Here is a 72,089-nt window from a genome sequence, read left to right on the forward strand (position 1 = left end):
TTATGTCTCTTCTATCCTTAATTTTTGCATAGAAAGCTACAGTGATAATCCTTATATCATTGATTATAAAGAGAGACTCATTAATGCACAAGAATGCACTCACAATTTGCAGGAACCAGTGGAAGAAGAAATTTATGAACCTGAAAGCTCATTGGATGAAAAAGAGGAGGAAATTGATGAACCTGAAAGCTCATTGGATGAAAAAGAAGAGGAGAGTGATGAACAAAAGGAGGAAGAATGGATTAGCTACCCATGCCAACCTTCTAATGAGAGTAACTCTTTATCTCTTACACTATTTGATTGTCCTCCATGCTTACCGAAGGAGGTTGAATGTTATGTTCCTGTGGATTCTCTTGAAATATTCCCTATGAGTAAAACTTGTGAGAATAATTATGCTACTGTTATCTATGATAATCCATGCTACTTTGATAAATCTTATGATAATGCTTTGTTTGTGTCTGATGTTGAAATGCATGGTACTAAAGAGTTTTGCTTGGCAAATGTTTATGATAAATCTCTAGATGATGGTCCTATGTTACTTGATAATATTAATTGTACTACTAATGAAAAAGGGATTGGAGAGTTCTTGACTTTATCTATGAGTCCCATATCTCTTGATATTGATCAATCATCTTGTTATATTATTCATAAAAGTGGGTTTGAAAGTTTTAATCCTGCTATTTTTGAGCTTGATAAAAATTATATGTTTATGGATCATGAGAAACATGCTGTATGTGATAGTTATATTGTTGAGTTTGTTCATGAAGCTACTGAAAATTATTATGAGAGAGGGAAACATGGTTATATGCATCTTAATAATGTTAAGTTTCCCCTCTTTATGTTGAGAACTGTGAAGTTACTCTTGTTTTATCTTGCTACGCTTGTCACTTTGTTCTTCATGAATTTATTTGTGTGCAAGATTCCTTTTCATAGGAAGTGGATTAGACTTAAATGTGTTTTGAATTTGCTTCTTGATGCTCTCTTTTGCTTCAATTTCTATTTTCCATGTGAGCATCATTAAAATTGCTGAGCCCATCTTAATGCCTATAAAGAAAGCACTTCTTGGGAGATAACCCATGTGTTTATTTTGCTACTGTTTTGTTGTGTCTTGGAAGTTGTTACTACTGTAGCAACCTCTCCTTATCTTTATTTTATTGCAATGTTGTGCCAAGTGAAGTCTCTAATAGAAGGTTGATACTAGATTTGGATTTCTGCGCAGAAACAGATTTCTATCTGTCACGAATCTGGGCATATTTCTCTGTAGGAAACTCAGAAAAATCTGCCAATTTACGTGCGTGATCCTCAGATATGTACGCAACTTTCATTAGTTTGAGTTTTCTGATTTGAGCAACGGAAGTACTATTTTAAAATTCGTGTTTACTGGCTGTTCTGTTTTGGCAGATTCTGTCTCTGTTTTTTGCATTGTCTCTTGTGGACTTTATGTGAGGCTTTCTAGACGTGGAGAGCTGTAGCTAATGTTTTATTGAGTTCTTGCAATGTGTCACTACAGGACCAAGGTGGATTCAAGTTTTTTGAGTACTAACCCCTCTAATGAAGTTTATGAGAAGTTTGGTGTGAAGGAAGTTTTCAAGGGTCAAGAGAGGAGGATGATATATGATCAAGAAGAGTGAAAAGCCTAAGCTTGGGGATGCCCCCGTGGTTCATCCCTGCATATTTCAAGAAGACTCAAGCGTCTAATCTTGGGGATGCCCAAGGCATCCCCTTCTTCATCAACTTATCAGGTTTCTTCTATTGAAACTATTTTTATTCGGTCACATCATATGTGCTTTACTTGGAGCGTCTGTGTGTTTTATTTTTGTTTGTGTTTGAATAAATTCGGATCCTAGCAATCCTTGTGTGGGAGAGAGACACGCTCCGCTTTTTCGTATGAACACTTGTTCTTCGTTTTACTTTTAATGTTCAATGATAAAAGTTGGAAGCTACAATACTTATTGGTATTTGGTTGGAAATAGAAAATGCCTCCTAATGTCTTGGATAATTTGACACTTGGCAATTGTTTTGAGCTCTCAAGTAGATCATGATTAAGTTTTTTCATGTAGTTTAAACCTATTAGTGGAGAACTACCGTAGAGCTTGTTAAAATTGGTTTGCATGATTGGTCTCTCTTAAGGTCTAGATATTTTCTGGTAAAAGTGTTTGAGCAACAAGGAAGACAGTGTAGAGTATTATAATGCTTGCAATATGTTCTTATGTAAGTTTTGCTGTACCGGTTCATAATTGTGTTTGCTTCAAATAACCTTGCTAGCCTAAGCCTTGTATCGAGAGGGAATACTTCTCATGCATCCAAAATCCTTGAGCCAACCACTATGCCATTTGTGTCCACCATATCTACCTACTATGTGGTATTTCCTGCCATTCCAAAGTAAATTGCTTGAGTGCTACCTTTAAACAATTCAAAATTTATCACCTCTGATTTGTGTCAATGTTTTATAGCTCATGAGGAAGTATGTGGTGTTTATCTTTCAATCTTGTTGGGCAACTTTCACCAATGGACTAGTGGCTTCATCCGCTTATCCAATAATTTTGCAAAAAGAGCTGGCAATGGGATTCCCAGTCCCAAATTAATTAACAAAAATAGACACTCCTCCATGGTATGTGATTGTTGGACGACACCCGAAGGATTCGGTTAGCCATGGCTTGAGAAAGCAAAGGTGGGGAGGAGTGTCATCATAATAAAACTAAAATAAAAAGGCACTCCACTACAACAGGACATACCTTTGGTAACACAGTCTTGTGTTACTACATGTCCAAAACAGTGTTACTAGGACAAACAGTAACACATTTTGATATGTGTTCCATTAGGCCGTGTTACTAAGTGGTGTGCATAGCCACACATATTAATTGTTACCATATGCTAAAATATGTGTTACAATATAGAATCTAGTAACACGCACATTAGGTGTTACTAACTGCATCGGTAACACTATTTTGTAGCTATAGTAACACCGGTAGTAACATACTTTCGTACATGTAAAATACTTGTTGTAACATAATTTTGTAACTCTTGTAACAGAATTAGTAACACCTTTTTAGCTTCTCGACGCAATTAGTAACACACTATCCACACATTGTAACACTATAATTTATTGTCAACTATCCTAGTAACATAGTTTACAACTATAGTAACACCATTAGTAACACTAGTACCGCCACATAATTAGTGTATTTTATTATTAGTATTAAATGCAATTTTAGGTACCAATTTGTGAAATATATTTATTTAATAAAATCACTGAACCTATTATTTAATTATAATGATGCTCAACACCACTAAAATAACAAAGAGATAGAAGCACAATAGATCCACAAATTAAATATATCAAGATATTTATTACAAATACAAAAGAGTGTAGGATACAAATGCATTACAATAAATAAATACCAATATTATTTGTGCAGCACCATTACATTGATACCGTTTTAACAACAGATAACACATTTGTGACATATATTACACCATAGCATTTGCATCAATTCAACGAAATAAAAAATATATAAATACTATTTCATTTTTCAATCTCTCAATGTAAAACTTCAATTATTGCTATGTCAAAATCGTCAAACTTTATTTGCTCCTGGAGGGCTCTGAAGTATCCAACTACAACTGAATCATCCTTCTTTCCAACCTGTAAAAGATAAAATGGACTTTATAGTTATATGATGAAATATGTGCAATATGACTCCATAAAATGGATAAATATTTGACTTATAGAAGCTTAAGGCCAAGCAATTAATAATCCTTCGGTAAAAGCATCACTATTTGTCTTGCAGCCGGATACTTGTCTTACAAACTCCTCATTAGCCATAATAGATTCATCTTTGTGCACAAGCACCAGTGAAAATTTGGCACCTAACTCAATACAACCCCCCTTATTTGCAGGGATACACAAACATACAATCTAAGAATCAGCTAGCTCAACGTGAACACACCATGTTTTAGATGCATGCGAAATCCAGAATATCTACTAGACTACGACATGTTTTCAACTATTGCACAACACAGATTTGGGGCATATATAGAGGTTCCTAACTTTATATTTTGAATGCATCAGCCACTGCATTCTGTAAGTTCGGTTTGGTGATGCCATGTACTAAGATCCAAAAAGAAAATAACTTGACAGTAGATATTGTGCGGATCAACAATGCTACAAGTTCCTGAAATATTTCTCAATGCCTCTGCATCAATATTCTTTATCCAATCATGAATCTTGAATAAATGAAACATCACTATTCAGTGTGGGATTAAGGGTGATAATCACTAGTTATCATCAGAAAAATGAGCTCTGTTTTAATGGCAACCCAGGATAGCTTTACCATGACTGAAGAAGTGCGCCTTCTTTTTGAGGAGCATTATTTTTTAGTCCTCTGCTGGCCTAGTCTTACAAACGATTCAGCTGTCTGATCTCTAGTTTCCCCCACCTACAAAAGATGCAATAATAACTGAAACAATGCATACTCAAACTGCATAATGGCAAATGTATCTCTTCTCAAACTGTGCAACTCTCCAAATTTAGCAGAAACGTACACCTTTAGCTCACGGCGCTAATGTTGGAATGCTTACTACCAATTGTACAATGGAAAATGTATTTATATTAAATCTAGTTTCTTCTAGCTTCCGAACGATATAAATGTTTGGTTCCGTAATAGACTATATAGTTCAACATGAAATTATCTATTAGGTACAACTCAATTAGACTAAACCTAGGTACTCCCAAAGAACTGCGATTCCAACTAGCATAAGGGATGCGGGTTTCTCCGACACCTCCATGCTCCCAGGTATAGTGAGGCCATCGCTGCAATCAGCAGATTTCAAGGACCCCTCTTGTTAGATTAAGCAAACCTGTTGGGTACAACTCATGCACATTCTAATAGTACGTGCATGTACTACTAAGAAACTAGTGTGTGTGAACAAGTAGCAGCAAGTCAAGATAACATGCATCAGGTGATAAGCTGCTACAGGTCGGCAGAGTGTTCAGGCTAGTATGCAGGACTGCAACTAGTCGCTGGTGCTATAAAAGAATATGTAGTAGTCTTCTCTAAACGTACCAAGTAACAAAACAAGTGAGAAACAGAAAGTTTGCTTAAGCTCCTTACGTACATCCCGAGAGTATTTCTCTCTTGTTTGTGCGTGTATTTCATATCTATCTTAGCAACAACACTTCAATCATCTAAGTGTCCACGAATTTCAGATGAAATTCAGATAAAAGTACAGAAAAGTTTCTCCAGATGGATAAGAGCATATATTTTCACTCATCAAACATCCAGCAACAATTCAAACTGCCAATAGACACGAATTCATAGCAGATAAATAAGGAAAAGGGAAAGGAGAATCAACCTAGTAAAAGTTCGTAGTCTCGGACAGGGAAATAAATCAGAACAGGTTGTGGGCGTGCCATGTGTAATTTGGATAACAGAACGGAACAATCCTACAAAAAAAGAAACAAGTGAATGCATGATATATTCCAATGTATAGATTGCAGAGTTAATATCATACAGTATAGTGGATGGTTACTGAAGGACTACAGAGGCATCAGATCGGCCATTTACTTCTAACTTATTTTTTTTATTGTTTTGACTGATCAAACTATCCAACTAAATTGGCACAAAATGTTTATTCTACCGGGCCAAACTTTTCTCAAGGAACTTAACAGCTGATTTAGGAGGATGAAACAAACTTCCCTTGTAACACGACCAGATTAATCTACCGTTTCCGTGAGGAGCGAACCAGCAGAGGAGCTCCTAGTCGTGGATCCAGATTGCTGCTGATGGGGTAACCTGTAACAGAGGGGCAAGCGCTATTGTAGGTGATCGACCTTACAATTACCAAACATAGTTACAAATCAACCACAAACATCAAATAGAGAAACCACTCAGGGTCTGGAGAATTACCTCGTGGTGCAGGGGCATGAACAAACGCCTGTACTCAGATGAGATGCGGGGTGCTCAACAAATGTCTGCAATTGACGGCAATAATGAGCCGAACGTGCTAGTTGCTACGAGGTGGCCGGCCCTTGGTTATGTACCGGAACAGATCGAGCCGCCAGGTGCAAAGGAGGAGGGGAATGGAGTTCCCGGCCCGACTGGGAAGGGGGGCGCAGTGGTGGTTGCTGGTGTGGGGAGGCGGCACGGTGGTGGTGGCTGTGGGGGCGACGCCACGGTGGGAAGGGGGCGCAGTGGTGGTTGCCGGTGTGGGGGGCAGCGCGATGGTGGCAGCCGCCGGGCGACCCAGTTACGTGTAGATGAGTTTTTCTAGGGAAGATTGATATCGAGAAGAGACTAATTAGAGGATCAATATATAGAAGGTGTCAACGGAGGGAAAATTGTATGTTAGCGGGAATGATCAAAATTTTCCCTCTACTGACTTTTCCTATCGACCAAAAAAACCATATTAATAGAGGAATATGATTTATTATTTTTGTGAAAAACCTTAGATCTATAGGTCAAACAAGTAGAATAGCCACCACTAAAAAATAAAGAAATTATATCAAGATCCCTTTTTAGAGGAGGTTTGAGGATCAAACGGCAACATGAAGACAGAGCGATGCGGTTTGCCCGAAACTCATGATATGTAGAGGAAAATGATCTGAATTGCATGGAATTAAGATAAAGTACAAAATATTTTTTTCTTTAAATTGAGATGAATATAAGAAAGAGAACTTCTAGTTTAAAACCCTATTTAGAATGAGTTGAAGTCTCTCCTCCTAATGTGCAAATTAAGATGACAACACCAAAGGTCTCTCCCGGTTCACATGATTTATGTAAAATTATATAAATACATATATCCAAGACAATTATGATGCACATAATTCAGTGTCTCCCGGTTCTAGTTTCGCCCCGGCCCCCTAAAAACTCGGGATCAACCCTATAATAGAGCTTGTAGCACTATGGATCAACACATGAATATTTGTTACTCGCACTAAAGTTTGTAGCACACTACCACTCACACATATATATGTGTTACCATGTCCATGTACTTGTATCACATTACCCACCACACATATTTGTATGTTACTGTGTCCATACCTCTGTAACACAATTTTGGGTCTTATATAGTTTGTGTTACTGTCTGTCGTTGGCACAAAAATTATCTGTTACTATAATTTTGCATGTAACATATTTTACTATGTGTTACATGACTGTGTTACCAAAACTCTGTTGTGTTGTAGTGCTCCTTCATGGTATGAGATTGTTGGCAGGCACCCGAGGATTCGGTTAGCCATGGTTTGTGAAAGAAAGGTTGGAAGGAGTGCCACCCAAAAATAAAAATAATTCATGGGAGCCGCTCTTTGAAGGTTTGTCTGGCGATGGGGTTAGAGTGCCCACTACCATTCGTTGACAACAACAAGCACCTCTCAAAACTTTACTTTTATGCTCTCTTTATGTTTTCAAAACCAAAGCTCTAGCACAAATATAGCAATCGATGCTTCCCTCTTTGAAGGGCCACTCTTTTACTTTATGTTGAGTCAGTTTACCTACTTCCTTCCATCTTAGAAGCAAACACTTGTGTCAACTGTGCATTGATTCTTACATACTTGCTTATTTGCATTCATCATATTACTTTGTGTTGACAATTATCCATGAGATATGCATGTTGAAATTTGAAAGCAACTGCTGAAACTTATATCTTCCTTTGTGTTGCTTCGATGCCTTTACTTTGAATCTATTGCTTTATGAGTTAACTCTTGTGCAAGGCTTTTGATGCTTGTCTTGAAAGTACTCTTCATGAAAAGTTTTGCTATATGTTATCTATTTGTTAGCAACTATAGATCATTGCCTTGAGTCAGTTCATTCATTTCATATGCTTTGTAATAGTATGATCAAGGTTATGTAAGTAGCATGTCACTACAGAAATTATTCTTTTTATCGTTTACCTACTCGAGGACGAGTAGGAACTAAGCTTGGGGATGCTGATACGTCTCCAACGTATCCATAATTTCTGACGTTCCATGCTTGTTTTATGACAATACTTACATGTTTTGCTTGCACTTTATGATGATTTCATGCGTTTTCCGGAACTAACCTATTAACAAGATGCCACAGTGCCAGTTCCTGTTTTCTGCTGTTTTTGGTTCCAGAAAGGCTGTTCGGGCAATATTCTCGGAATTGGACGAAATCAACGCCAAACATCCTATTTTTCCCGGAAACATCCAGAACACCGAAGGGGAGTCGGAGGAGAGCCAGGGGCCACCACACATGTGGGCCGCGCGGGCCACACCATGGCCGCGCCGGCCTAGTGGGAGGCCACCCTGTCAGCCCTCCTGCGCCGCCTCTTCGCCTATTTAAGCCCTTTCGACCTAAATACGCAGTACCAATTGACGAAACTCCAGAAAGACTCCAGGGGCGCCGCCGCCATCGCGAAACTCCAATTCGGGGGACAAAAGTCTCTGTTCCGGCACCCTGCCGGGACGGGGAAGTGCCCCCGGAAGCCATCTCCATCAACGCCACCGCCTCCATCATGCTCCGTGAGTAGTTCCCCCATGGACTACGGGTTCTAGCTGTAGCTAGTTGGTATTCTCTCCCCCATGTACTTCAATACAATGATCTCATGAGCTGCCTTACATGATTGAGATTCATCTGATGTAATCGGTGTTGTGTTTGTTGGGATCCGATGGATTGTTACATTATGATTAGTCTATCTATAAAGTTTGTGAAGTTATTGTTGCTGCAATCTTGTTATGCTTAATGCTTGTCACTAGGGCCCGAGTGGCATGATCTTAGATTTAAGCTCTATACTTATTGCTTAGATTGTATCTACAAGTTGTTTGCACATGTCTATGTCCGGAACCCGAGGCCCCAAAGTGACAGAAATTGGGACAACCGGAGGGGAAGGCGTAGGTATGAGGATCACATGTTTTCACGGAGTGTTAATGCTTTGCTCCGGTACTCTATTAAAAGGAGTACCTTAATTGCCAGTAGTTTCCCTAGAGGCCCGGCTGCCATCGGCTGGTTGGACAAAAGATGTTGTACAAGTTTCTCATTGCGAGCACGTATGACTATATATGGAAAACATGCCTACATGATTAATAATCTTGATATTCTGTCTTAATGCTATTTCAATCCTATCAATTGCCCAACTGTAATTTGTTCACCCAACACTTGTTATTGGAGAGTTACCACTAGTGTAGATAGCTGGGAACCCCGGTCCATCTATCATCATCATATACTCGTTCTATATGTCATTGGAAGTAGTATCAACTATTTTCTGGTGCCATTGCTCTCATATTACTACTACTGCTGCTGTGTTACTGTTACTACTGCTCTCATATTACTGCTGCTTTCACATCACCCCTGTTACTAGTGCTTTTCCAGGTGCAGCTGAATTGACAACTCAGTTGTTAAGGCTTATAAGTATTCTTTACCTCCCCTTGTGTCGAATCAATAAATTGGGTAATACTTCCCTCGAAGACTGTTGCGATCCCCTATACTTGTGGGTTATCAGTTATGCATAAAACTTCCTATAAGTTGCAAGCCTCATGCATCGAATACTAATAGTGCCCGCACCTTGTCCTAATTAGCTCGGATTTCCATGGATTATCATTGCATTACATATGTTTCAACCAAGTGTCACAAAGGGGTACCTCTATGCCACCTGTACAAAGGTCCAAGGAGATAAATCACATTTGATTTATTGATTTTGATAGATCTCAACTTGAGGACATCCATACCGGGACAACATAAAAACAGATAATGGACTCCTCTTTTTAATGCTTTAAGCATTCAACAACAAATAATATTCTCATAAGAGATTCTGAGGATTAATGTCCAAGCTGAAACTTCCACCATGATGCATGGCTTTGGTTGGCGGTCCAATGTTCTTCTCTAACAACATGCATACTCAAACCATTCAACTCATGGCAAATCTCCCTTACTTCAGACAAGACAAACATGCATAGCAACTCACATGATATTCAACAAAGGTGTGACAGGTTGATGGCGTCCCCAGAAAACATGGTTACCGCTCAACAAGCAACTAGAACTAAGATACATAGCAACATATTCATTACCACAATAGTTTTTAGGCTACTTTCCCATGAGCTATGTATTGCAAAGACAAGGAATGAAATTTTAAAGGTAGCACGCAAGCAATTTACTTTGGAATGGCAGAAAAATACCACGGTAGTTATGGTGGACACAAATGACATAGGTTTTGGCTCAAGGTTTTTGGATGCACGAGAAGCATTTCCTCTCAGTACAAGGCTTTGGCTAGCAAGGTTGTTTGAAGCAAACACAAGTATAAACTGGTACAGCGAAACTTACACAAGAACATATTGCAAGCATTATAAGACTCTACACTGTCTTCCTTGTTGTTCAAACACTTTTACCAGAAAACATCTAGACCTTAGAGAGACCAATCATGCAAACCAAATTTCGACAAGCTCTACGGTAGTTATCCACTAATAGATTTAAACTACATGATGCAAGAGCTTAAACATGATCTATGAGAGCTCAAAACAATTGCCAAGTATCAAATTATTCAAGACAATATACCAATTACCATATGAAGCATTTTCTGTTTCCAACCAAATAGCAATAAGCGAAGCGATCAACTTTCGGCATTGAACATTAAAAGTAAAATCGAAGAACACTAGTGTTCATATGAAAAAGCGGAGCGTGTCTCTCTCCCACACAACCATGATATGATCCGATTTATTCAGAGAATGAAAATAACAAAACGAAAATAAAAGCACACAGACGCTCCAGTAAAGAACATAAGATTTGACGGAATAAAATTAAGTTTCACCAGAGGTGACTTGATAAGTTGATGAAGATGGGGATGCCTTGGGCATCCCCAAGCTTCGGCGCTTGAGTCTTCTTGAAATATGCAGGGATGGACCACGGGGGCATCCCTAAGCTTAGACTTTTCACTCTTCTTGATCACATCATATCATCCTCCTCTCTTGATCCTTGAAAACTTCCTCCACACCAAACTTAAAGCAATCTCATTAGAGGGTTAGTGCATAATAAAAACACATGTTCAGCAAGGACACAATTATTACCAACACTTCTGGACATTACTCAAGGCTACTGAAATTTAATGGAGCAAAGAAATCCAATCAAACATAGTAAAAGAGGCAATGCGAAATAAAAGGCAGAATCTGTCAAAACAGAACTGTCCGTAAAGACGAATTTTTTTGAGGCACTTAACTTGCTCAGATGGAAAAACTCAAAACTAATGAAAGTTGCGTACATATCTGGGGATCACGCATGAATTTTCGCTGATTTTTTTGATTCTTATACAGAGAGAAAAACGCGAATTCGTGATAGATAAGAAATCTGTTTCTGCGCAGAAATCCAAATCTAGCATCAACTTTCTATTAGAGACTTCACTTGGCACAAAAACGAAATAAACATGATAAGTAGAGGTTGCTACAGTAGTAACAACTTACAAGACACAACAAAACAGTAGCAAAATAAAAACATGGGTTATCTCTCAAGAAGTGCTTTCTTTATAGCCATTAAGATGGGCTCAGTACTTTTAATGATGCTTTCGCAAGAAATAAGAGTTGAAGCAAAAGAGAACATCAAGAAGCAAATTCAAAACACATTTAAGCCTAACCCACTTCCTATGCATAGGAATCTTGTACACAAATAAATTCATGAAGAACAAAGTGACAAGCATAGGAAGATAAAACACGAGTAACTTCAAAGTTTTCAGCATATAGAGAGGAAACTTAATATTATTAAGATGCATATAACCATGTTTCCCTCTCTCATAATAACTTTTAGTAGCATCATGAACAAACTCAACAATATAACTATCACATGAAACATTCTTATCATGAGCTACATGCATAAAATTATTACTCTCCACATAAGCATAGTCATTACTATTAATTGTAGTGGGAGCAAATTCAGTAAGATAGCTATCATTATTATTCTCATCACCATAATCATCATATATAGGAGGCATATTGTAATCATAATTAATTTTCTCCTCAATAGTAGGTGGACTGAAAATATGATAGTCATCATTGTAATTATCATATATAGGAGGTAAAGTATCATCAAAGTAAATTTTCTCCTCCATGCTTGGGGGACTAAAATATCATGCTCCTCAAAACCAGCTTCCCCAAGCTTAAATTCTTCCATAGCATTAGCAATAATAGTGTTCAAAGAGTTCATGCTAATAACATTGCTACAACTATTTTGCAAACAAAGTTCCATGGGTTTTTTAATTCTCTCTTCAAACACATTATGTCCTAATTCAATATAAAGTTCATAAAGTTCTCTAATTTTTTTGTTGTTTTCCATTAAGCCTAACTAGTGAAAATAAAAACAAGAGACAAAAAGATAAAATTACAGAATCAAAAGGAGATAGCTTCGAGCACTCACACGCCGGCAACAGTGCTAGGAAATTGCTTAGTAGTCGGAGGATGTGAATACCCTTTACCTTACCTCCCCGGCAACGGCGCCAGAAAATAGCTTGATGTCTACGCACGCTTCTATTCCTGTAGACAGTGTTGGGCCTCCAAGAGCAGAGGTTTGTAGAACAGCAGCAAGTTTCCCTTAAGTGGATCACCCAAGGTTTATCGAACTCAGGGAGGTAGAGGTCAAAGATATTCCTCTCAAGCAACCCTGCAATTAAGATACAAGAAGTCTCTTGTGTCCCCAACACACCTACTACACTTGTCAGATGTATAGGTGCACTAGTTCGGCGAAGAGATAGTGAAATACAAGTAATATGGATGATTATAAGTAACAATTGCAATCTGAAATAAAGAGGGCAGTAAGCAAACATGTAGCAGAACTTGTTGGAAACGGTGTTTCAATGCTTAGAAACAAGGCCTAGGGATCATACTTTCACTAGTGGACACTCTCAACAATGATCACATAATAACTTCTCCTCATTTGTGCTACTTTCAAACACATTCTTGTTGGATAATAAACACCATTCATTGTGTAGGGCTACAAGAGCTCCCTCATGCCGGAGTAAACAAGCTCCACAACATCCGGAGTTCATATTAAAGTAACCTCTAGAGTGCATAATAGACCGTTGCAATTTAGACCGAGTACTAACATAGCATACACACTGTCACCAATAGCTATGAAAGGGGGAATAGATCACATCAATACTATCATAGTAATAGTTAACTTCATAATCTACAAGAGATTACAGTCATAACCTACGCCAAGTACTACATGATGCACACACTGTCACCTTTACATCATGGAGGGGGAATAGACTACTTTAATAACATCACTAGAGTAGCACATAGATTAATAGTGATACAAAGCTCATGATCACATAAAGATCACACCATGGGAGAGAGAGATGAACCACATAGCTACCGGTAGAGCCCTCAGCCTCGGGGGAGAACTACTCCCTCCTCATCATGGGAGACAGCAACAGCGATGAAGATGGCGGTGGTGTCGATGGAGATGGATTCCGGGGGAAATTCCCCGTCCCGGCGGCGTGCCGGAACAGAGACTTCTGTCCCCCGAACTTGGCTTCGCGATGGCGGTGGCTACGGAACTCTTCGTGGAATATGGCTGGATGTTTTAGGGTTTTCGCGACTGGAAGACTTTATAGGCGGAAGGGCGGCCTCGGAGGGGTCCCGAGGGGCCCACACCATAGGGGGCGCCCCCCCTTGGCCGCGCCGCCATGTGGGGTGGGGCCCCCTTGGCTCCCCTCTGGCCCCTCTCTGGCTCTCTGGAACCTTCCGTGGAAAATAGGAAGTATGGCTTTTGTTTCGTCCAATTCCGAGAATATTTCCTGTGTAAGATTTCTGGAACCAAAAACAGCAGAAAACAGGAACTGGCACTTCGGCATCTTGTTAATAGGTTAGTTCCGGAAAATGCATAAAAATGATATAAAGTGTGAATAAAACATGTAGGTATTGTCATAAAACTAGCATGGAACATCAGAAATTATAGATACGTTGGAGACGTATCATCTGCTGGCTCACGGGACCCGCATGTCATCCTCTATGTACAATATAATATATTTTTCTTAGATTATTTTTGAAACCTGATATTGGGTCACTTGCCTTTTTCTTTCGATCTCATGCCGTCTCTGAAACGTTGAGGAAGCTGCTGGCTCGTGGGTCCTGCAAGTCATCATCTATGTAGAATAAAAGTTTGCTTTCTTGCAGTTATTTTTGACCCCTAATTTCTAGCTACTTTATTTTTCTTTTGATCTCGTGCCGCCATGGAAACGTTGAGACCGCTGCTGCAAAATGGGACCCGCATGTCATCCTCTATGTACAGTAAAGTTTCTTTTCTTGGAGTTATTTTTGGCTCCTGATATTTTGTCAGTTCATTTTTCTTTTGATCCCGTGCCTCCTTGGAAACGTTGAGACCGCTGCATCAAAATGGGACCCGCATGTCATACTCTATGTAAAATAAAGTTTATTTTCTTGGATTATTTTTTGCTCCTGATATTTGTTCACTTTCCTTTTTCTTTCGATCTCATGCCGCATCTGAAACATTGAGTAAGCTACTGGCTCATGCGACCCGCATGTCATCCTCTATGTACAATAAAAGTTTCTTTTCTTGGATTATTTTTGGCTCCTGATATTTGGTCACTTGCCTTTTTCTTTCGATCTCATGCCGCCTTTGAAATATTGAGACCGCTGCTGCAAAATGGGACCCGCATGTTATCCTCTATGTACAATAAAGTTTCTTTTCTTGGATTATTTTTTGCTCCTGATATTTAGTCACTTGCCTTTTTTCTTTCGATCTCATGCCGCCTCTGAAACGTTGAGTAACCTGCTGGCTCATGGGACCCGCATGTCATCCTCTATGTACAATAAAAGTTTCTTTTCTTGAATTTTTCTTCACCCTATGATTTTTTCAACCTCTGAGTTTTCTTCACCCTCTGATTTTTGTCACCCTTGGAAACGGTGAGACCGCTCCTGCAAAATGGGACCCATATGTCATCCTCTATGCAGTCGCTGCCTCAATGTACAATAAAAGTTTCCGTTCTTGGAGTTATTTTTGACCCCTAATTTCTTGCTTTTTTCTTTTTCTTTTGATCACTGATACGTCCAAAACGTATCTACTTTCCCGAACACTTTTGCTATTGTTTTGCCTCTAATTTGTGTATTTTGGATACAACTAACACGGACTAACGATGTTTTCAGCAGAATTGCTCTGGTGTCTCGTTTTTGTGCAGAAATTGAACTTTCAGGAAAATCCTTGGAATTTATGTCAAAGGGCTTATTTTTCCAGAAGAATCACGGAGCCAGAAGGGCAGGCCTGGGGAAGGCCCAGGCCCCCCAGACACTAGGCCGGCGCGGCCTGGAGGGGCGACGCGCCGCCCTAGTGTGTGGCCGCCTCGGCCAGCCTCTGACGCCCCCCTTTGGACTACTTAAGGGTTTCGATCTAAAAACGGGAGACAGAAAGTCGAAGTCGCCAGAAACCATCCAATACGCCGCCACCGTCGCGAAACTCCGTCTCGGGACCAGAAACTCCGTTCTGGAACTCCGCCGGGACGGGGAATTGGAGGGGATCATCGCCGCCATCAGCACCGACGCCTCTCCATCGACCAACCATGTTTGCCCCATCCATGTGTGAGTAATTCCCCCGCTGTAGGCTGAAGGGGATGGTAGGGATTGTTAGGGCATGGTGCCTAGTATCTGTAGAAGTTACTTTTATGATATTGTTGCAACTTGTTATGCTTAATGCTTGTCACTAGGGCCCGAGTGCCATGATCTCAGATCTGAACATGTTATTGTTTCATCATGATATGCATTGTTTTATGATCTTACCTGCAAGTTGTATACACACGTTGCTGTCCGGAACCCGAGGCCCCAAAGTGACAGAAATTGGGACAACCGGAGGGGAAGGCGGTGATGTGAGGATCACATGTGTTCACGGAGTGTTAATGCTTTGCTCCGGTACTCTATTAAAAGGAGTACCTTAATTTCCAGTAGTTTCCCTAGAGGCCCGGCTGCCACCGGCTGGTAGGACAAAAGATGTTGTGCAAGTTTCTCATTGTGAGCACGTATGGCTATATACGGAACGCATGCCTATGGATTGATTAGTACTTGGATACCGTTTTATTATTACCTGCAAATGCCCTACCATGATTGTTATATGAATTCTCTCATCCATGCAACGCCCGTTCATCCATCCCTGTGCCTACAGTATTTTAATCCTGCTGCTTACTATAATCACTACTGCTGTCGTTATTTCACTGCTGCTGTTATTTCACTACTCCTACTGCTATAAAACTGTTGCTACTGATAAACTCTTGCGAGCAAGTCTGTTTCCAGGTGCAGCTGAATTGACAACTCCGCTGTTAAGGCTTACAAGTATTCTTTGTCTCCCCTTGTGTCGAATCAATAAATTGGGTTTTACTTCCCTCGAAGACTTTTACGATCCCCTATACTTGTGGGTCATCAATCACATGCCGCCTTTGAAACGTTGAGAACGCTGCAAACTCATGGGTCCCACTTGTCGTCCTCTGTGAACAATAAACCTTTCCTTTCTTGGAGTTATTTTTTACCCCTAATTTCTGTCTACTTACTTTTTCTATTGATCCCATGTCGCCTTTGAAACGATGTGGACGCTGTTGGCTCATGGGTCCCACATGTCAGCCTCTAAGAACCTTACCTTTTTTTGGATCCCGTGCCGCCTTGGAAATGTTGAGGATGCTGCTACCGCATGGGTCCCGTATGTCATCCTCTCAGATTAATAAATGTTTCTTTTATTGGATTTTTTACCAACTGATTTTTGGCTTATTTTTTCTTTCGATCTCCTGCCGCCTTTAAAACGTTGAGGACGCTGCTGGTCATGGGTCCCACATGTTAGCCTCTATGAACAATAAACCTTTCCTTTGTTGGATTTATTTTTGACCCCTAATTTCTGGCTATTTGCCTTTTTCTTTCGATCTCATGCCGCCTCTGAAACGTTGAGAGGCTGCTGGCTCGTGGGTCCCACATGTCAGTCTCTATGAACAATACAAGTTTTTAGTTTTGACCCTAATTACTAGCTATTTGTCTTTTTTCGATCCCCTGCCGCCTTTAAAGTAAGAGGACGCTGATGGCCCATGGGTCCCACATCTTAGCCTCTCTGAACGATAAACCTTTCCTTTCTTAAATTTATTTTTTACCCCTAATTTCTGGCTATTTGTCTTTTTCTTTCGATATCATGCCTCCTTTGAAACATAGAGGACGCTGCTGCCTCATGCGTCCCACATGTCAGCCTCTAAGAACAATAAGTTTACTTACTTGGATTTATTTTTGACACTAATTTCTGGCTACTTACCTTTTTTTCTATCCCTCTCGCCTTTGAAACGTTAAAGACACTGCTGGCCCATGGGTCACACATGTCAGCCTCTCTGAACGATAAACCTTTCCTGACTTAGATTTATTTTTAACCCCTAATTTCTAGCTACTTGCCTTTTTCTTTGGATCTGCTGCCTTTAAAACGATGAGGACGCTGTTGGCTCATGAATCCCACATGTCAGCCTCTCTAAGAGATAAACCTTTCATTTCTTGGATTTTGTTCACCCGTAATTTCTGGCTACTAGGTTTTAACTACAAGAAAGGTGTGATATTATATCTCGATTATATTTTACCCCTGATATTGCAGGATACTTGCCTTTTTTTAATCCGTCTCTCTGCCAATGGTTTCTCACATTTTTTACATGCGCAGTTTTTAATGATGTCGACCAAAGAATACAAAAGAAATACAACAACTTATATGTGGAATCTTCGTGTTTTTTTGGCGAATCATAGGATCACCCTGTTTAATTTTGAAAGGGGCCGAAAGTGCACGAGCAAAAAAGGCCCATTGGCAGTTCTTCTGATGCTAAAAGAGGAAAGGAGGGAAGACGGCTACCTAGAGGTTGCGGATATCACGAGGGAAGACGTCCTTCAGAGGTATCATGCCATCAACGGCTTCGGGCCGGCCATCCCGGCCGAACGTTAACCTGACTAGTTTGTTCCCCCATCTGCTTTTATTTTTGGTTCCTTTTGGTGGTTTTCTGGGGCATATTTCCACCTTAAACTAAATATGCCCTCTCTTGTACAGTTTGGATGGTTTTCCCCCTTGCTTAATGAAAAGGTAGTGCTCCTGCCGGTTGCTCCAACAAAAAAAGAGGCCGCCTGGAGGTAAAATATTTAGGCCTATTGGGGATGTGGTTCAAGGCCATCCTAGAATACAAGCCCACTTTGTATTTGAGGCATATGTTGACTAATAATTGGCTCAACAAAATATTAGTTACATGTCATTCAAAAATATATCAACGGATGCACATTTTAATTTCAACGAACTTCCATTGGGTATATTTTTTGTTGACATATAACATACATTTGCTTGACTAAATAATTGGTCAAAATATTGCACTAAAAACGATGTTGCATTGTAATCATGGACGGAGGACATATTTGTAGATTGATTCTAGGTTCTACCAATTTGTTCTAAATGGACTCTCTTTTTCGTGGTGATGTTTTAATGTACTCGTAACCGTTAAGCAGTGAAATTTGTCCCTCAAAAAAATTAAGAAGTGGAATTTGTAGACAAGAGATACAGTAGCCTTGATTTGCCATGTTCAAAGAGCTCATGGAAGCCCTAGCCCTATACTTCCTGCTCATATGAGTTATATTTCTCAATGGCTGCTTTTTTTGCATGTAGTTTCAGTACAACCAAATATGCCCAAATTAGGGCCAAGATGGGTGGATCGGTGTAATCAACATGTAATGAATCTATCTGAATCACGTGTAATGTATGTTATATGTCAACAAAAAATATCCATCAACTAAACGGGCTGCCCCACTTACTTATTGGGCCAGCCCACTTGCTTTAAGGTGGACCCCACTGACTAACTGGGCCGGCCCGATAACAGGAAAGTGGGACCCACGTGCTTATTGGGTCAGCTAGTTTATCCTGTTGACCGGTCAAACAACGACATTCGGCCCGACCCACATGCTTATCGGGTTGGCCCGGCCCGATAACTAGGCTGACCCACTAAGCACGTGGGCCGACCCATTTAAGTTTGGACCAGTCAACCTTAGAGGTTAGGCCCAGCCCATGTACCTAATAGACAAGCCCAGTTACATAGTTGACATGTCAAACTAAGTTAGCTGGCCCGACCCACAAACTAAATGGGCCGGCCTGCTTAAGGCTTAGCATGCCTTGTGTGGGCCTACCATCTACCACGGGGTTTCAGCCGGTTAACGGCGTTAACTGCCAGTTAATGGCGTCTACCACGTGTCAGTTTGCATGACGTCAGTAGTCAACGGCCTCCCGAAAACTCTTCTGCAATGGTCCGATTTTCCATGGCCAAAGGGCTCCCAAACGCGACGCACCGAAAAATCCGTCGTAGGACTTTACCTGACGCAGTATGGACCACAGAACCCATATCGTCGGGTTGGCCCATAGGCGACGAAAAACGGGCCATACGTGACGAAATTTTGATGTTGAGGATCAGAACTTTTCTTGTAGTGTTTTCTTCACTAAATGGTGGATTGGTCAATGGGTTTGGGTATGGCTGTGCTAAGCAGCTGCCTGATGCAAGTAAAGCTTGTTTTGTATGTTGCTTTGTTGTTTTCTTTGGTCGACAACAATGACATGCAAATTTGTGACCATGTTGCATGCTTGCTTGGTGTAAGTTTCAACCTTGGTACATCTCCCCTAGTGGATGTGCTTGGCTGAGAAAATATCTCAAGTGTTAATGCTTTATTTTTGACCCCTTCCATTTGACATTTCCACTTGTTTGTTTGTTTGTTTGTTTGTTTGTGTTGTACGTGCAGGTTTCAAGTTTGAGAAGAAGATGATGATCAAAACTTTGCTTAGTCTTTTAATTTTCTTCCTCTAAACTCGTAATTATATTTGTAATATTCTTTTATTTATTATTTTGTAAAGACATTGTATTATTTTGTTAATATCAATCAAGAGTTATTTTCCTTATTGTATAATATCTTCATTTGTAACTTAATTATCTTGTGTTTTATTTCATTTTCAAATCCAAATTCAATTATTTTATGAATCATTCAAGTTCAAGTTTAAATTTGAACTCAGATTATCCCCCCTAAAATCATAACATCAACAAAGATCATGTTCAAAATCTATAGCATTCAACTGATCACCTAAACCTAGTCACCAGCCAATAGATATTTTGATCCTTTTAAGTTTTATTTTAAGCGTGAAAATTTTCCCCACAATTTCAAATTCATGTTTGAAAATGCACAATATCATAAATCTAACCACTCGTTTGGTCCTAAATGATGGGATGCCACAAGGTCCATCAAACGCAAGTCGACACCACCACTAGAGTGCCATTGTACATGAGCATCACTGCTCAAGTCGACGCCAGCACTGGAGTGCCATTGCACATGAGCATCACCGGCAAGTGCATCATATGGATCATCAAGTTCTTCGTCAAAGTGATCATTATCAACACTCTTCATCTACATCGACAAGGCGCCACAAGGAAAAGTGCCATGGCACATGAGCACTCATCTAGGCATACCGAGGATCATCATTAAAACACATCCTCTCATGGTTGTCATCGACACAATCCTCTAGGGATCATTGACAACACTCCTCAAGAAATGGTGATGATTCAAGAAGTTGACATCCACAACATGAGGCGCCCAAGAACAACAAAGGCGATGCATTATTCAAGCACATATGGTGTCTTCCACTCATTGTGCCACAACCACAACGCCCCCTATGTGGTCATATGCCTACCTATGGTCTCTGATGCTACAAGTGCAATTAACCATCCACCGGAATGTCCCAATCTCCTATGTGACACTTGCAGGGCCAATGATCACATGACATGGGAATGCACAACACCATGTGCCATGAAGCTCTACTTTGCTAAGTTATATGCCAAATTCGCCAATATGGCTCCTCAACTTGATGTAAAATTTGGAGGAGATGGAGTTGAGAAGGTTGATCACGGGAGTTTTCATTCAACCACTAAGGCGCACGAAGATGAAAATATCAAACCTACACCTATATGTTTGAATGACGAGATGGTCCAGTGCTATGTGAGTATGAGAGCGACTTAGGCCACTTGAGTGAGAGTGGGAGTGATTTGAGTGACTGCACCACCATATGGTAGATTGAGTGCTTCCATCTGGATGGCACGAGTGATACACCGAGTGAAATGAGAGAGGTAGTTGATAGGTCCATGGAGGCCATTTGGCATTCTATCAACTTAAGCTTTAACTCTAGTGTGTTCTTTTATGTTGTGCTAGGTTCCATGGATGACGAGACGCCGATCATGGAGAATATGTACATGGTGGATGAAGATTATCCCACCCTATGGGTACATGAAGATGAGCATGTCGACCAAATGTAGCCTCCCACCACCATAACACCTACATCACATGAGATGGACGTACTACAAAGGTAACAATATAGGTGTTCATGATGCCATGCTCCTACTAGTGGACATATGTATTGGTCAGTTCTTGCATGACATTGATGATCATATTGCCATTTCATATGCTTCTTTCAGTTCCCCATGTGATACTTGTGACACCACTATTGTTAAACATGTGCGACTAGATGCTTGTGATAGTATGACCATGCCATCCTATGAGAATTTTAATTTCTCTACCGTTGTCGACTCAAACATGTTGAACAATTACTCTTACCATAGGTTTGTCGACAACAATGATAAAACTTTGATTTTTTTTGCTCTAAATGTTTCAATGTTCTCCCATTAATGCAACCAAAATGTTGAACACTTCTTCTTTCCAATGCTTGGATTTCAATAATTTCAATATGCTTGTTAATGGGATCACCCCCATAGTTTTCTCACATAATAGAGATCTTGTGTTTGCCCATGATAATTATGTTCCAAAGTATGCCTCACATATTCACCATGCATATTATAATACCCTGCTTAATGCTAATGGTGATGTGAAAATGAAGTGGCGCATCATGATGGATTATATGGTCATATACCATGCATACACGTTGTGCTTGTTCTATAATATGTTTGTAGGTCCAAAATTTTTACTTCCCAACATCGATTGAGCACGAGTTGAGAAAAAACAAGATCTTCAGAGCGTCGTTCATGTGAGTTCAACATTGGACCCAACTCTAATACCTTCCATATGATTTGCATCAAACATGTAGAATACTTTCTCTGTTCTTTGGTTTGTTTTCAGTCATTTTGATGATTTTTGTGCCATTTGTGACAATCATGTTCCCATAAACTAGATTGTTGATTCTTTGTGTATTGCAACAAACGTGTTGAACAATTTCGCTTTCCTATGCTTTGTTTGCAATCATAATGCTATATTAGATATGACTTGTCATGAGTGTTATAAATTTCCAATCATTGATGTTGCCTCAAACAAGTTGAATAATTGCACTTTCATTTGATTCTTTGGAAAGCACGATTGTGCCAATGATGGTTCGACGAAACTTTTGATAGATGTGTTATGTGTTGAAACAGATACGATGAAAACTTGATCTTTCCAATTTTTATTTACACATATGTTTATGACATTTTGGACATTCTTCCTCTTATGTTTTTGCCAAATTCTCCTTTTATTGCATCAAGAATGTTGAAAACAATTCTCTTTCCGATGTTTTGAGTGCATAAATGAAAGTGAATTTCTACATGAGATGGACAACATAGTCTTCTCACATTCTAGAGTTTTTGTGTTTGCATAGTTGGAAGATGATCAAACGAAGTTCCTTCACATTGACCTTATATTAGCATTACCCTTTATATATTTGTGTTGTGCTAACAGTGTTGTGAACAAAACCAGACATGTCATTGATGATGTGCTCCTCTATCATGCACCAAACTATGTTGCTTCGTCTTTGTTGTGTGAAGAGCATATATCCCACATGTACATGTTGATGATGAGTGACACGACTCTTCCAAAAGCGAGCGGGGGGTAGGGGAGATGATGTAGCCCGAACCTATATTGATCACAACTTCATGTGTGTCAACAACAATGATGGGTTCATAGCATAGAAAACAAAAAAAATTACTGCAAGAACAAAAAAAAAGCAATATCTAATTTATTTTATGGAAGCAAATAGATATATCTAGAGTCTTACCCTCGAAAACTAAAAGCGTTAACAAGATCTAATCTCGTGGATGGTGTAGTCGTTCTCTTGTCAATCTCAAGATCGCGTGGACGATCCTTTTGGCGCTGCAATCGGGAAGCACCTCCGTACTCGGGAACACATATTGTGTTGATGACGATGTCCTCTCCCCATTCTACCAAAGCAACGGATGAAGTAGATCCTCTGGGAATCCCAGCACACGACGACATGGTGGTGGAGGAGAATTCATGCAGGGCTTCACCAAGCCGGCGCAAGAGCAGAGAGGGAGTAGGAGAGGTGGCGACTATGGTTAAGGGAAGGGTCGGTCAATACCCCTATCCCTCCCCTCTTTATATAAGGGAAGGTTCTGCTGGGAGCTGCCTTAACCCCTCCTCCACATAGGTTCAGCGCATGGGGGGACAACTTTCCGCCCCAAGTGGACCCCTCCCCCTTTTAGGAATTCGATCTCATCCCTTGGGGGATGGCCAGCTGGCCCATGTGGGTATTATAATAACAACTTTATTATTGCCTCTCGGGCATATCTCCAACAAACAATACGCGCGCCGACATATCAATCAAAGGTGAATATTCTCCTTTATGCGTGCGTACACTTGTCTCTCTTGAATGGTATGCTACTTCATACTCCGTCATATGTCAATATAGGGATGCATCGACAAGCACAGAGGGGAGGGATGATGCCATGGAGGATCGAGGACTTAAAACGATATCAAAGAAGCATGAATGAGAAGACAGAAGAAGAACCGGTGCCAACGCCAGTCAACCGGCCCAGCCAAAGAAGTAGTCGGTCCAGGACCCGGTCGACCGGTCCAGGCACCAAACCATCCTCCAACAGCCTCGCTGCCCCAACCGATCCAGTGCCCAGTACACCGAAGCTGATGCCAAAAACGACTGGTCACGACCAACTCGTGCGATGGGCCACCATTTTGTGGCATTTCATTAAGAACCGGCTCCTAGACCGGCGTCGCTAGACAACCATCCCTTCGCCCCTAGTACTACATGTACCCCTAATGGCTCAAATCTTGGATAGACGAGACATGAGATAGAACTAGGCATGTTCCTCTCCCATGTGGGAACCCCTCTCCTTAGATCATCCATCTATTGAGTCGAATCAATACCCTCTTCAAGGATTTGGTCTCTCTGTCATAGTGATTCCAGTAGTTGCTACTCTCTATTTTTTTGGAAATAAAAACTTTATTCAACTTCATAGACAAGTCACTAACATCAATGTGCAAGATTGCACATTCAGAGAGCTGAGAACAGCTTTAACAGGGCAACTAAAAGCATCATGCTTTAAACCTAAGCAAGTGTACATACATGTTTCTAAATTCGAGAGATGATAAGCTAAAGCATCTTGAGCTTGCTTATGATCTATCATGTTGCTCTCTCTCTCTCTCTCTCTCTCTCTCTCTCTCTCTCTCTCTCTCTCTCTCTCTCTCTCTCTCTCTCTCTCTCTCTCTCTATCATGAATACTCTAGTATCAATGCCTTGCGCGTATGAGACGAACTGATGCAAACTTGGTCTAGTTGTCCAGTGCCCTGGGTACCTTGCCGGATTCCTTCCTATTGCTGCCTCCGCCAAGACTTGGCTATCTGTTAGGAAGTTTGGATGTTGCACCATCATGGCATGTCCTATTTGAGCTTAAAGTTCAAGAGCCTTTGCTTCAACCATCAAAGCAGAATCCACCATGGTAGTAGCTTGCACCAAAGCAACATGTATGTTTCGTTGATTGAGCCACTGCATAAATCCCTATCCCAACTTTAGTTCTTGTACCTGCAAGGACATAAGAAGAGGGAGAAGGATTTTTCCAAGCTATGTCCATAAAAATATTAGGGCCCTTTGTAATCCTATTTCTGTCAAAAGCAACAAGGGAGTTTGGATCTGAAACTGCAAGCAGAGCAATAGCTCAACCACCATGTTCCTAAAGCTCCACTTCCCCTGTATTAAGAAGAGCTTGTGCATCATGCAAAACCTGGAATGGAGCTTTATGTTTCCTGTCGAAAAGAAGGTCATTCCTAGATTTCCAGATAGACCAAAGTATGTTAAAAATCATTGCAATTGAGTTATCATTTTTGTATCTAGCCATCATGTGATAGATGGCATCTTCTACTTGGTTGATCCCTTGTTACTCTCTCACCTAAGTGATTCTACCATCTTCTTGCCAATCTCTCACGTGGGATTCTACCTAGCGATATCTCCCTCGTGATTCTCTAGGAGCGATGGTTTGTGCCACTGAGAGCAAACCGATTTGTACCGAATGTGGTGTGCGTTGTATCTTGTGTTCTTGGTGTTCTTCCGCAAATCCCCTCGAATCCATGAACATCAGGTCACCCAAGAGGTTGAGTCCTCTATCAGCTCAGCTCACCCCCCCCCCCCCCCTTCCGCCCACACACACACAGGACGCTGCATACAAGGTGTAATATGCTGGATTCATATTTCTATTGGCCCCATCTCTAGTGTGCCATGTCGCCCAAGCTTAAATATGTACTCCTCAAGTTGGGTCATTGATGTAATCCGATTGTTATCATGTTTTTGTAGTGCCCCATCAGGCCCGAATTAATCGATGCATTCATATAGTATGTTCATTACAAGCGTACTATTGAGCATTTGAGGTGTGTCAATTAATTTGAGTCGCGGGGAGTACTTGATTTTCCAGCAAAGATTGCTAGAATTGTATCGGGCCATTTAGCCCTAACTATTGAATAAAGTGTTGCTTTGCTACCCCTAAAAAGAACTATCCCAAATCCTGGCCGTTCTTGATCCTCCTCATCCTCCCCATCACCTCATCAAAGGAAACGTCAAACGCATCCCTCATGTCTCCCTCGAACCTCACCCTGGAGTCCTCGTACAAGAACCTCGGGATCATCTTGATGACCTCCTCCCTCATGGCGGCCACCTCCTCATCGGTATGCCTTGCCAGCACCTCCTCGATGTCCACCTTCCCTTCGAGGAGCTCGTCCGGGTCGATGAGCACCCAGTACCGGCGCTCCTCGCCGTCGCTACTGTCCGGCTCCGGATGGTGCCACCGGTACTGCTTCTTAAAGGTGGACGCCTCGTGGAAGAAAACGGGGATGCATCCAGCCATGACGGAGTCGACCGAGGAGCGGCGCATGTAGGAGTCGCCGTTCGGCTGCAGGCAGAAGCGGGAGGCGGCGAATGCGGAGACAACCCTCCGCGGCGACTTGCAGGTTTTGTCGTGGCTGCAGTCGACAAGCCGGCACCGGCTCGATGACGTGCACGAGTCAATGATACGGTCGCGGATAACCAGCATCCCGTTGGCACGTGGCGCGCCGGCGAATGTGAAGAGCCACGGCCGCTCCGCGGCGCGGGCGCGCTCCTGCCACCCGGCCACCTCGCCGGCCGACGTGGGGTGGAAGTAGCTCGGGTACGGCACAGCGAAGTCCAGCGGCTTCCAGGCATTTGACTCGTAGGTCAGCACCGTCATGTTGCGGGACTCAGGGTGATCAAGGAAGTCGTTGCCGCACTTGACGGCGGCGCTCTGCCGGAACATCCAGTTGGTCTTGGCGGCGACCATGAAGTGGTCACGGCCCCCGAAGGCGGCCCACTGGGGCCGCGACGACAGCCACTGGAGGAACTCGGAGGAGAGACTGTTGCGCACCGTAAAATTGCGGTCGCAGAGGTGCTGCTGGAGCTCCAGCCCTGGGTAGTAGGGCACGTACACTGCCGTGGCTGCTGCTGGGTCGTCGGTGAGGCACTCGTACAGGCGCATCCGGTTGTGTACGATCACCTCCAGGGCGTATTGGTTCGTGTTGTACCTGCACGTGCTCATTATTCTTAGACGCGTGCTGAATTGCTGATATGAAGCAGCTCATATGGCAATGTAGCGACCAGCAGCATCAGTTAATGGATCAAAGAGCTTACCATCCGGTGTTGGGAATGACGCCGGTGTCACCATCGCTGCCGTTGCCGGTGGCGGGAGGGAGCTCGGGGCCCATGCCGGCATTGACCATCAGGGAGCACATGCTGCCTTCGTCCTGAAACGCCGGCGAGCCCTCGGCGCAGCCGCCAAGAACGTCGAACCGGGAAGGCACATCCAGCATGTGCACATACCTCCCCTCGCACGACGCCGAGGATGGTGCCGGGGGCAGCGCCAGCGCGCCATCCTGATCGGGACCGACGGGAGAAGGAGCTGGTGGAAGGAAGCTGACATTCAGCGCGATGGGAACCGAGCGCGGGAGGACGACATGGAACGCCGCTCCTGAGTTGGGGTTAGCGGACAAGAGGTAGATGTGGAGGAACTGGAAGTGGAGGAGGCAGGAGATGAGCCATGACCCCAGGATAAGGAGGCCGTAGAGGAGGAACTTGGGGTACTGAGCTTCCATGGCTTCCAATGGCCCTCTACCTAGATGAGAGGAGGCAGCCGAGAGCATGCATCATCATATCGGCTGAGGGGTTTAGATAGTATTCTACCAAGTGATTATAACTAACTAATTAGGAAGTGTGTTAGGGAATCGAAACTACGAGTAGTACTTAGTTATTTTCATTTGCCTCGATCATTGGCGTACTACGGTGGATAACTAGCCAGGCAGGGCCAGCACTGCATCTCTGTCATTGTGATCATACTGCTATTGCACCGTGCCATCTTGCAGTAGTTGGCACGGAGTATGCACTATGTGTCCAGGTCCGTTTGCTTCTTGGTTCATGGGATGCACGATCAATGCTAAGTGTACACGATCGATGCACGATCAGCTCGTGTGAAGCATGCGGTGGGGTTAATTTGATACTCCGCTTACTTTTCGTCCATGATATTATTGCACAGGCAAGCATGATGATACGCTTATATGGTACGCACTATGCATCCTTGTGTTGACCTAGATGATACAACTAGCAAACGCACCGGCCGAGATCTTGAACCGGACACAGGATCGGATCCCAAGCTCTCGGGTGAGAAAGAGCTGGAGCCTCCCTTCCTGCGCCGGCCAATTATGTTCCTTTCGATGTTACGTAGGATTGGAAAATTGGATTTAGGAAGAATGCCGAATTTGTGAGTACCAACTACCTACGGTCGCTAATATTTTTAGCAATTGGCTCGAACATGATGAATCATAGGTTTAACATTCACAAAAAAAAAGAGTTTAACATCCTTATTAGGTTGAAAAAGCTTGCCGTTATTTGATAGATATGGTCATGTAGAAATGACAAAAAGATTAACGATAAAAATCATTCTCTTATGCAGGTTATTTACCGTTATGTAAGGATAGGTCCTCCACCACCTTAGATTTCCATACAGTTTCTTGTTGATTTCTTATGTCGCGCCTTTTTTTGTACTTTTTACTGGACGGTGTGCATCCTAGTTATGTAATACTTAGACCTTTCAAGTAATAAATCATCCTTTATCGAAAATAATAAATTAGAATATAAAATTCAAAGATACTACATGACCAGTAACGTTGTGCTGAGGCCGATATGCATGCATCCATTTTCTGAATACTACCTCCATCCCAAGGCTTAAGGCCTATATTTTTTTCAGAAAGTCAAACTATGTTGAGTTATAACAGGAAGAGTTGAGTACCATCTTTTAAAAGTCTTGTCCTCTAACAGAAAGAACACACACACACGGAATCAGCATGCATTCTGAAGATTTGAGACAGGAACAAAATCGCCTGATAATCTTGAACAGACAGAATATAACCAACATACACATAACCATCAGGGGGAAATGTGATTCCTTCCTGCTTCAACTGAACAACGACATCAAATTGCAAACAGTACATGCATGAATTCAGAAAACTGTAGCTCCCAACACTCTATACAGCAAAAGAGATATATAACACGCCGAGCAAATTAATGCGACGCGTATCATGAGCAGCTCCAGTTAAGATAGCAAGCACGCGTTCCAGCAAGTCCCAAGGGTCACGATTTCTGATGACATCACTATAGGAGGCCTTGTGAATAGAAATGAGGGTTTAACCATTCAAACTTTGCTGGCATGGAAAAGATCACGCAAGGAGTCATCGTTAATTCAAGGGTAAAGAACTTCACAACAGGTGAAGAATGTAATTACCACGGTTTGCCATTCATCAGTGCCGCTCCTCCGACCTTGATCTTCTGAACCTTCGGCGACTCCTTGGCCTCTGAACCTCTTCATCTAGGTTATCCTCCTCGTCATCATCGTAAGGGATACCTAATAAGTTTTCTCCCCACAGATAGCGTCGCCTCTGCCTTCTCAGGCCCCTTGATGCGACTCTTAACTCATCTCCTGATCTCACAGGACTACTGCTCATCATGTGGAATAGTAAAAGTGTTGTCAACAAAGAACCACTTCGTTCACTTGGCCCACTGCCTTCACGGTCATGTAACAACATATCACCACCTTCAATAGCATAATCTCCAAACACAGCAGCCCCAGGCATAGCTGACCCAATTGCGCTCAGTATGTCACCATACTCCCGCTGGTTCTCCAGGCGGTGCCACGCACGGCGTCTTGATGGGTCCACATCAGCAGGCCTTGTTTTGGGGTGGACCCTCCTGGCATGTCTACGTAGAGCACCATAGGTACCAGAAAATGCACATCCTTCCCTCGAGCAAGCTCTTGGCTTCTCATCCAAATACTGTCTGGCATCTTTGATGATCTCCCAGCACTTGACAGCACCCCTACACAATGGGCATATCAATTGGTTGAAGCTGGATGCCTCAGCTGACTCCGCTGGCTCACTTCCTTCTCCATGATGAGCTTCCAGTGTTAAATTTGGTTCCTGATTATGGTTAGTTGCTTCATGTTGTCCTGATATGACCGCAGAGCTGTGAATGACATGTTGATGACCTAGATCTTCACGGAATTCGGGTACATCTATTAACAGTCTGGAGCTTTCTCTGTTGAGACCAAAACGAGATCTCTGCTCAACAGTTTGGTTACTCGTATCTCTGGGCAAGGAAGAGCTTGGCTGTGATGAACTGTCCATGTGGTTCACTTTCATTTTCCTGTACCTGTCTAGGCAATTTGAGTGTCTATAGCTCGTATCACATATGTAGGATCTGCATCCTTTGTCATGACAACTGCACAACAAGAGAACGGCGTTGTGGGGATGGTCCATGCAAATTGGACACCGAGCATCATCCCATTCCTTGTGCAGCGCAGCAATATTGGCATCTGCACTTGTCATCCTGAACAACTTGTTCTCTGCATTTGGCATCTTGAACAAACTGTCTGGGACCAATTGGAAGTACATAATAAGTTAAGTTAACATTGCAACTTATATATTAGTAACTAAATCCTCAGCCAGTCTTTCCCTCAAAAAAAATCCTCACCAAGTCTAGACTATTTGAGACATATATATAAGCATATGAAAATGCTGATGTCCAAAAGGCAGGCAAAGCAGAAAAATATATAGTTTATGTTAACCAACTTCAACAGTGTCATCCATATATATACATAAACTAGCAACTTTCAGGTTCAGTCAATGCAAAACCCAAGGTATCAATAAAACTTATGATCAAAATGATCAAATAAGATTTCAATCAAAAGAACTTGTTTGCACGGTGCCAAATATCTGACAACTATCGGATTGATTTCTTATCTTTAATCAACAGCAATCATATAAACTCCAACCAACCAGAGCTGTGAAATCAACTATAACCAGAATTCATGAGACTAATACAAGAGACTAGATGATTTGGCACCATCCTAGCCCCTTGCTATGTCCAAGACTGTATTATCAGATGATTCAATCAAATATGTGTCCCAATTCGATGGAATGGAAACACAAACTACTTATGTGATAATATTAAAAAAAATGTAACTGGAAGCATGGTATTGCGCTTATTTGTCGTCGTTTTAGTAACTCATCATATGCTCTTAAAAAGGAAAGGAAACAGTAGTACTTTAGTAAATTATCTGTCTGATATCAACAGAAAGTTCTTAAAGATATGCATGTTCAATACAAGAATAAGCAATCAAGATAATATGAACTATACAGCATTTTACTTGGCTGCAGTAACATAGTGCTATGGTTTATTTTACTTTGCATCAGTAAATGCAATATGATTACCAATGGCGTAAAGGGATTGTTTGAAAATGAAAAGAGCTAGCACCCAAACTACAGTTCACAAAGCAATGCAAGCATTCTCTAATGTGGATCTTCAACCAACTCTATTACTGACAAACATGTTCACATAACTACAGTGCTACACTCACCCACACCAATGCAACCTTTCTCAACAGACTTGTATCATATATATATATACTAAGAAAGTAACTGCTATCTACTATTCACGTCAAACAAAGCCTATATCTACCACTACCTGCTTAAATAAATGTGTGTTGATGAAGATCAAGAGCTGAATTACCAGTAACCACAAATAACATGATTAAGATCGAAGTACATTACATTGTATTCCTCTAAGTACATCGTATTACTGCAAGATGTTAACGTAAAACTGTCTCCAGAGCTACACAAGCACGGTATGATTTTCTGCATTCACGGGAACATGCTAGTTGAGGCCTATGATGTATTCTCAGTTCAAAATAGCACTAATTATGACACAAGCTGTGCTCATCGCATTACTAAATTCACCCAAGCGCAGTTGCATACACACATAAACTGTAAGACCCATTCATTTTAAAGTTCTCACATGGAGTAGGTGCTGATTCATACCCTCCCATCCAATAGATTAACAAGGAAAAAAGAATTTACCACTCAAAACCAGGCAGTATTAATATATAATATAGTAGGAACTAATGATCGAACATCGATGTACTAGTGCTAATGAAATTTTGTGGCCGGGGGAGTGTAGCTATCTCAGCAAAGTCATTTGAGCATCATGGTTGGAAATTGCTTGGACAAGTGTGACAAACATGACACCCCTTTAGCCTGGACACAAGCTGCTAAGATTTTCTTCACTCTCCTATAGGCTAATTTTCCGGCCGGCACATTGATGTTGATGAATTGTCAGCTTTTCTTTGATTAAACAACGTCAAACCAAGTACAACAGCTACAGGTGGATAAACTCCAACCCATGCATAGACCGTAAGTTTGAACATAGAATAGCCAAACATCTCGTGGTATTAGATTAACGCACCTGAATGGAAACGCCCGGGGAAGTCAGCAACTGGCCGGTTCTTTGCAATCAGGAGCTGCCTCAACCTTTGAGAACACAACAGGCAATATAATTCTATACCCCCAAAGCTACTAGACGAGCACAATGTCCAAATTTCACCAAAACATTTGCGGAAAGACGGACAGGCAATCTGAAATGGTAACAATTCCTCCTGAAAGTGCACAGTTTAGACTTCAGCGCGGCCGCCCGATCCTGCATTTTCATCGCACAAGGAAAAGTGTCGTCATCCATGGTTACACATGTTACAAAACTTTAGCTTTGTTTGACTCCTATTCCGAATAGCAGAAACAGAATTTTTCTTAAAGTTCTAAACAAAAAGGCTTCTGAAGTCCTTTTTTGTGTGCGTTTAACGTCCACCAATGAGTACACAACAGGTTCCTTCTTTTATTATTTTCAGTAAGCATGGAGACGATCCAAGAGAAATAATACGATCTCCATGGACCCTAACCTTATAACAGAGAAAACCCAACACTTTAATTCCTTTTCATGCTAACAAAATCCCCAACCTTGTCCCAAACGAGATGTGATTCCAAGCCACGGAGGCCATGAAACCACTCAGATCCAGGGGCCGATCTGGATGGTGCTCACCCAAATTTTGCAGAAGTTAATTTGGTAGGATTAAGTAATCGCTGGATAGCCAAAAGGCCATACCTCCAAAATAACTGCCCAAGATTGCGAGACAGCAGGGACGAGATGGAGGTAGAACGGGAGCAGCGACGCGCGTGAGAGGCGGCGGAGTGTTTGGGGGTGTGGCGTCGGCGGGGACGGTAAGCTACGGCGCCGCAGCGTCTCTAGGTCACGGCGGTCAGAGTGGAACTTGACTCACGGGATGAAGAGGGAGATGAGAGGAAAGGAAGGAACCTTCTTTCTCCAATTTCTTAGGCGAATTATTTTTAATTAGACCCTGCAAGACCTACTTTGTAACTAGTGTGTAGATATACCTAGGTAGACAAGGATGCTTTCACAAAACGAATCAAAGATTAGAGACCCTAGTCCCTTTTATAACTCCTAAACCTCTCCCTTCTAGAGACGAATGCCAAAACTCATGGTCAAAACATTTTTTTCTAGCACGAAAATCAAAAAATATATCAAAATTAAACGAATCTAGATATAACTGTAGCAATTTGTTGACATCCTCCACTAGAAGTTAGAAACTTCCCTCTCTTCGGCCCCGAGAACGTCTTTAACAACTTGTCTGGAGATCGTCCAGCTGACTCCAATGACCCAGCTAGCCCAGGCACCTCCTCTCTCACTCGTCCTAGCCACCTCCGGCTATCCCACCCAACCCCCGTAATGGAGCATGACATCGCGAGTTGATCTACGTCCGTCGCAAGCCCATGTGAGGTCGTCACGACCTCAACCGGTTGTGCCACGATGTAGGTCACCTTGTCCACGCTCTTCCAAATCTCCATCGCCACCCCTGCTACTAACTACACAAGTGGCAGCCGGAGTTGAGATTGGAGCCTTGAACGCATTCGATGAAATTTCGCAAAGGTAAAATTGTTTTTCCTTTTTCCAACTGATATGTTTTGTGTGTGCAATTGTGTTGATGGTGCTATGTGAATGTAAATTGGGCAGATTAATTTCCTTTGGCTATATTTTTTGATGATTCATCACTGGTTGAGGAATGGGATGACGAATAGGAGATTGCAGTTTTCATGTTGCTTGATATGGAGCCAAATAGAAAAACAAACATGGCGACTCTGTGGTTGGTCTTCGGATAATTAATCGAGGAAGGCATGAAGGCCACCTCCAAATCATGTCAGACTACTTCAATCCTAACTTGGTGCATCTATTGAACAACGTCACACATCGGTTTAGGATGTCTCCTAAATTATTCATACGTATTGCAACTCTTGTCAAGGCCCATGATCCGTACCTCAAGGTGGCGAGGATGATGTTGTAACTCTTGGCCATTGTGCTATCAAAAGGTCATAGCATCGTTACGAATGATCACATATGGGATCCTTAAAAAAAAGAATGATCACATATGGGATCCTAAAAAAAGAATGATCACATATGGGAGTACCTCATGTTTTATTCTAGAGTATTCAATTTCATACCTTAGTTCTATAGAAGGTGGAATTTGGTTACAATATTAACATCATCCATTACAAGTAATGTGTGTCGAGACTCCCACACCTGCACCTAAGACTTAGCGAAGTACTCTCGCAAAAGTTAGGGGCTTCCGGGTGGATGTTTGCATCCATAGAGTGTATGTATTTGGAGGTGGAAGAACTGAGTGCGACATGGCATGGGAAATTCACCATGCATGTCCATGATCCTACCATTATCCTTGAAGCTATTGCGGACATGAAACTATGAATTTTGCATGCTTACTTTGAGATGTCTGGTTCTTGCAATGATATTAATGTGTTTACTGCTTGCATCACTTTTGCAGGTTAGCATGTGGAGTGAAACCTCTTGTCACGTTTGAAGTTAATGATCATGGTACAAAATGGGATATTTTCTTGCATATGGAATCTATCCTAAATAAGTAACATCCGTGACATCAGTAACTAGCCTCACCGAGGTAAGAAAGTGTACTAACGGAGGTAAGAAAGTGTACTATACAACTATATATGCAAGCAACTACTAGAAAATGTGTGGAGCGAGCATTTAAGGTGTCATAATAGCTCTTTACAATTATGCGTGGACCCGCTAGATTTGGGATCAAAAGAATGTGTAGACGACCATGAGAATATGTACCACCACTTCAGGGTGGACTACGAAAGATGGGTACCCTCCCAGAGCACTAATGTGCACAATTATCGATGTCCGTGGGAGTTTGGGAGTAATCCTATAACTGTAGGCCAAAATGTAAGTACTAAGATACACCTAAGATTTTGGGAATTTCCTAAAAAACCTATTACACTTCAAAAATGATACATAGTTATATCATGTCTTTACATCATTTGTGTCTCGTTAAGGTTTTCATCCACTCGCAATTTCTATATATAACAATGGTTCTATGGTACCTTTTTTGAGAGGTTAATACAACACTTTTTCAAACTCACATGGCACGGTAACCGGAAACAAGCATTTGTATTTCAACAGTGTCATGTACGGTGAGGTTGCACCTTAGAGACACAGTGGTGCCAGTGTCAAAGGTGTCTTTCGATGGCATTTTTTAGGGTTAAAGCAGTTGTTCTTGCACACGATTAGATATAATAGATTGTTATGTGCAAAGGGTTTTTTTGTGGCAAAAGTAAGAAAGCAAGCCTATGAGGCTACATGGACATCTCATGGTTCCTGACTATGGGCATATGCCCGCGGATCGATCTCCTCCTTAACCATCACCACCACCACTAGCGGAGCTAGAGAACAATAGACCAGGGTGACAGAGGATGCCAAAGCTGCTAAAAAAACTTGTCCATAGGGTAGCAAACATAGATGACTTCTCTTCTCTCATCCTTCGGCAGCCCAACGATCATGTCATCCCACCAAGAATTGATGCATCGCTCCAAAGGAGGAGCAGCAACCCTGATGATAGCAACCACCGAGAAGATCTTCTCCTTGATCATCGCTGATTAGTTGCACCCCAACATCAAGTGTCGCACCGGTTCTAGATTTATTTTGTATAATTTGCAAATCGGGTCATTAGGCGAACCTCGAAGTGCCAAGTTGTCCGCGGTGAGGATCTTTCCATGAAGGACATGCCAAGCATAGAAACGACATTTTGGGCTTTCGTTGGCACTCCAGAACTTGGCCGTCTTAAATGGTGCACATGTGCCAACAAATTGACAGCGATAGGCTGATGCAGGGGTGGAGCTCCCCTTAGGGCAAGATGGGACAGCTGCCCTACCTTTATTTCTGGATAAAAACTACATATATTCACGTATGTTCTTATATGTATACAATTTTTATTATTTTCTGTTATGTAAATCAGACTTTTTGGTTCCATAAGAACTCAGATTTAGATGTTTAAATAGGCAAACGAAAGTTTTAGAAGAGGCACACAACTCTCATGTCTTGATTTATTTTATTTGATATCATCTTCGCAAATCCTTTTGGCGGTCTTGAAGAACACGTCTATGAGGGATAAATTTTGAGAAATTCCGAATTTCAACACAATGAGAGGTTACTTCGTGATTAGTCTAATATACATGCAATCCTTACATATCAAAGTGTAATTAAAAAACATGTGCACTTTTACAAATATTAATATGTTAGTTCCAATAAATATAATAAAACTTATCAAGTATCATGAATAATAACATTAGAAACATCAAAATAGTAGATATGTTTCGTATGAGCGTGCTACATAGAGCGAGATATATTCAAAAGCAAAAAAAGAAATGCTATACCCACGGGCAGATCTGTACGGGATTTTTTTACGGGCACGACGTGGATTTGAGTGATTGGAAGAGAGTCATGCACCAGTTCTTGCAAGATCTCATGCGGTCGCTCGCTGGTTGCCAACTCATCCCGTAAAAAAATCTTGTACGAATCTCCCGTAAGTGATGAGGACATCCCATCTATTGATACAACCGTTGTACCTACAACCACACAAATACAAGGACCAATCACTCGAGCTCGTGCCAAACAACTTAACTATCAGGTACTTTCGTTTCTTGGAACTATTTCTCACATACATGAGAATATGATGCTGCCTAAATCAGATGTGTTTATTACTCTTAGGAATGATGGATCTAGCATGGATGAGAGGGACAAGCATTGGAGCATGATCACACATGGAGGAGATGGCAGCAAACATGTGAGATTGAAGAGGACGCGGCGAGTGGAGATTTCAGAACATTGAAGCCACCATAATTGGAGATGAAGACATGGACGAAATATAGAGTTCCCCACTTCATAATTTCGTCCATATGAGTTCATGGTGCTGCGACACCATTAGTTTTGGGCCAGGCCCATGTAATTTTCGCAGGATTTAAGTCAGCCATTTTTTAGAGTCCGTATTGAAGGGGGAAAGGCCTTCTAGGGTTTGGTTTGGCCACCATATGCATGGCTGGCCGAAACCCCACCTTTTCCTCCTTTATATACCCCCATAGCCGTCACGTTTAGACTTGGATTTTGATTAGATTAAAAGTTATCCATTGCTGCAACTCTCGTGTACTTCTTTTGAGGCCAACCCCCAGAACAAGACCGACTATTCGGAATCCCACCTTGATGAGATCTGAGATCTAGGGACTGACCCGATCTCGCGATTTGACCCAAGATCCAAGGGGAAGAGGTGGGAGAGCGCGAGGAACACGAGGAACACGAAGAACACCGGTACTCACGCACGCACACCAACCCGATACACCCGATACTTACCCTCGTGACTCGGTAGATCACGCCAATAGAATCTCCAAGGAAGAGGCACGCGGCAGAATTCCCGGAGAGAGATTGGTGTTGGAGACAGGGGATTGGTGAGAGAGAGAGTGCCTTGCACTAGAATCTCACTCAACAATTCACAAATCAACAACAAGAGTGCCTTGATTACAGAGGGATGCTTATCCAAGATGGATGCTAACCCTAGGGAGACTAAGCTCAAAGTTGGTTTAAGCTCAAAATTATGTCCAATCTCAGATCTGAGCCAACTAGGCTATTTATAGTAGGGGCGAAGGGGTAAGTTACACGCTGAAAAGTATTGCTGTGCTGAAGTTCGCGGTGGCGGAAGTTCCGGCCGTCTTGGGCAGAAGTTCCGGTCAGGGGCGGAAGTTCCGGTCCGGGGAGCCGGAAGTTCCGGCCAAGTTCCGGTCAAGTTCCGAAATTGGCCCATTTCCTTGCAGTATCATCCAGGGGCATTTCGGCGCACTTTCGGAACTTGGGCGGAACTTGGGCGGAAGTTCCGAGTGGGCGGAAGTTCCGGTCCCTCGGGGCGGAAGTTTCGGCTGGCTCCTCTTCTCTGGGCGCGGGACGGCATCTTGGAAGCATCTGGGAGGCATCTGGCCGGAAGTTCCGGTCCTGGAGGGCGGAAGTTCCGGCCTGGGCGCTGTAGCTCCATCTTCATCATTTCCAGCTCTCCCTCCATTGGCTTGGTCTCCATGGCTTGTGCCTTGACCGATGTACCTGATTGAACATAGTGTATTTGCATGAAGTAGCAAGCCGTCCAAGGGTGTGTCAAAGGCATAGGTAGAGAGGAGCTAATTCACCTCTTGGCGTAGCGCTTGGGCTCTAGCTCGTGTCATTGGACCACGAGGAGGGCTTGTTGGTCTTGATGTAGTGTCGTTGGCGAGCGGGGCTACATCATCTCCCCCCCCCCTTGGGAGAGAGTCGTCCTCGACTCTTGTTCCTCCTCATCTCCATGATGTGGGGATAGATCCGAGATGTTGAAAGTGTTGCTCACTAAGTACTTGGATGTTGGTATGTCGATGACGTAGGCGTTGTTGTTGATGCGCTTGAGTACCTTGAAAGGCCCATCTCCTCTTGGCTTGAGCTTGGAGTTGCGTTCTTGAGGGAACCTTTCTTTCCTTAGATGAACCCAAACGAGGTCGCCTTCTTCAAACACTCTTTCTTTCTTCTTGGCGTTGAGGCGGGTAGCTTGTCGAAGTACATGGTCTTCTATGGTTGCTCTTGTATCTTCATGTAGTTTCTTCATGGCGGTGGTGCGCTTGTCGAAGTCCATGTTCGTCCTTTCATGGAGAGGTAGTGGGAGGATGTCGAGTGCCGTTGGTGGTTCGAATCCATAGACGATCATGAAGGGACTCCGTAATGTTGTGGAGTGCTTGGCTCTATTGTAGGCGAACTCCGCATGGGGGAGGCAATCTTCCCATGACTTCAAGTTTTTCTTCACGAGTGTGCGGAGGAGTGTTGAGAGGCTTCGATTGACCACTTCGGTTTGTCCATCGGTTTGAGGGTGCGAGGACGATGAGAATAAGAGCTTCACTCCAAACTTTGCCATTAGCGACTTCCATAGATAACTCATAAACTTGACGTCTCGATCCGACACAATGCTTGCCGGTATTCCGTGTAGGCGAACCACTTCCCTGAAAAACAATGAAGCAATGTGTGAAGCATCATCGCTCTTATGACATGGTATGAAATGAGCCATTTTTGAGAACCTATCCACTACCACAAAGATTGAATCATGCCCATGCTTTGTTCTTGGTAAGCCTAACACAAAGTCCATGCTTATATCCGACCAAGGTGCATATGGAATGGGTAAAGGTATGTAAAGACCATGGGGATTGGATGTCGACTTAGCTTGTAAGCATGTGGTACAACGGTTGCAAAGGCGCTCCACGTCTCGCTTCATGCGTGGCCAATAATAGTGTGTGGATAGCATCGAGAGAGTCTTGTCGCGTCCAAAGTGACCCATGAGACCACCTCCATGTGACTCTTGCAAAAGCAACTTACGAAGAGAAGACTCGGGTATGCAAACTTTGTTAGCTTTAAACAAGTAGCCATCATGCAAATAAAAATCATCAAATCCTCGGTCAACGGAACACTTTTCAAAGATTGGTCCAAAGAAAGAGTCGGACGGGTAAAGTTCTTTGATCTCCTCAAGACCCAAAATGTGAAACTCCAAGCGAGTGAGTAGAAGAGTATTCTTGCGGGAAAGTGCATCCGCAACCACGTTTTCCTTGCCCTTTTTGTACTTGATTACATAAGGGAAGGACTCTATGAACTCAACCCACTTAGCATGTCTCTTGTTCAAATTGTGTTGACTTTTCAAATATTTCAAAGACTCATGATCCGAATGGATAACAAACTCTTTTGGCCAAAGGTAGTGTTGCCAAACTTCAAGAACACGAACCAAAGCATAAAGTTCCTTGTCATATATAGGATAGTTGAGGCGTGCGCCATCCAACTTCTCACTATAATATGCCACGGGTTTTCCATCTTGCATAAGGACTCCACCAATACCAAGCCCACTCGCATCACATTCAATCTCAAAAGTTTTGGCAAAGTTTGGAAGAACAAGAAGAGGAGCTTCGGTAAGGCGTTTCTTCAACTCATCAAAAGCATTTTGTTGGGCCTTGCCCCACACAAAGGGGACATTCTATTTGGTAAGTTCGTTTAAAGGGCAAGCAATGGTACTAAAATCTTTCACAAAGCGGCGGTAGAAACCGGCGAGACCATGGAAACTCCGAACTTGCCCAACGGTGGTTGGCGTAGGCAAATTATGTATGGCATCAACCTTCGAAGAGTCCACCTCAATTCCATTGGCGGAAACCACAAAACCAATAAAAACCAATTTGTTTTGAGCAAAATTGCATTTTGGGAGGTTGGCATAGAGTTTCTCGTGGCGTAATATGCACAAGACTTCTCTCACATGTTGAACATGGTCCTCGAGAGTTTTGCTATAGATGAGAATGTCATCAAAGTAAACAACCACGCTCTTGCCAATGAGCGGTCTCAAAATGTGATTCATAAGACGCATGAAAGTCGAAGGAGCATTTGGAAGACCAAATGGCATGACGAGCCATTCATATAGACCAAGCTTGGTCTTGAATGCCGTCTTCCATTCATCACCAATTGCCATGCGAATTTGGTGGTAGCCACTACGCAAATCAATCTTAGAGAAAATGGTGGCACCACTCAACTCGTCAAGCATGTCGTCTAAACGCGGGATGGGATGGCGGTAACGGACGGTAATGGCATTGATGGGGCGACAATCCATACACATCCGTTGCGTCTCATCCGGTTTAGGCACAAGAATCACGGGAACGGCACAAGGGCTAAGGCTTTCTCGAACGTACCCTTTAGCGAGGAGATCTTGTATTTGGCGTTGAATCTCCTTGGTGTCTTCGGGGTTGGTGCGGTATGCGGCGCGGTTTGGAAGGGGAGCGTCGGGTATGAGGTCGATGCGGTGCTCAATGCCCCGAAGCGGTGGTAGTTGATACGTCTCCGACGTATCGATAATTTCTTATGTTCCATGCTACTTTATTGATGATACCTACATGTTTTATACACATTATATGTCATATTTATGCGTTTTCCGGAACTAACCTATTGACGAGATGCCGAAGTGCCAGTTCCTGTTTTCTGCTGTTTTTGGTTTCAGAAATCCTAGTAAGGAAATATTCTCGGAATTGGACGAAATCAACGCCCAGGTTCCTATTTTGCCCGGAAGCATCCAGAACACCCGAGAGCCGCCAGAGAGGAGCCCTGGGGGGCCCACACGTGTGGCCGGCGCGGCCAGGGCTGGGCCCACGCCGCCCTACTGTGTGGTGGCCCCGTCAGCCTTCCGACTCCACCTCTTCGCCTATTTAAAGGTCCCTGACCTAAAACCTCGAGAGGAATAAGCCACGGTACGCGAAACCTTCCAGAGCCGCCGCCATCGCGAAGCCAAGATCTGGGGGACAGGAGTCTCTGTTCCGGCACGCCGCCGGGACGGGGAAGTGCCCCCGGAAGGCTTCTCCATCGACACCGCTGCCATCTCCACCGCCATCTTCATCAACGCTGCTGCTCCCATGAAGAGGGAGTAGTTCTTCATCGAGGCTCGGGGCTGTACCGGTAGCTATGTGGTTCATCTCTCTCCTATGTAGTTCAATACAATAATCTCATGAGCTGCCTTACATGATTGAGATTCATATGATGATGCTTGTAATCTAGATGTCATTATGCTAGTCAAGTGAGTTTTACTTATGTGATCTCCGGAGACTCCTTGTCCCACGTGTGTAAAGGTGACAGTGTGTGCACCGTGTGGGTCTCTTAGGCTATATTTCACAGAATACTTATTCACTGTTATGAATGGCATAGTGAAGTGCTTATTTATATCTCTTTATGATTGCAATGTGTTTTGTATCACAATTTATCTATGTGCTACTCTAGTGATGTTATTAAAGTAGTTTTATTCCTCCTGCACGATGTAATGGTGACAGTGTGTGCATCCGTGTTAGTACTTGGCGTAGGCTATGATTATGATCTCTTGTAGATTATGAAGTTAACTATTGCTATGATGGTATTGACGTGATCTATTCCTCCTACATGATATGAAGGTGACAGTGTGCATGCTATGTTAGTACTTGGTTTAGTCATGTCGATCTTTCATGCACTCTAAGGTTATTTAAATATGAACATTGAATTGTGGAGCTTGTTAACTCCGGCATTGAGGGTTCGTGTAATCCTACGCAATGTGTTCATCATCCAACAAGAGAGTGTAGAGTATGCATTTATCTATTCTGTTATGTGATCAAAGTTGAGAGTGTCCACTAGTGAAAGTCTAATCCCTAGGCCTTGTTCCTAAATACTGCTATCGCTGCTTGTTACTGTTTTACTGAGTTACTACTGCTTGTTTACTTCCTACAATATTACTACCATCAACTGCACGCCAGCAAGCTATTTTCTGGCGCCGTACTACTGCTCATATTCATTCATACCACTTGTATTTCACTATCTCTTCGCCGAACTAGTGCACCTATTAGGTGTGTTGGGGACACAAGAGACTTCTTGCTTTGTGGTTGCAGGGTTGCTTGAGAGGGATATCTTTGACCTCTTCCTCCCTGAGTTCGATAAACCTTGGGTGATCCACTTAAGGGAAAACTTGCTGCTGTTCTACAAACCTCTGCTCTTGGAGACCCAACACTGTCTACAAGAATAGAAGCACCCGTAGACATCAGTAGTCCATGAGGTAGCTCGTCGGGGAAGACGTCTTGGAACTCCTTCAAAAGAGACAACAAAGACGAAGGAATGTTGGTTAAGTCGTTAGTCTCCGACGAGAGGCCCTTGCAAATGAGCACGTAGTGTATGGTGGTGGATGGGTTGTCTTTCACTTCTCTCCACTCGCTTTTTGTGGCTAAGAGGACACTCTTTCTCTCACTCATATGTGGTTGGTGGCGCTCACTCTCCTTTTGGTGGGTCGCTCCCTCTCCTCTCAACTCACTATGGTGGGTGTGGTGTTGTGCCCTCGCTAAAGCCTTCGCATTGTCGGCGATGATTTGGCTAGGAGTCATTGGGCGAAGCTCGAACTTCTTATCCTTGACCTTGAAGGTGTATGCATTGGAGTAACCATCATGTATGGCCTTCTTGTCAAATTGCCATGGGCGGCCAAGCAATATGTGACACACGGTCATGGGTACCACGTCACACTCAACGGTGTCTTCATAGGGGCCTATCTTGAAGTTGACGGTGATGGTGTGTTGTATCTTGACATTGCCCTTGTCACTCAACCATTGGACATGGTATGGATGAGGATATTTGCGAAGTGTGAGGTTGAGCTTCTCGCATAACTCGGTGCTTGCCAAGTTGTGGCAACTCCCACCATCGATGATGACCTTGATTGACTTGCCACCAATTCCGGCTCGAGTTTGGAAGATGTTGCATCTTTGGTCTTCCATAGCTTGGGGTTGAGTTGTGAGCACTCGAGTGACCACAAGTGAAGGGCTTGGGTCGTGGGTGCATAAGAGAGGGTCTTCTCCACTTTCTTCATTATACTCTTTCTCATTAGCAACGGCGGCTTGTACTAGGGCTTCATATTCGCCCTCACTTAGCGTCTCTATGTCACCATTCTCCATAGTGATCATAACCTTGGTGTTCTTGCACTCGAAGGACTTGTGGCCTTGAGTGCCACACTTGAAGCAAGTGACATTGGAGGGTCCCGTAGAGGCTTTGGAGGAGGCGGTGGAGGATACCGTTTGCTTCATGCGACTTTGGATAGTAGGTTGCTTGGAAGGTGTAGAGGATGCGGTTGGCTTGACGCTTGTTGTGGGAGTTGTTGTAGCAAGTTTGGAGGCGAAGTATTGCTTGGACTTCGAGTACTTGATGTCCTCATTCACTTGACGCTCGGCCTTGGAAGCTTAGTGAACCAACTCAACCATGTTGGAGTATTTTTGGAACTCCACAATCCTCTTGATGGGGTAGTTGAGGCCATTGAAGAACCTAGCAATGGTTTGGTTCTCGGACTCTTGGATGTTTGCTCGCATCATTGTTAACTCCATCTCCTTGAAGAATTCCTCAACGGTCTTGGTGCCTTGCTTCAACTTTTGGAGCTTGTTGAAGAGATCGGTCTTGTAGTGTGTTGGGACAAAGCGAGCTTGCATCTCCTCCTTCATATCTTCCCAAGTGTCAATTGGAGGCTCACCCTTTTCTTCCCTTTGAGTAACAACTTGTTCCCACCATGTGTTGGCATACTCTTCAAACTCAAGGGAGGCCATGGCTACTTTCTTGGCACCGGAGTAGTTGTGGATGCGGAAGATCTTGTCAACCTTGAGTGCCCATGAGAGGTAGGCCTCGGCATCGTCTTCACCCTTGAACTTGGGCATGTTGAACTTGAGCTTTCCATACATATTCTCTTCATCTTCCATGTTCCTTCGGCGAGGACGGAAACCTTCATCTCTTGCGGCTTGGGGTGGTAGAGGGGGTCTTCCACGGCCAACCATAGCATTGGGTTGGTGGTGGAGTTGAACACTAGCTTCACTTGGCTCACGTTGATGATGTTGTTGCGGATCTTGACGAGGTTGTTGGCGTTGCCCAATGATGGCCCTCTCATCTTGATCATGTTGTGGTTGTCCTCGGCCCCTTTGGTCATGACGAGGATGGTTTCGGAGGTCACGCCTTGGTGGATCTTGATGACCTTGGTCTTGAGCATCAACATGGGCTTGACGATGAGGTGCCGGTTCCATGTTGTGGAGGACGTTGACGTGGGGTTGGTCGTCATGCCCATGGTGGGCATGGCGAGCCGCTTGATGACGATCTTGGTGAAGAGCTTGGTCTTGTTGAGGACGTTCATGAGGACGAGCATGGCGATGGAACTCTCCGCGCCTCGAGTTTGAGCGAGAGTCATCTTGACGAACATGCGGGCGACGAGGTCGATGATGATCTCCATGCCTTGAGTCGGAGCTTGAGGAGGAATGGCGATCATGGGAGTAGTCACCGTGTGACGAGGTTGATGACGATGAAGAAGTAGAGCGATGGCGATGTCGACGTCCCAAGTTGGTGATGGCGCGCTCGAGGCTATCCATGCGCCGCTCCATGTTTGCATCATTGGCCGTCACTTGGTCATGCAAGTTGTCCGTAGCTTCACGAAGAAGATTCATATCTTGGTTCACTTGAGCAAAGTTGTGAGCCACTTCTTCATATTGCTCGTCGATGCGAGTCTCGGACAAGGTAAGTTGCTCCTTGAACTCTTGGCGTTGCACCCATAGATTGTGTTGGGTGGCCAACCTCTCGGAGGTGCGTAGGACTTCATCTTCCTTTCCTTGGTCTCCGTGCCTATCCATGATAACAAGACAAGAACTATGTGGTTGATGTTAGTGGAAGGAGACTACCTCGCACTCTTACCTTGGTAAGATAGTATTGAGGCAATCAACCAAGCCAAAAGTAAGACCAAGTGTATCGGGACACACGCCAAGGCACACGCAAAAGCTAGCAAATATGGTGTTAGGTGTGGATGGTGTGAAGCCAAAAGACGAAATCCAAAATCGAGTATGTTGTTAAAAGTGGGTAAGGTCCAAAAATCAAGTCAAAGGCGGTGATCACAAAAGGCATACACAAGGTGGAACACACACGTGGGACAAAATGGGGTTAGCGCGACGGAAAATGAGCACGAACAAAATTGGTCCTAACGAGGACTACTAGCTCGGTGTCACGCTAACGCAAGAGAGACCGTGGCTTGGTTGCAAAATTGAGAAGCAACAAGATTTGCGCAAGACGCCTCTGTTCTCTTTTCTCTCTTTTGCTTAAAAGCTTTGGACTCTTTTGTGTATAGGTGTCACTCACACTTTTTTGTTTGTATGCTTAGAAGCTTTCTTTTTCTCACTATGGAAGACTACTACTATCTATGTAAGTATGTCACACTTCTTTTGCTTATCTTTTCACAACGAGCTTGCTTCGTAGCTTTGCTCAACACACGCACACCCTCACGGTCGGGATGCTTGCGCAATGCTTCGCAACACTAGAAAGCCACTCTCGATAGGAAAGGTACGCAAAGGAAGCTAAGGCTACAAGTTAGGGGCAAGTTATACCACTTGATGACGGTGGTCGACGATCTTGAACTTGCTATGGTGGAAGGTGTCAAATGAACCGCTTGGATCCTCAGGGTGCCGTCGTCGTTGTTGATGTTGCGGAAGCTTTGTGGTAGCTGAAATGGCACACACGACGAAGTCCAAACACAAGGGGTTAGTGCCAAAACGAAAAATGAAGTATGCTGTCAAAATTTCGGCCAGGCGGAACTTCCGGTCCTGAGGGGCGGAACTTCCGGTCCTGGGCGGAACTTCCGGTCCTGCCGTGCGGAACTTCCGGTCGCAATCAGATCTGCGGGCTGTTCTTCGATTTGGGCGGAAATCCGGGCCGAAAATCTTCGAATTCGTGGAAAATTTGGCACTAAGAGCGGTGGGAAGGTGGGGGAATTGCAGATCAACACCAAAGACAAGTTTCTATTGGACCAAAACCACTCAAAACTCAACCAAATCAGAGATCGGTCCAAAGGCAATTTGGGCTATTTTTTGGAAAATTTTCTAGAAACGAAATCGGGTGGATGGAGGGTCAAAATCGCGGTAACCAAAGGCTGCTGATACCATATGATGAGATCTGAGATCTAGGGATTGGCCTGATCTCGCGATTTGACCCAAGATCCAAGGGGAAGAGGTGGGAGAGCGCGAGGAACACGAGGAACACGAAGAACACCGGTACTCACGCACGCACACCAACCCGATACACCCGATACTTACCCTCGTGACTCGGTAGATCACGCCAATAGAATCTCCAAGGAAGAGGCACGCGGCAGAATTCCCGGAGAGAGATTGGTGTTGGAGAAAGGGGATTGGTGAGAGAGAGAGAGTGCCTTGCACTAGAATCTCACTCAACAATTCACAAATCAACAACAAGAGTGCCTTGATTACAGAGGGATGCTTATCCAAGATGGATGCTAACCCTAGGGAGACTAAGCTCAAAGTTGGTTTAAGCTCAAAATTATGTCTAATCTCAGATCTGAGCCAACTAGGCTATTTATAGTAGGGGCGAAGGGGTAAGTTACACGCTGAAAAGTATTGCTGTGCTGAAGTTCGCGGTGGTGGAAGTTCCGGCCGTCTTGGGCAGAAGTTCCAGTCCGGGGAGCCGGAAGTTCCGGCCCGGCCGGAAGTTCCGGCCCGGCCGGAAGTTCCGGCCAAGTTCCGGTCAAGTTCCGAAATTGGCCCATTTCCTTGCAGTATCATCCAGGGGCATTTCGGCGCACTTTCGGAACTTGGGCGGAACTTGGGCGGAAGTTCCGAGTGGGCGGAAGTTCCGGTCCCTCGGGGCGGAAGTTCCGGCTGGCTCCTCTTCTCTGGGCGCGGGACGGCATCTTGGAAGCATCTGGGAGGCATCTAGCCGGAAGTTCCGGTCCTGGAGGGCGGAAGTTCCGGCCTGGGCGCTGTAGCTCCATCTTCATCATTTCCAGCTCTCCCTCCATTGGCTTGGTCTCCATGGCTTGTGCCTTGACCGATGTACCTGATTGAACATAGTGTATTTGCATGAAGTAGCAAGCCGTCCAAGGGTGTGTCAAAGGCATAGGTAGAGAGGAGCGAATTCACCTCTTGGCGTAGCGCTTGGGCTCTAGCTCGTGTCATTGGACCACGAGGAGGGCTTGTTGGTCTTGATGTAGTGTCGTTGGCGAGCGGGGCTACATCACACCTTATTCAATAAAGCTTTCATCTTTCATCCGCAATATTCTGATTGCAATATTAGTTCTTACTTGTTTTCAATTTCAGGTAGGAATTAAGACTCTCGCTGGTCAGGCTGATCGTGCATCCGCAAGATCAGTAACTCCTGGAGATTGTCCTACCGATTGCATTGGCGCACGAGCTTTGCACGTGTAGTCGGATCGTCAAGCACAAAATCCACTAAGAAATCGAAGTTATCCTCGTCTCATCGAAAGATCGGACACCTTTTCCCTATCAAGTGGTATCAGATTTCTGGTTGCTCGATGAGATTTTACAGCTTTGCTAGTGTAGATTGCATCTGCCATCATACTCATAAACCACGAAAAAGCCAAAAAAAAATACTGTGAGGGTTTTAGATCATCGTCCCATAAACCCCCTGCCACGCCTTGCATTGTCTTTTCAGTTTTGCATAGTTGAATTTGTGTCTGCATTTTCGTGTCGAGTTGTTGGTCTTAGCGTCTAGTTCCTTTAGAGTTTCGAGTTATGGTCATATTAGTTACGCCGCCGCCGTCGCTCGCACCATACACAGATCACAACCATCATCGCCATATACACCTACCATATACTTCCGCCATCGCCATATACATCTGCCATATACTTCCGCCACTGCCATATACACCCTGCCATATACTTCCGCCATCGCCATATACTGCCTTATACACCCGCCACATACATCTGTATCCACCATATACCCCTTTTCCTACCATGACACGGATTGTTGCTGTTTCTCTGCCGCGACAGAGTCCGAGTAGAATTAGGTTTTATTTGTTTTCCCTATTAGCTGTTGCCTTCTAATTCCGTCTGTGCTGTAGAAAAAAAATTCCGTGAGATAAGTTTCGGCCGCTAGGAACGAATTGTGAAGGAGAGAAAAAAAAAACTGGAAACGCCTCCGAAAAAAATTCTGGCTACATTGGTTTTTCACCTTAGCGATCACTTTTCGCCACTGGCCGTTATAGCGACATTTTTTTACGCCTGCGCGCTTTCCGGAGCACTTTTCAGAAATTTTGACAAAAAAATTTCTGAGGCTATACTGTTTTTAGACCTCGGGAATCCGTTTGAGATACTTGCCATCATAGTGATTTTCCGCATATCGGTTCGCCACATCATCGCCACTTCATCACTGCTAGTTGCTTGAGTGTCGCGCCGTGACCTCATTTGTGTTCTAGGCTCGCGTCTCTAGTACGGTCTAGCCTAGGACCAGCACAGTACCTTTGTTGAGCATACTTTCAATACTGCATCGCTGTTTTGACAATTGTTTTTTTTGCTACCATATTAGCCTTCCTACAGCTCCTCATATTGTCTCCACGTGCTTCGTGTCGACCCCTGGTAATCGCTTTGGCAATCCTTGGAGACGCTGATTCCTGCTGGTTGCCACATCGCCTTCCTACTGTTTGGTAAGAACTTGTAAGAGCTTCATATTTTGCTTGACGGGTTACGCGTGAACCACCATATTCCGTAGTTTGTAGGCATATACATTGTTGCTTGTTGCATACTAACCATGACAGGCACAGAGTCGGCGAACGTTGACCCGGATAAGATGACGAATGCAGAGATGCATGCTCACTCCACCCATCTTTTGGGCGGGCATACAACCGACGTGGATGGGCGCCTTGGTGATGTTGACGCCAAACTCACCAACGCGCTGGACAAGATCGATGGCCTCGAGGCAGCTTTCAACTCCAAGCTCGACGCCAAGTTCCAGGAGTTATTGACTCGGTTACCGCAGCCTCGCGACAACATGCAACGCCGTGCACGCCGCGTTCCTCGTGCGGACGTTCCTGCGGGGTACCGCTCCTGCTGCGGTAGTCGCACCTGACGCGCCTTCTGATGAAGGATACGAGGATTATGGAGGGGACGAGGACGAGCGGGTAGATGAGAACGTGTTGGAAGACGAGGAGGTCGAACAACCAGCACCTGGTCGTCCAAGGCAGCTACACCGCCACGCTCGCCCATCTCCACGGCCGATACGTGACGATGATCATGTTGCTAAACTTAAACTGAATATTCCGCCATTTGAGGGTAGATATAATCCTGATGCATATCTTACATGGGAATTGGAAGTAGAGCAACGCTTTGCATGTTTACGCTATCCTGACCATTTGCGTGTTAGTGCTGCTATTTGTGAGTTCACAGATTTTGCATCTATTTGGTGGTCTGAGCATTGTAGAGTACATCATGCTAATATTCCTACTACTTGGGTTGGTTTAAAACTTGCTATGCGTACTCGTTTTGTTCCTCCACATTATCAGCGTGATTTGCTTAAAAAATTGTCTCGCTTAGAACAAGGAAAAAATTCTGTAGAAGACTATTATCAAGAATTGCAAACTGGCATGATTCCCTGTGGTATTGTAGAGGATAATGAGGCTATGCTTGCACGTTTTTTTTGGTGGTTTGAATAAAGAGATTCAGCATATTTTAGATTATAAGGAGTACAACACTATTACTCAATTGTTTCATCTTGCTTGCAAAGCTGAACGTGAAGTGCAGGATCGTCAACCACCATGAAGAAGAGCTAATATTTCTGCAGGCCGTACATCGTCATGGTCTCCACGACAATCAGCGTCACCATCTCGTGGGGCTGCATTAGCACCTACTACCTCCAAGTACACCGCGCCTGCATCACGAGCACCACCTGCTGCTACTCCACCACCATCCGCTGGTCCTCCTCGGAGTTCCTCTTCCATGGCCTCCACGGGGAAGACGCGCGACATTCAATGTCGCAAATGCTTGGGATTTGGACACACAGAAAGAGAATGCAGAACTAAGCGTGTGATGTTGGTGCGTGAAGATGGAGAATATAATTCTGCAAGTGACTTTGATGAAGATACATTGGCCCTTATTGCTGCACGCGATGGCGCCAATTCTGATTCTGAGAGAGAGATGGAGGTAATGGAAGCTGACACTGCTGATCAGTACAGGAGCTTAGTTGCACAACGTGTGTTGAGCGTGCAATTGAGCAAATCTGAGCATGATCAACGTCACAATCTGTTCCAAACAAGAGGCGTTGTAAAAGAGCGAGCTATACGGATCATCATTGATGGAGGGAGTTGCAATAATCTGGCTAGCGTTGACATGGTGGAGAAGCTTTCTCTACCCACACGACAGCGCACACATCCATATTACATTCAATGGTTTGAGAGCTCTCGGAAGCTCAAGGTAACAAGAACTACACGTGTGCATTTTACTATTGGTACATATTCTGATTTTGTTGATTGTGATGTTGTATCTATGCAAGCTTGTTCTTTGTTACTTGTAGACCTTGGCAATTTGATAGAGAATCTATTCATAATGATAAAACTAATCAGTATTCTCTAATGCATGATGGAAAGAAAATTGGTCTCAAACCTATGACTCCTGAACAAATACTAAAAGATGATCTTGCTAGAGCTAGTAGAGTAAAAAACAAGGAGAAAACTAAGAGTGAAAATCAGATTGTTGCTGCAGATTTTGTGCCACATAAGACTAGTACTAAATCTGATTCAAACCATGCTACTGAAATTCGTTTGAAAATTCCTTGTTTGCTTGCTAGCAAATCTGATATTGTTGAACTTGATGTGAACACTACTCAATGCTATGTTATTATTTGCAAAGAAGTTCTGTTTTCATTTGAGGATATGCCTCCTTCTTCACCACCTGCGGTTGCTAACCTTTTGCAGGAATTCATTGATGTGTTCCCACAAGATGTTCCACCTGGACTACCGGCTATTCGTGGGATCGAACACCAAATTGACTTGATTCCAGGGGCTTCGTTGCCCAACCGCGCACCATATCGTACCAATCCTGAAGAGACCAAAGAGATTCAGCGACATATTCAGGTTCTCCAAGATAAATGTTACATTCGTGAGTCTCTTAGCCCATGTGTTGTTCCTATTATCTTAGTACCTAAGAAAGATGGTTCTTCTCGCATGTGTACTGATTGTAGAGATATTAATAATATTACCATTCGATATCGTCATCCTATACCTCGTTTAGATGATATGCTTGATGAATTGAGTGGTTCTATTATGTTCTCTAAAGTTGATTTGCGTAGTGGTTACCACCAGATTCGTATGCAATTAGGAGATGAATGAAAAATAGCGTTTAAAACTAAGTTCGGTTTATATGAGTGGTTAGTAATGCCGTTTGGTTTAACTAATGCACCTAGTACTTTCATGAGACTGATGAATGAAGTTTACGTGCTTTTATTGGACGCTTTGTGGTGGTATACTTTGATGATATTCTGATTTATAGCAAATCTTTGGAGGATCATTTGGATCATTTACGTGTTGTTTTCAATGCTTTACGTGAGGCACGTTTGTATGGTAATCTTGAGAAGTGCACCTTTTGCACCAATCGAGTTGCGTTTCTTGGCTATGTTGTTACTGTGCAGGGTATTGAAGTTGATCCAGCCAAGATTGAGGCGATTGAGAGTTGGCCGCAGCCAAAGACGATCACACAAGTGAGGAGTTTTCTTGGCCTCGCTGGGTTCTATAGGTGCTTTGTGAAAGATTTTGGATCCATTGCTGCGCCGCTGAATGAGCTTACAAAGAAGGATGTGCCCTTTGTGTGGGGCGATGCACAACAAGAAGCCTTCGTGATATTGAAAGATAAGTTAACACATGCTCCATTACTCCAACTTCCTGATTTCAATAAGACTTTTGAGCTTGAATGTGATGCTAGTGGAATTGGTTTGTGAAGTGTGTTATTACAAGAGGGCAAACTTGTTGCATATTTTAGTGAGAAATTGAGTGGGCCTAGTCTGAACTATTCTACTTATGATAAAGAATTATATGCGCTGGTTCGGACATTAGAAACTTGGCAACATTATTTATGGCCTAAAGAATTTGTTATACATTCTGATCATGAATCTTTGAAGCATATTCGTAGTCAAGCTAAGCTGAATCGTCGCCATGCAAAGTGGGTTGAATTTATTGAGTCTTTTCCTTATGTTATCAAACACAAAAAGGGTAAAGATAATGTTATTGCTGATGCTTTGTCGCGCCGTTATACTATGCTATTTCAACTTGACTTCAAGATTTTTGGATTAGAAACTATAAAGGAACAATATTTGCATGATGCTGATTTTAAAGATGTGTTGCTGAATTGTAAATATGGTAGAACATGGAACAAATTCGTCCTCAATGATGGGTTTGTGTTCCGTGCTAACAAGCTATGCATCCCAGATAGTTCCGTTCGTCTTTTGTTGTTGCAGGAGGCGCATGAAGGAGGATTGATGGGTCACTTTGGTGTGAAGAAGACGGAGGATGTTCTTGCTGCACACTTCTTTTGGCCACGTATGCATCGACATGTTGAGAGATTTGTGGCACGCTGCACTACATGTCAAAAAGCTAAGTTTCGACTTAATCCACATTGTTTGTATATGCCGCTTCCTGTTCCTAGTGTACCTTGGGAGGATATTTCTATGGATTTTGTTTTGGGATTGCCTCGTACATAGAAGGGGAGGGATAGTATTTTTGTTGTTGTGGATCGGTTTTCTAAGATGGCACACTTTATTCCATGTCACAAGACTGATGATGCTACACATGTTGCTGATTTGTTCTTTCGTGAAATTGTTCGTTTACATGGTGTGCCAAATACTATTGTTTCTGATCGTGATACTAAGTTTCTTAGCCATTTTTGGAGATGTTTATGGGCTAAGTTGGGGACTAAATTGTTGTTTAGTACTACATGTCATCCCCAAATTGATGGACAAACTGAAGTAGTAAATAGAACATTGTCTACTATGTTGCGAGCTGTTTTGAAGAAGAACTTAAAATTGTGGGAAGAGTGTTTGACTCATATTGAATTTGCTTACAATCGTTCGCTGCATTCTACCACTAAGATGTGCCCTTTTGAGATTGTGTATGGTTTTGTTCCACGTGCACATATTGATTTATTGCCTTTACCATCTTCGGTGCAAAATGATTTGGATGCTACACAACGAGCTGAATTGATGAGGACATCCCTACCTCACTACCACCTCCATCATTACCAATTGAAGATGAACCTGCTGTGAAGCTCAAGTCCAATGAAGTCAGGATTGGACCAATGACACGAGCTTGTGCGAAGCTACTTAAGCAACAGGTGAACTTGTTCTTAAACGATACCTTGATTGATGAGAATTTTATACTACCTAAGTCCTATTACTTATGTATCACCAGGTATGAAGAGGAGACAAGCATCGCACGAGGAGGAGAGGAGCAGCTGGACATGAAGACGGACGTCAAGATGGACGTGAAGCTGGACATGGAGCTGGACATGAAGATATCTCATGGACGCGCGAGGGAGGAACGGGAGGCATGCGCGAGAGGAGAAGAAGAAGTCCAGGCCGGTCCAGCACCCGGTCAGACCGGCCTCCACGTCGGCGCGTCCGGTTACAGCACCCGGTCGACCGGGCGCCTGACCGGCCCGTCCGTTCCCTGGTCCGGTTGACGATGCCTCGTACCGGGGTCAAACCGGACGCTGTTTGCGAGCTTTCCGGTTACAGCACCCGGTTGACCGGCCCCCAGACCGGCCAGTCCGGTCCCCAGCCCGGTTGACCGGATTCTAGACCGGACGTGTCCGAGTCTGTCTCGACCAGATCTATTCTGGGTCGGTTATTTTCGTACTTTTTGGACCTGAGGTCGTCCCAGACGCCTATATAAGTCCCTGGGACGCCCCACAAGTTGCTTTAGACCACGTTTAAGATAAACCCTAGTTCTTAGTTGTTTGCTCTGCAAAACTATTGAATTCCCTACACCATATTGCTTGATATTGTGTAGATCCTGTTAAAGTCTTGTGTGATCTGCTGTTCCATTGGGAATTAGACGGTTGCAACTTACCGCTTCGTGGTCGGCGGCTACGTGCGCAAGTGTGTGGAGTTGCGAATATCTTGCAGGGTTGAGAGCTGTTGCATTGGCGACAGGGACCAATCGAGAGATCTCGTTGCGTCATACAAGTTATCTTCCACTACATCGTCGTGTTTCTCCGCTGCTATCACCCCGTGATCATCATCACCACCGTTGCTTACTGAGAAGATCGGGCCACCCCTTATCATCTTGGTATCAGATTTCAGTGTTTCCTCGGTAAGCCATCCACAATCCACCCCATAGTTGAGTTGTGAGCGTTTTCCTATCCAGAAAAAGCCAAAAAAAAAATAGGGTTAGGGTTTGCCATAGCCATAGATTGCACTAATTTCGAGTTTTAGTTGCTTTTCGTAGTTGTTTTTGCGTACCTTTATCTTTCTTCTAGTAGAATTGTTAGGGTTTGCGTTTTCTTTTCATCTAGTTTATCATCTAGAGTCAGTTTTTGTTTACTCCGAGTCCACATAGCATACAGTGTGTTTGTCCAAACCATAGCTACAGCCTTTCGATATACGTGACTAGGAACTTCCCCAGAAGAGACTAGTTTTACCGCTCGACAGGCTGCTCATTAGGGTTTTGGTGATTTGCATATCTTGTTGGCCGTGTTATCAAGGAGTTGAGTCATAAAATCAAAAAAAAAATTTGAAAAGAAGCAAAAAGAGCTACATAGCTGCGTTACAAAAAGAAAAATACAAAAAGAAAAGTGAAGTGCTAGTTCAATTCAAGTGAAGGCTTAAGTTTTCTTTACGGCACCCGTAGTTGAGCAATCTTGTGCCTGTCTCGTTGAGCTTTGCTAGCGTCTCTCTAGTGCATTGCAACCTTTCCTACATATAGTTGCATTGCCACATTTATCGCCTTGTGTGAGTATCTTTGGTTTTTTTTTTGAAGCTTAACTGTGAGGCAACAGCCCCACAGCATTTTCATTTTATTAAAAAGGCAGAACCAAAGAAATACAACAAGATGTTGGAAGACACCTACCTACCTATGAAAAGAAGAAGAAAAAAACCTAATCAAGGTAAGCTATGAATCCAGGTCAGAAGGCTATCTCTATGCTTAACCTTGATCCTATGTTGTAACAAAGTAATATCATGTACAAAATTACACTTCCACCTTGCAAAGGTGGGCCTTTCATGCTCAAAAATTCTCCCATTCCGCTGCTTCCATATGTGCCAACAGGCCGTGATCATGACCTCCATGAAAAAAGGTTTAGCAAAACCCCTTCTAGCCTCAGCAACTGCCGTTTGCAAATCAGCACCCCTGGACCAATCAATCTGAAGATAATCCCATATCCGATGACTGAAATTGCATGTAAAAAACAAATGAAGTCTATCCTCATAAGTATGTGTAGGGCATAGCACACAATGTCTATCATCCGAGACAGTCCAATTTCTCCTTACTAACAAATCTCTGGTATTCAATCTGTCATTGAGTAGCAACCAGGCAAACATCTTCGTCTTCATCATACAGGCTGACTTCCATAACCATCGAAAGACCGCAGGGACAACCATATCAGCATGTAAATGAGCATAAAACTTTGAAGGATAATACTTTTCTCCCCATGCATATTTCCAAATGTCAGGTCTACCTGAAAGCGGTTCAGATATCAAACCTTGTTGAACCTGACAGTACTCTTGATAAGCTTCAGCAGATAATGGTCGATAGAAAAGCTGGGAGAAGTCTTCAGTGGAAAAAACATCAGCAGCAGACATCTCCTTATCAAGTACAAAAGAGAATAATCTTGGAAACCTAGGGGCCAAAGGCTGATCTGAATGCATGAACTTCCACTTATCACTCCAGAACAGAAAGGAATCTCCCATTCCAGGCTCAATATTAGTTACTTCAGTAAAGCTCCCTGACAACTGTAAAATATCCCTCCACCAAAAAGAACCACAAGGCCTAGCCGAATGAGGCACAGAATTAGTATAGTAACTACTCCAGATTAGCTGTACCCAAGGTGTATCAGATTTATTATAAAACTTGTCCAGATGTTTCAGCAACAAAGCATTATTTTTCCTCTGGAAATTGACAATACCAAGGCCCCCATTTTCCTTTGGTTTACAAACCATATTCCAAGCCGCAAGAGAAGGCTTTGGCTGATCCTTGTCCCTCCATAGGCATTGCCTTAAAATTCTATCCAATTGGGTTACCAAACCTGGTGGCAATTTAAGAGACAGTAGAAAATGTAGGGGCATCGAGCATAAAGCAGATGAGATGAGCTGAAGCCTTGCTCCTTGAGACAGGAATATGGATGTGGCAGTAAGCCTCCTCTCCAACCCATGAACAATAGGCATTAGATCCTGGATAGAGGGCTTAGTAGTACCAAGTGGCAACCCAAGATATGGAAATGGCAATGACCCAATCTGACAACCCAGAGCTTCAGCCAACTGAACAGTGACAGACTCCTCCACATTCAGGGGCACAATTTGAGACTTCTGGAAGTTCACTCTTAAACCAGTTGATAGCCCAAACTTATGTAGAATTTCCTTTAGTGCAAGCACTTGATCCATTTCAGCAGCAAGCAACAGAATGGTATCGTCAGCATATTGGACCACTGGAAACTCAGAATCATTTGTAATGATGGGCAGACGCAACACATTACTGTTGAGATTATCATTAATAACTGACTGGAGAAGATCACCCCCACAAACATACAATAAGGGTGAAAGGGGGTCACCTTGCTTCACCCCCCTCTTGCATATAAACTGCTTACCAGGCACCCCATTGAGGAGAATAGATGATGAACCAGAAGACAATACCTCCTTCATCCAGCCAATCCAGACATCATCAAACCCCTTATGCTTCAAAATTTGCAAAATGGCTTCATGCTCAATTGTGTCGAAAGCTTTTGCAAAATCCAACTTTACAATCAGAATTGGTTTCTTGGATAGTTGGCACTGATATATATACTCATAGGTCCATGCAAGACAATCTTGAATTGTCCTAGAACGAATAAACCCATATTGGTTCTTATGGATACATCTAAGAATGTGATCCTGCAGCCTGTTTGCAGCAAGTTTTGTCAGAAACTTCAAACATACACTAGTGAGGGAAATTGGCCGATAATCATTGACAGACTCAGGCGCAGCCTTCTTCGGAATGAGGGTTATAAAAGAACCATTAATATTCTGCAATCCAACTCTACCATCATGAAAATCTCTAGCCAGATTATAAAAATCTTTCTTTATAATATGCCAACACTTCTTCAAGAATAAACCAGAATAACCATCAGGCCCCGGAGCACGATCAGCTGGCATGTACTTGACAATATCATCCATTTCCTTTTCCTCAAAGGGTCTTGATAAAATGTCCAGGCCCTCAACTCTATTGAGTATCCTAGAAAGATCAAACTGCATAGATATACCCTCTGAAGACCCCATCCTTTCCTTATAAGAAGCCCACAACAGACCTGCCATTTGATCATGATCCCTGACTTCCCTACCATCAGATGCTACTAAAGAAGATATAAAATTATGTCTGAACCTTTCAGTAGCTTTAGCATGGAAGAATTTGGTGTTATCCTCCCCCATCTTGATCCATCGAATGGTGCACCTCTTCCTCCAGTACATACATTGGGCTAACAACAGATCCTCCAAATGAAGTTTCACCAGCTGTCTAAAATTAAATTCAGGAACTGAGAGAGGCCTTTTATCTTCTATAGAATCCAGGATAAAGATTGCCTGATTGCACTTCTCAATAAGGACCTTAAGTTGTGAGATACCCTTTTGCCAGTGCTTCAAATTATATCTGAGCTTTTTAAGCTTATCTGCAAGAATTGCAACACTAGAAAGCTTGACAGAAGGAGTACTCCAAGACTTGCTTACACACTCCATAAAACCCGGCATATCCACCCAAAAGTTCTCAAATCGAAATATCTTAGCCTTAGGGATTTCTGTATCAATATTAACAACACATGGTATATGATCTGATTGAGGTTTGGCCAGGGGTAGAACCATTGTGTTAGGGAAAACACTTGTCCAATTTGGCGTCGTAAAAAACCAATCTAACTGCTCCAAGAGGGGATTATGCTGCATATTGGACCAGGTGAAAGAACGTCCCTTTAATGGTAACTCGACCAAGCCCAGATGTCCTATAATTTCATTAAAAACAAACATATCTTGGACACTGCCCCCAGGTTTATTCCGATTATCCACGGATCTGATAAAATTGAAGTCACCAAGCAAGAGATGTTTACTTAACGGGTGAATTTCAAAATTATATAACCATGCTATAAACTGATCCCTTTCTTCCCCCTGACACGGCCCATATACAGTTGTAAGGTTCCAAACTTCAGAGTTATGAACCGATGTAAACTGAATTGAGACTGCAAATCGTTCTATCTGCTGCAAACTGCCATTGAACACTGCAGAATTCCACAAAACTAGAATTCCACCAGATGCACCCACAGAAGGAGAGTAAGCAAAAGCATCAAAACGCTTGGGGCTAAATTTCCTAATGAATCGCTGATCAAAGAATTCACACTTTGTCTCCTGGAGACAAATAATAGCGCATTCACTCTCTTCGATCTTTGCACGAACCGCTCTTTGCCTAGATTCAGAGTTAAGACCTCGCACATTCCAACATAGAACCCTCCACTTTCTATAGGTTTTAATATGCATTAAAAACTGGAGGAAACATAACCATACTGACCCCATGCATAGCATAAGTCATACAATCCAGGAACTGTGTAAAAATATTCAGGTAAGCGACACATAAGAAATAACCATGACATAAACTGTTCCATGCCCAAAAGTACCCAGAACACAAGATAACTGACAAAAGAGAAGGGAATCTCTCTGCCAAAGACTTGATGAGCAGACTAATCATCAGAAGGGGGCAACTTCTTGAACACTGCAGAGGATGCATTAAGCTTCTCCTCTGTTAATTTTGCAGGGTCAATACCCAGACCTATACCAATAGCTTGCAGGACATGAATTGGAGTTTGAGGCAGTTCCGGATCCTCCTTCTCCAAGTTATCTTCCATCTTCTTTCCCTTGCCCTTCACATCCTTTGCATCTTTCTTATCCTTCATCTGCGTCTTAACACGCTTAGCATTGGTCCGCCCACCATTCGAGATAGGAGCAGGGCGATAACCATTGTTTTTGATCATACTGCGCGTACAACGGCGCACTGATGTGTCCACCAAAGGGGTGTCATACTTCTTTGCCTTCCCTCTTTTTTTACGCTGAACTGTAATAGGAGAAGAGGCAAAACCTGGCGACAGACTATCTTCACAGACATTTCCAACATCTTCACCTTCTGCAGAGAAATTCAGAGACCTTGCTACCCTTCTGCGAGCAGGGCGACCACAGCTAGATGACTGAGCTGTCCTGGATACAATAAAGCCATTAAACTGCTGAAATGCATCAGCCCAGCTTCGCTTTCCTTGAAGAAGTGCACTGAAAGAGCAGGAGCGAAAGGCAATTGGAACAGAAGAGCTCATGAGCTGAGGCAGCCAAGAAGCAAAAATCTTAGCCCAAACCATATCAGGTGGAATTTCTGGTCCAAACACTGCAACAGGGGAACACTTCTTGATAGATTCAGCCTTCAACCAAGTACCATGCAGATCTAGCGGCGCGTAAGGCACAATGTCTCTGACAGGGTTGTGCTCAGTGATTACTCTCATCATGTTAATAATATGCACCTGAGGAGGAGGCTGTAACACTTCCCCAAAGTTCAACAAACCCACATTCTGACCCTGAGCCGCCGATGAGGCCGTGTCAACAGAATCATCAAACACAATCTGATCTGAAACCACTTCCTCTACAGGGGGAACCACTACCTCCTCCATCTGAGCATCATGAGGAACATTATGAGCTTCAGGTTCATGCATTGGAGGTACCTCATTCCAGCCTATCTCTGGAAAAGGTGGCAGGACAAAATTGTGCATCATAGGCTGCAAATTCCCAGGCAATGGGTGAGGATTACCATCAATTGGCATCGGGTCTTCATCCGCAGGCATTGCATCCGCAAATTCTGCCGTCAGAACATAGCACGCAGCAGTCCAAGACTGACGACTACCACCGACCGTAGCATAATCACCAAAAACCACATCACGTGGCACAGCTTGAGGAGAGGGAAATTCAGCAAACACAAGGGTTCGCTCCTTCAATGGATCATCACGGTGCCAATCAACATATTTCCCAAACGTACTAACTGCATTGGATATATTGAAACCATTGCGGAAATCCTTATGAATCCCCAGAAACATCAGCCAGCCCCTACGAAACCCTTGAATTCCCCGATGATTCTCAGCTTGATCATGATTAACAAAACGGACAAAAACCCCATTGGCAATCTGTCTCTGTGGTTGCTGAACTAAAATCTGCCTAGTAGCCGGGCTACTCATCTCAAACAAACCAACACCAAACAGAGACGGCTGAGCATCCAACACATCCAGACCAAGATTATCCTCCAAAAAGTCTGACCTGATCTCTCTAGAAGGCGTCCCCCTCTGGTTGTGGTGGTGCGATGTAGGCGATGCAGAGATTGTCATGGCGGCGCTGCGGCATCTCCGGCGGAGTGTAGAACGTCCGTGGTAGGCGTGTGGGCCCGCCATCAATGATCTCATGCCCCAGCGGCAACCATGGCGTGGGATCAAGCTCAAAGACCGCCATGCCTGGAGAAGCCGCACCTCCCAGCGAGATAGGCGGAATCGAGGAGGAAGTAGATGGTGTGGAGAACTGCGTGGACTCCTGCGGACTCCGTCTAGGCGAAACGACACTTGAGGACAAAGGGGGGCTATCGCGGGAATCGAGGAGTCCCGTAGCCGCACTTGCCGTCTTCGGTACCCAGACCTGGGTTTTTTTCCTTTTTTCGGTGAGACATTTCTTGGCAATATGCCCATAACTGAAGCAGGCCTTGCAACGAATTTCATTAGTACATTCATATGCTTTGTGGCCCATGCTAAGACAACGACCACATTCCCACACCTTATAGACCATATCATCGATCATGGCCTCGAACTCCTGCAGCCCATCACTTGAAAGATCTGGCCCAGAAGAAGAGATGAGGCCCCCCACGGAATCATCCGGAACCAAATTTAAAACCGAAGCAGGCGGCTGATCCAAGACAGACCCCTGTTCCAAAATAACTGAAGCATCCAATTGCTGCACTGAAGGAACATCTGAAGGCAACGGATGCACCGTAGTGAACTGAATTGCAGGTTCTGACACTGTAACATAACCAGAGCAGTCTTTCACGGCCTGAGCCAACGGTTGAGCAGGCATAAACTGAATAGAAGGTTCAGCATTTGTCCAAAAAACAGCTGGTGCAGGTGAAGCAGGGATTCTCTCAGGTGAAGATAAATCATAGCCACCGTCTGTCAAGTCCTGGATTTGTTCCGCTGTCATAGGGTACCTATATCCCTTGCAGGCAGTATAATTTTCAATGACTGCAAAACGAAGCCTCCTACCAGTAGAAGTAGGGTTCCGACGAACAGCAGATTTAGTGACCCCAGCAGCCCGCATTGCATTCATCCCCATCTGCACAGTACGCTTTGACGGACTAACTAGAGTCCATTCCTGCTGACACTCTGTTTGCCAACGATAAAATTCACGTGTCCAGTTCGGACCACCTCTTGTCTACGGTCAGCGCTAGAGCTTGTTATTGGTGCAAATAGGTAACCTACCTACAGTCCCACATATACCTTGCTTTGTCGTGTGATTGTTCTTATACCCTTGATATTCGCTTCGCTACATCTGTGCACTAGTTGTTACTACAAGTGGTAAGCAACACTAATTTACTTTGGAACGGTAAGATTTCCTTTTCTTATCAGTTTTGAGTGAGTTGTGAGAGTACCACCATATATTTTGATTTAGTGCACTAACCTACTAATCATGTCTGCTAGTGATCATAAGCTTGTTAACCAGGAGAACAAGGATTCTGCAGATATTATTGATGACCCACAAGTATAGGGGATCGCAACAGTCTTCGAGGGAAGTATTACCCAATTTATTGATTCGACACAAGGGGAGACAAAGAATACTTGTAAGCCTTAACAGCGGAGTTGTCAATTCAGCTGCAACTGGAAACAGACTTGCTCGCAAGAGTTTATCAGTAGTAACAGTTTTATAGCAGTAGGAATAGTGAAATAACAGCAGCGGTGAAATAAAGACAGCAGTAGTGATTATAGTAAACAGCAGGATTAAAATACTGTAGGCACATGGACGGATTTAACGGGCGTTGCATGGATGAGAGAAACTCATATAACAATCAAAGCAGGGGCATTTGCAGATAATAATAAAACGGTATCCAAGTACTAATCAATCAATAGGCATGTGTTCCATATTTAGTCGTACGTGCTCGCAATGAGAAACTTGCACAACATCTTTTGTCCTACCAGCCGGTGGCAGCCGGGCCTCTAGGGAAACTACTGGAAATTAAGGTACTCCTTTTAATAGAGTACCGGAGCAAAGCATTAACACTCCGTGAACACATGTGATCCTCACATCACTACCATCCCCTCCGGTTGTCCCGATTTCTGTCACTTCGGGGCCATTGGTTCCGGACAGCGACATGTGTATACAACTTGCAGGTAAGATCATAAACAACGAATATCTTCATGAATCAATAATATGTTCAGATCTGAGATCATGGCACTCGGGCCCTAGTGACAAGCATTAAGCATAACAAGTTGCAACAATATCATAAAAGTGACATCTACGGATACCAGGCACTATGCCCTAACAATCTTATGACTATTACATGACCAATCTCATCCAATCCCTACCATCCCCTTCAGCCTACAGCGGGGGAATTACTCACACATGGATGGGGGAAACATGGCTGGTCGATGGAGAGGCGTTGGCGGTGATGGCGGTGAAGATCTCCTCCAATTCCCCGTCCCGGCGGAGTGCCAGAACGGAGACTTCTGGCTCCCGGGACGGAGTTTCGCGATGTGGCGGCTCTCTGGAGGGTTTCTGGCGATTTCGACTTCTCCCCATGCGTTTTTAGGTCGAGGCCGATAAGTAGTCCGAAGGAGGGCGTCGGAGGCCAGCCGAGGGGGCCACACCATAGGGCCGCGCGGGCCCCCCCTAGGCCGCGCCGCCTTATGGTGTGGGGCCCTCGGGCCTCCACCTTACTTGTCCTCCTGGCTCCGTCAGTATTCTGGGAAAATAGGGCCTTCTGCATAAATTCCGAGGATTTTCCCGAAAGTTGGATTTCTGCACAAAAACGAGACACCAGAGCAATTCTGCTGAAAACAGCGTTAGTCCGTGTTAGTTGTATCCAAAATACACAAATTAGAGGCAAAACAATAGCAAAAGTGTTCGGGAAAGTAGATACGTTTTGGACGTATCAACTCCCCCCAAGCTTAGCTTATTGCTTGTCCTCAAGCAATTCAGTTAACAACTGAGCGATAAAAGAACTTTCACGAACACATTTGCTCATATGATGTATATATTCTCATGCTATGGCTAATACTTAAGCAGTTCATAATAAGATACATGCAAATAAGATCATCCAACAGCTATGTCAATCATGAAGAGGTACCAACAATTAATAATAAGCATCATGAATCATGTATATAAGCAGGATTGCAATGTTCATAAGAGAATATGATAAAGTGGTATCTTACTTGCCCGTATTTGATCGGCAAAACATAAATGCCAAGGCACCTCTGGAGTTCATAGAAAGACTAGAAGTATTGATTGTCAAAGATAAAAGCATCAAAGTTATACCACAATCAATCATATTTTGAGGCAAGCATATTATACTAAGAATGACAGTTGTGCTCTCAAGATAGTGCTCGAAGAAAGAATGGAGACACAACATAAAAGTAAAAGATTGACCCTTCGCAGAGGGAAGCAGGGATTAACATGCGCTAGAGCTTTTCATTTGCAAAGGAGGAGTAAAATTATTTTGAGAGGTGTTTGTTGTTGTCAACGAATGGTAATGGGTACACTAACTACCTCATCAACCGGACTCACAAGAGCGGCTCCCATGAATTATTTTTGGGTGGCACTCCTTCCAACCTTTCTTACACAAACCATGGCTAACCGAATCCTCGGGTGCCTGCCAACAATCACATACCATGAAGGAGTGCCTTTTTATTTAAGTTTTATTATGATGATGACACTCCCCCCAACCTTTGCTTACACAATCCATGGCTAACCGAATCCTTCGGGTGCCGTCCAACAATCACAAACCATGGAGGAGTGTCTATTTAAGTTAATTAATTTGGGACTGGGAATCCCATTGCCAGCTCTTTTTGCAAAATTATTGGATAAGCGGATGTGCCACTAGTCCATATGAGAGTCCGTCAAAAGTAAATGACAAGGTTGAAAGCTAAACACCACATACTTCCTCATGAGCTATGAAACATTAACACAAATTGAGAAGCATTTTGAAAGTTTTAAAGGTAGCGCATGAGAATTTACTTGGAATGGTTTGAAATGCCATGCATAGGTATTTATGGTGGACACTTTGGAACAACTTGGTTTTCAGGTGTTTGGAAGAACGAGCGGCGATCCCGCTCAGTACAAGTGAAGGCTAGCAAAAGACTAGGGAGCGACAAATAAAGAGAGCAGTAACTGTCATAATCATGCTTGCGGCAAAATAAGTTAACGGAGGCATAAAAGTGATGCAAGAACTCTGAAGCAATATAAATCATCGAGGCTTAATTGACTTTTTGTTCAGTCATATGCATGCGTGAGCATGTGCCAAGTCGATATAAATGAATTATTCAGAGGAGGATACCACAATGCCATACTTACTTATGAATAAAACAATGCAAGCGAACATCCATGACATGCTACTCATATTAATAAATTGGAGCTAAACATGAGAGATCATGAACTACTAGACTTTCTCAAATAACATATACCTCACATGAACCAACTAAGCATGCTCACATGGATGAGTATATGTACAAAAATGAAAACAAATAGAGTTCATACCAGCCTCTCACCACAATCAGATTGTCGTAGATCGTCATTATTGCCTTTTCACTTGTGTAGCTTGGATAATACGAAATGAAAACCACGCTCCAGCCACCGAAGACCATTGAACTCATGATGAACTTTACAAACCAAAGAAGAACAGCAAATATTTTTGGTGTTTTCGAATTGGAAACAAGAACAAAAGAAAACAAGCAAACAAAGCAAAATCTTTTTGGGTTTTCTCATAGCAAACCAACGATAGCAAACGAAGTAAAATAAGAGCAAAGAACCAAATAAACAAATGGTGAAGAGAAACAACAAAAATATTTTTGGTCTTTTTGTGTTTTAGGAAAGAAACAAAGCGAAAACAAAAGAATGCAAACTAACAGAAACACAGAAAAGCAGGATGACAGAAATCTGCCAAAACCTGACAGCAGTACAGAAATCGAAATTAACAAAAATCTTCCATTGCTCAAACCAAAAAGTGTTCAACTAATGAAAGTTAGATAACAACCTGGGGCACATGATCAAAAATTGGCAACTCAAAATAACGTTCTGGCTGTGCGTACGAATTTTTTTGGTAACAGCCCAGAATCTGTTTTTGGACAGCACTTCCCCAAATATCATCTCCCTCTCATTAGAAAACCACTCTAAGAGACTAAACAAGTATGTACAAGTATCCAGGAACCATAATATGCAAAGAATGAGTGATGCCGGTATACCTCCCCCCAAGCTTAGGCTTTTGGCCTAAGTGGAGTTCATTCCCAACGAGGGTCGGAGTTCCACGCCGGTGGGTCATACATGGAGTGATAATAAGGCCCCTGCGCAGAAGAATATCGTGGAGGCTCCACATGACCATGATGTTGATATGAGGAGCTCGCTGCATCGGATGAAGAGTCGGGGTGCTCCTCGGCCTCCTCCACACCTTCCCTTGCACGACGGCTTTCCCTTTCTATGTATGTGTTTAACTCATTTTCTGTGATCGACCACCCTTTCCTGGCATCAAGGTTAAACAGAGCAGGTGCATGCAATCGTACTAGTTTTTCAATTTTCTTAGTTATGCTCCAATTTTTCTTATACAAAGTTATCCTATAATGCAGGTTGTTCAAATTAGATGCATCTGAAATAAACTCATGTTTAATCATGGAAACAACATCAAGCTTCTCTATAGAAAGCGGAATATCTAAATGGTGAGGTCCTACACCATGCATAGCTAATAAGCGAGAGGCGATAAGACCTCCACAAATTCCTCCTTTCTCACGGTTAGTAGCAAGTCTACAAGCTATTAAAGCACCCAAATTATAAGTCTTATCCTGTTGCAAAGCAGCAGCTAAGAAAGCCAAATCTTGGACAGATAATTTACCTCCAGTCTTCCTAGCAAGAACGCACTTTGTAACGAAATAAGCAAAGTAGCGGATAGCTGGCTGTTGAATGCTACTAATCTTACCACCATCATTGGAGAAGCTCCTCCCATTACAAATCATTGTATAAAGATTCGAGAGCTCCCGTGGCGTTCCCCTGATCTTCTCGCAGGATCCCCACCGCGGCACTTTAATTGCTGTACAAAAATCACTGAAAGGCAAGTTGATAGTTTTGTTACAAATCTTGTACCGGACCATGGGGTTAGTTTGAGACCGATGAAATTCGAAATCCTGCACAACCGACACCGTTAGTTTAGCATATTGGTGAGGTTCACCAACAGTAAAACCTTCCAACCCTGCATTGGAAATCAGTGTTTGAACATCTTGCAGGATTCCTGCATTCCGCATAAAATCCATGCATGGGTAATAAGAGGGGTATACTCCCTCTTCACGATGAACTCTCATGACTTGCTGCACCTCCAACTCTTGTTGGTTAAGTTGGTGCATACTCCCCTCCATTTTCTGAATTTTTTTATAAAATTTGGTTTCAAGGTATATAATTGAAGGGAACTACTATAGGAACTTGCTAGAGTACTAAACATGCATCAAAACTAGTTTCTACTACTTAGAACAAGCATGCAAGCTCACTAAATATGTTATCTACAGCAGCAAAATATTCAAGATATACTCAACCAAACGAAATTCTAATTGGACAATCAAAGGAGTCACATACCAAGGAGTAAATGTGCCAAATTTCAAACAGAAATCTGGGCTAAGCAAGGAGATCGAAAAATCGCGAGTTCTTGAGCAGAAACACGAGTGAGATGAACTTGGTGCGAGTTTTTTCGGGAGAGAGAAGATGCTGGGAGGAAGAGATGAAGTAGTGGGGCAAGGAGGGGCCCACACCACAGGGTGGCGCGCCCACCTCCTTGGCCGCGCCGGCCTGTGGTGTGGCACCCTCTGGTGCCCCACAGGTCATCCTCTGGTACTCCCAGGTGTCTCGTCGAAAAATAGGACCAACGGTGTAATTTTTGTAATTTTTAGAGAACTTCGAAAAATGCACATTTCTGGGTGTTAAATTAATTATTACTGCGCAGGAAAATGATTTCCAAAATCTTAAACAACTAAAGCATATTGCAAAACAAAAGGTGCTACAGCAAGTAAAATAAATGGAGGGAGAAAGAAAGAAAGAAATGTTGTTTAGCTCTCTTATGCATTAAAATATACTTGTTAACAAGGTTGATCAAGTCTTGCTACCAAATAAATTTTATATGACATAAGAAGAAATAAACCTCAAATCAATCATGTTACCTTATATTGAACTAGCTGGGTTGCCCGCGCATTTGCGCGGCTAGTTGGCATGAATTATTATGTTTATTGATTTAGTTTTCCAATAATTTTAGGTCATATAAATATATTGTATTTCTAAGCCCTGGAGAACCATTACCAGATAATTAGTTGAATACACTTGATTGCGGATCCCTTGGTATATGAGAGTGGAAGACGGATGTAAACATTGAATATAAATTTTGTTGCCAATCTTTAATCTTTTTCTTCTTCCATCTCCTCTTTCTCTCGTATCTTATTGTGTATCTTTGAACCAATACATACTTGAGCAGCTCGCCCAAAAGAATTAGATCTAAACATGATATAATTTTTACTATTATCTACTTGGTCAGGTGATGAATTCTGTAAAAAGAAAATGATCCGTCTACCACATTATAATTTTCACTATCAGCGGTGCATACATTATGTCTTGTGTCTTCAAATGTGATGACTTATTCTCACCGTAAGTAATACAATTTAGTTTCTGTAAAAAGCTGGCTTCATCTAATCATTACAATTCGGATCAGCCTACGGTGTTTGATTATGTACAGCAACCCTATGAAAATACGGTGCCTTCTTTCTTATCTATTACAGAGTAACACATGTGATAGATTCATATGTTTTTTTTTTGTTATGGCTAAAGCGTATGTGATAAGGGCTCTTGCGAATATATCTTTGTTGTCTTAGTTACCCGTTGGCACGCCGTGTGGGGTGTACATTTGGTTGCTCCATGTCGTTGAATGTGGTCCTTCTTTTCATATAAATCACTAATATTTTTGGGCGAAATATAATTCTCTGATTGACATTATGCAAGGTGGTGATACTTTCAGTCATAGTCATACTATGGGGAAAGGTCTAGCATCTTATCGGGAACCAATAAAGACACTATCTTACGTTACATCGATCTACAATATCTTGTACATGTATATGTTCGTCCTTCATCGAATCGTGCAGATGTATATGTATAAGGAGAGATCATACCTATCTTTGAATAGAATTCATACATTGGGTGTTGATCGAGTTCGAACAATTTTTTTTGGATGGAACTGAACCATAACTTGAGTCGGCTACTACATCAGTCCACTCAATTGATCCAAAAATAATCAAAATAATCAAACCACAACTGATTCAAACTGTGGACGCACGGTGGATCACCAAATCTTCCACACTGCCATTGGGCGTTGGCGGTTCAGCCCCCAATGGGTGTTCCCACAGGGATGGATCAAGTGGTTGAGCGGGGTCATTGATAATGCCCTACATCTCGTTCTCTTCTTGGACTACCTCAAGCCCGGCACTGGGCGTAGGTGCGCCGAGTGCGTATCTATCGTCGACCTGATGGCCATGCTGACGATGTTGAACTATAGGGGACTCACTGTCGTCAGGTGGGTGGCCATCATTCTCCGGGTATTCTTGCTTCTCCCTTTCTTTGTCATGACGCCCATTGCGCACCCCCAGCTTCATCCGGCTAGGTGGCTCGTGGTCGACATCCACATCCGTTGGAACCTATACCCGGAGACTTTGTTTTGGAACCTCAATTACTGGCACTCGGTGAGCACACTCTCCTGCAATGTCAAGAATCCTGGCAAGACGCTGCCCAAAGCACTGTTCTACGCGTCATCCTTGTGGTCGTGTGTTACCTGTTCCCTCTCGTCGGAACTGGCGTCATGCCGCTGGACAGGAGGCAGTGGGGACAGATGGTTACTTTGCGGACGCTGTGAAGCTTCTCGGCGACACGCTGCTGATGTGGTGAACGCAAGCGACGCCGGCAATAACGTCGAACATGGGTATGTTTGTGGCGGAGATGAGCAGCGATTCGTTCCAGATCCTTGGCATGGCGAAGCGTTGCTTACTCCCTGTCTTCTTCGTGAGCGGCGCGGTATGGAACATGCTGGTCGGCAACTTCTCAGCCTCCGGCATGCCGGTGCTTTCCACGATGACTTCACCGGCGACTGCTTGTTGGACTTGATAAAACGATGGTAATCTGGAGCAGGCTGCCGTACGTCTTCATCTTCTTAAGACCTGATCTGATATACCCTTCGCCTTGAAAACATGTACATGTGCATCTTCGATCGGCCGTGTCCTTCCTGTCAATGCGTGCGTATGCGAAGAGCACGATCTTGGAGACATATCTACACCAAAATTCATTAGACTCATGTAGATTAAATTATCCAGATTACACTCACGTGATACATAATCATACGGAGTAGCAATGCAGCGACATGATTGCACGCCCTAGCTTGAGAAAAGCTCAGGTGACATTACCTGAATTAGGGCTGTATGGCTGCCTGTGGTTGTGTGCATGAGGCAACTCAAATTCCATCCAATTTCTCCGTATAGTGCGTGGCTGGATGGATGGCATATGCGTCAGAAGCAGATATTGAAACATGAGGCAAAGTCAAAATATCATCGATCGATATAAATCATCGAAGCCTACCGCGCGGCTGGAAAAACAACGTATGTCTTCCGGCGGAGGACATCAACTTCGTGCGGCCGTGCGGCGGCGGATGGTTCCGAAACCGTCGACATCTATTTATTGTCCGTTATAATCAACCTGTGGGCTGATGATTTGATCTAAGAGATGCATCATCAATCTCGGCTATATGGTGCGAAGAGGAACGTGTTTGTTTTCTTTACTCGGGAACGTGCTGTTTTCCGATAGAGATAGAGTCTTTCTTGGGAGAAGATTCGGGTAACGGTTGATCAAATCTAAGTAGTACTCAATCATCATATTGGTTAGAGTTTCTATTGTACACGGTGGCCAATCTAGATATCTGAACAGCGCACGCGCATATGGTTATTGGTCAAGTCCATTAATCTCAACCGTCTAAATATTATGACTTCTAAATAATAAATCTCCACCGTTGGTTGTTTGTTGTTTTAATAATATAATAGATTGATATGGATCCAACCACAAGAGTTTGATATTCTTCTTTAGGCTCATATATAGGACAATCAATGGATCCCACTTTGATAGTTTTTACATTAAAAATTGTATTAACTCCACATACTTTATCAATCCTCTTGGGAAAATAGACAGTGTGTTCCTTATCATCAACATTGAAAGTAACCATGCCTTTATTGCAATCAATAACAGCCCCTGCAGTATTAAGAAAGGGTCTTCCAAGAATAATGGACATATTATCATCTTCAGGCATTTCCAACACAACAAAATCAGTTAATATCAAGCAATGTTGAGTAACTTGAACAGGAACATTTTCACATAAACCAACAAGAATAGCAGTAGATTTATCAGCCATTTGCAAAGATATATCAGTTGGTATCAATTTATCTAAATCAAGTCTCTTATAAAGAGAAAAAGGCATTACACTAACTCCTGCTCCCAAATCACATAGAGCAGTTCTAACATAATTATTCTTAATAGAACAAGGAATAGTAGGTATACCTGGGTCTCCAAGCTTCTTTGGAATCTTACCATTGAAGGAGTAATTAGCGAGCATAGTGGAAATTTCCTCATTGGGGATTTTCCTTTTGTTAGTAACAATATCTTTCATATACTTTGAATAAGGAGACAATTTAATAGCATCAGTCAACGGGATTTGCGAAAATAAAGGTTTCATCCAATCACAAAATTTATTATAATGTTCCTCCTCCTTTGATTTTAGTTTCTTAGCAGGAAAAGACATTTGCTTTTGAACCCAAGGTTCTCTTTCATTACCATGTTTCTCAGTAATAAAATCTTCTTTAGTGTACTTTTTATTTTTAGCAGGCTTTTCAGGTTCTTTTTCAATTTCTTCTTTATCAGGAGTATCATTCTTATCATTATCTTCCTCATGTTCATTACCACTTTCAGTTTCAGCATCAGAAATAGAAATACTATTAGGATCATTAACAGGTTCAGAGGATTCTACAACATTCTTATGTTTCTTTTTCTTTTTCTTAGATGGAGCACTAGTTTTAATTAGTTGAGAATCTTGTTCAACTCTTTTGGGATGCCCTTCAGGATATAGAGGATCCTGGGTAGAAACACCACCTCTAGTTGTTACTTGATAAGCATGTTTTTCTTTAGAATTAGTTCCCAACAAGTCATTTTGCACTTTAGTAAGTTGATCAATTTGAGTTTGAACCATTT

The 72,089-nt window shown here is 43.1% G+C and overlaps 2 protein-coding genes and 2 pseudogenes across 3 annotated transcripts; 2 read left to right on the forward strand and 2 right to left on the reverse strand.

The window, feature by feature from the left end:
• Nucleotides 1-25,736: 25,736 nt before the first annotated feature.
• On the reverse strand, nucleotides 25,737-27,352 carry LOC127298028 (xyloglucan galactosyltransferase KATAMARI1 homolog). The gene is made up of 2 exons (XM_051328027.2): nucleotides 26,892-27,352; nucleotides 25,737-26,785 (listed from the first exon to the last, which is right to left on the reverse strand). Exons 1-2 carry the CDS (start codon nucleotides 27,350-27,352, stop codon nucleotides 25,744-25,746), a joined length of 1,503 nt encoding a protein of 500 aa, XP_051183987.1. The 3' UTR covers nucleotides 25,737-25,743.
• A 1,268-nt stretch (nucleotides 27,353-28,620) lies between these two features.
• Nucleotides 28,621-32,974, reverse strand: LOC127300750 (uncharacterized). 2 transcript variants are annotated; one of them, XM_051330914.1, is made up of 3 exons: nucleotides 32,739-32,974; nucleotides 32,049-32,279; nucleotides 28,621-30,173 (listed from the first exon to the last, which is right to left on the reverse strand). In XM_051330914.1, the coding sequence occupies exon 3, from the start codon at nucleotides 30,161-30,163 to the stop codon at nucleotides 29,051-29,053; it is 1,113 nt and encodes a 370-aa protein (XP_051186874.1). In that variant the 5' UTR covers nucleotides 30,164-30,173; nucleotides 32,049-32,279; nucleotides 32,739-32,974; the 3' UTR covers nucleotides 28,621-29,050. The 2 variants fall into 2 exon arrangements, with proteins under 2 accessions (XP_051186874.1, XP_051186873.1); XM_051330913.1 differs by having other exon boundaries at nucleotides 28,621-30,177.
• Nucleotides 32,975-49,112: 16,138 nt separating this feature from the next.
• Nucleotides 49,113-51,684, forward strand: LOC139831542 (uncharacterized; annotated as a pseudogene).
• Nucleotides 51,685-62,270: 10,586 nt separating this feature from the next.
• LOC127303788 (polyamine transporter PUT1-like) lies at nucleotides 62,271-69,965 on the forward strand (annotated as a pseudogene).
• The last annotated feature ends 2,124 nt before the right edge of the window (nucleotides 69,966-72,089 follow it).

Source organism: Lolium perenne, chromosome 5, assembly GCF_019359855.2.
Source record: "Lolium perenne isolate Kyuss_39 chromosome 5, Kyuss_2.0, whole genome shotgun sequence".
NCBI classification, from domain to species: domain Eukaryota; kingdom Viridiplantae; phylum Streptophyta; class Magnoliopsida; order Poales; family Poaceae; genus Lolium; species Lolium perenne.

Coding starts and splice junctions, on each gene's coding strand:
- LOC127298028 (XM_051328027.2), bottom strand. CDS start 27,352: ATGGAAGCTCAGTACCCCAAGTTCCTCCTCTACGGCCTCCTTATCCTG. Junction 26,786..26,891: donor GTCATTCCCAACACCGGATG/GTAAGCTCTTTG, acceptor GAGCACGTGCAG/GTACAACACGAACCAATACG.
- LOC127300750 (XM_051330914.1), bottom strand. CDS start 30,163: ATGCCAAATGCAGAGAACAAGTTGTTCAGGATGACAAGTGCAGATGCC.